Source organism: Camponotus floridanus, unplaced genomic scaffold (assembly GCF_003227725.1).
Source record: "Camponotus floridanus strain SB8 unplaced genomic scaffold, Cflo_v7.5 scaffold14, whole genome shotgun sequence".
Classification (NCBI taxonomy): Eukaryota; Metazoa; Arthropoda; class Insecta; order Hymenoptera; family Formicidae; genus Camponotus; species Camponotus floridanus.
This window is the reverse complement of record NW_020229259.1, coordinates 680,621-740,941: the sequence shown is the minus strand read 5'-3', so window position 1 is coordinate 740,941 and position 60,321 is coordinate 680,621. Positions and strand designations below refer to the sequence as shown.

Here is a 60,321-nt window from a genome sequence, read left to right as displayed (position 1 = left end):
ACTTAACTATAATGTGTATGTGAGAAGGTAAAAATTAAAACATGTGTTATTTATGCCATAAAAACTATTTAGAAAATCGCTTTTGAAGAATTTTGCAGCATATCCAAGATAATTATATACATGCTCGATAATGATGGTAATACACGATATTTTTGTCACGCAATGCCAGAATTGTGAAATTTTTTTCTTCTTTTTCTTTTTAATAATAACTGAGATAAAAATGCGTAACATTCAAGCAAAAAGACTTGCTCACTGTTTTTAAACCGACCCAAGCAAATGGGACTGGAATGACCCGAGTCTGCTCTCGACATCTCTCTTTTTCTCTCTCTCTCTCTCTCTTTCAAAAACGATTTAAACACAAGATTTTTTTATCTGAATGAAACATCGAGATCATTACATCGCGCAAATAAAATCAATATTGCCGTAGATTTCACGTCATAGATCCGCTTGCTCTGTGAATCGCATATAAACCGCTTTCTTTTAATCGATGACTGCGATTATTAAATATCAACTTGAGAGACTTCGATAGATCAGCAAAGATTTGAGATATCTATTATAATGATTAACAAAAACGTCCATTCTAAAATGTATTTACCTATATTTACATTAATGCTAATATGATACTAATTTAATGTTTAACAAAAAAATAATCACAAAATGGTCTGCAAGTTAAAACATATCGTATCATCTTGAATACATTTGTACACATATATATATGTATAACAAAATCCGCATATATATATGTACGTATTCATTTGAAATGTTTACACACGATGACAAATTGTCGCGTATAACCTAATATCACAATCAGCAGGGGAGAGAATAAAATAAGCAGAAAAATTTTGGTTCGAAACGACGGAATGGCACTTTCTGCGTGTGTGTGTATATGTGTTTTCTCTTCTCAACATATAAAAATACAATATTCTCGAAAAACCCTCTGTACACTATGAAATTTCTAATAACGTATTCTACCTTGTATCATATTTATTATCAAATAAGTAGTTCTACCTTGTCTCTAAAATTCTATAAACACATTCGAGTAATCTCCCGTTCTCTCAAAAGAAAAAAAAAAAAGAAAAAAAGAAAGAGGATCAATATCTAACGTACAAATTTTCGATCACAGTGTCTGGCGATCTCTATAACGTGAGATCTATGCTTTCCTTTAGGTCCTACTGTCTTTGCATGTTGGTTTCGATAATAATATACATATATCTAGTTATATCATAAAGCTGGGCCGAAGTTGGCCATGGGCACCAGCACTTGTCACGTTTCGATATACGCGAGAATCAGATAACACTTTCGCAGTGTTACACGTTAGCGCTAATGGAAACGGAGTGTACATCACTACATTTAAGGTATCACCGTTGTTGTTACCCGATACCTTGTTTCGTCTCTTGAAAAATGTGTAGTCGATGATCCCCACAAAATTCCTCCCTCCCTCCCACCCCGAAATAAATCCCATCCCCGCCCACCCACGCTTTTACTTTTGCGGCCAATACTTATCTTTTGTCGTTCTCTTTTTTGTTTTGACTCTCTATGATCTCTTCCTTGCTTTCTTTCATCGGAATTCAGCCTTTTGGCTATTAAGAAGCTCGGCATGCATCATTACTCTCTCCCTGAAAGCACGATGACATTTCACGATGATACGGTAACGACAACGATGTTGATGAGAAGAGGCCGTGGTTTCACCCACCCGTCCCATCTGCCCATTGTTTCCCGCCCAACCCCATTCGGCCTGCTGCATTGAGCGGCCTTCTGGAAAGAAATTTAAGATCGTAAAAATCATTTTATTTCGTAAACGTAGCTAACACATTTGATTTTTAGATTCTTGGATTTTTTCAACGGTATAAAAAAAAAAAGTTGGACGTCATTCCAACGTTTTCAATTATTGTTTGACTTACCGCTTTTAGATGGAGCTGTTCAGACGCCGTACATGTTATGGAGCCGCTCACTAAGCTGTGGCGGAAACTGATCAGAAAATCGCTTCCAATTTTCCTCGCCCACTTGATTTTTAAACGTGAACAGTATCTAAACATAGATATATATATATGTATATAATCGATAATGAAACTACGTTGTTTTTCAAGAGATTGTTTAACGTCGAGTTCGTCTTCTTTTCGACTACCTTCTGAAACATCTCCTTTAAATCCTCCTTTGGTGCTGACCAAGACGCTACGGCGTCGCAAAAGAAGATGAAGTCCGGAACAACACCGGCTGGATTGACAGTAATCATTTGACACATACCCCTGAAGGCAGAGTCCTTCTCTTCGTTATCCCTTATGCTTCGCAAAGAAGTGCACCTATTGATAAATATGTAATCTCATTAAATGTCGTTCGACTTCTTTATCTGAGGGGAAAATACTTCGATCAGTGAAATACTTTAGTGGAGATTTTATAAGACTAATTATGTAATCGCAAAATTTACTGTATGTATTTTGTTAAATATTATAAAAATATATTAACTTCATCACAATGATCGAAGTATCTCTCTAGATTACATAATATTTACATAGAAATGTATAATATGGCTCTGGTAAAAATCGAACAACTATAGCTGTTTATTTTCATTCTCATGTAAGTCACACATAAATAGATATTCTGTTTTAAAGTAGCATTCGACAAGAGACGAAATGGTTGGCTTATTGTGAGGCCAGTCCATAATGTAATGAATAGCACTCTCATGTAACTCGAGAAATCATTTGTTCTCGTAGATTACAGCAACGACAATTATTTACATATAAAACATTTATATAATCTTCAAAGCTATATATTAAATTAAAAACTGATGTAAATTTTAATGGACATATTAATTTTGTAAATATATTAATTGTAACAAGAGAAATTGAATCCAAAGTCGCGAAATTTCAGAACCTATACGTACAGAGCCTATATATGTAGGATTTATTTATATATTACTTAATTATTGGGATATATATATATGACTGGCGTCATATTCCACTTACTGTCTTATTAAGGCTGGGTTTACATTTGACATTTACAGTAACGGCACATTGTGACCGAACAAAGATCAACAAAAGTCAAAATGCTAAATTACCAACATGCATTGCAATTGAAATTTGTAATAAAAATACCTACACGATAATTCGCACATAATTCTATAATGTATACGATATTCGCGGATAATTTGTAGAGCGAAATGAAGCAAGAGATTTGATAAATAAAGGTGACAAATGTAAACCTATCCTGGTCTTGAATCGGATAAACAGGAGAGCCCATAACACACTTGCATGGTGGCAAAATAAAGATTAGAATTATTTTATATAACGAATTCAAATGTATAAGATGTTACTGCGAATACTGTGAAAAACCATCGCGCAAGAACTGAGCACACCTCCATGACTTCATTAAGAGGCCGATTAACGCAGATTTACACCTTTACACGTATACTTTTTTTGGCTTGTCGATACAAAGATACAGGTTTCCGCTCCAATTTGACGCAATGGAAAAAGGACTCTCTCGTTTCATCCAAGTCTGCAGTTACAGTAGGAGCTCATATTCTTGCGAAAGGGTTTCTGACAGTCCCTGATGCAATATATATTACTCAGGAGATAATCGGGAATATATAATAATGTATAATAATAAAGTGCTAATAAAAATAGAAGGTAATATAATTAATAGAATATAATATAATAAAGAAATTTACACACCACTGGCGGACAAACTGCTGTAACATGGGGGCGACGTCGTGGGGACACACAAAACCTAGGCGACCGATCGTTATGGCTACGGTTTCATTTTCGGTTTCGGTAAGTAGACAAGTGAAGTGTAGTGAAGTGACCGGAAACACAAACAATAAGACAAACTGATAGCGAACCAACGATCAACTCAGGCGAAGAAGAGAATTATATATGCTCCGCTCATGTAACTTTCAATCAATAATCAATTAATAATTAATTGTCAATATAAATTCAGTTAATTAATAATCAGAATCAGAAGTAACATTAATAATTAATCCAAGACAGTGAGAACACAGGTGAAACATATGAGATACCGACAATGAAACATAGGTAATACCGTGCTATTGTAGCTGCTGAAACAATAATCGAAATTAGATAGCAGCGTGCGAGCCCGTGTGAGATTTGTATAATAATAAAAACCGATGTACCGCAAATGATTACGCTCTCTCGCTTTCTCTCTCTCTCGCTCTCTCTCTCTCTCTTTCTCTCCCTCTCTCTACTACGTGTAAGAAATATATATATATGTCATTATACAAATAAGAGAATAAATAAGAGGAATACATGGAACAAAATTTGCATTATGATCTCTTAAAGGCCAATTTAAATAATTCAGTCAAAACATAATCTGGGACTTAGAAAAATATGCAAGCATAAATATTATATATACTGAATTGCGATATGTCTTTTCCATGGCAATACAGCCATATATGTATACATGTTCAAGCCTACAGGCAGTCGCACACCACTAAATTAAAGTTCAATATACAAGTACTAATTATTTAAATCTGTCGATAAAAACGTGCAATCGCGGCTTATGTATATGACTATGTCAATTTGCTTGAACTGTGTGGGATTTATTGCTGCTGAAAAAATTATTTAAAAATAAAAAAAAATAAAAAAAAGAAATACATATGTATATATGCACCTAGAGAGCTGAATGCCATGAGGAATGCCCGGTCTAGCGTGATTTACGCCTAAATAACAGGAATACTTTGAAATCAAGGGAGACCTTTCATTAAAATGATTATCAGAGATATCTTTAACCCGCAATAAAATTTTGCACGATTATTACTATGTCGTATAACTGATGATTCGGGCGGGCGTATCGAAGTTAATCTCTGCGAATGAGAAGTTTCCCAATGTGCGCAGAAAGCATACAGTCGTGATGGAGTGTAATTTATAAATCGGCGCGAAAAAAAAAAAAGATAGCAATGTACATATGGGAATCGACAGAGTCTCTTTGTCGGTTCGAGTCTACATTGCCTTCTATTTGTTCCAAAATATGCTCGGTATATTGTATATGGTATCGCTTGAAGAGAAAACTAGATATGAGTAAAGCTTGTATCGACAACTCACCGGTATTTTCCAACAGTGTTTTTGGTGTATCTGGTCGATTAATTATTTCGATAAGCTGTGTCAAAATTAATGGGATATATGTACTTGTGTCAGGCCCTGCAGAAAACAAACGAAATAAGTGATAAATTTTCTATCCTCCTCTCTTGTTTTTTCGTTTCTAATTCATAAAGATGTAATTTTCGATATTTACCAAGTTTTATCGAAATCTCACCAATCGCCCATGTCGCATTATTGCACACCGATATGAATTGTGGGTGCAAGTTTTGTCCAAGTATAGGCATAAACTCTGCTGCTCAAAAAAAGATAAAAAATTCTCGTTACTAACAACACATATCACTCAACAGAAATTCAATTTAAATTATCTACTTAAAATCATACTCACGTATACAGGGGAGCACATGTTGGAAGCAAGCTTTTGTGAGATCTCCTAATAATGCGAAACTGCTCTGTCTGACTTCAGGCATAGTATCTTGCATACACTGATATAACAGTTGCATAACGTTACTGTTCACTACCAGACGTTCCATGTGACCATCCAATCCTTCGGCTAATCCGCTAAGGAGATCTAATGCGACTATCATAAAGTCTTTATCAGGCGCCTCAAATTGCTCTGGACTTTGTGTACTCGCTATATGTTGATTCAACGTCTGTTCGACAAGTGACACGCATCGTCTGCAAACAAAATAGAGAATATTATTATATAAATTTAGCATATATCATAATAAAACAGATTATAATTAGAAAATGAGAGTATAGGAAACAGAGAGGTATCACAGAAGATTGTTATATCTATAACAACATACCTGTAGACAGGCTCACAATACGGTAAGAAACCTGAACGTAATGCAGTAGCTACTGATGAAAGACATTCCAGTAATGGAAATAGATCTTTATCCTCGTCCTTCAATACATTCCATTTATTAATGAGAGGTGGCATCAAAAGATTGATATAATCCGGTCTGTTCAAATGATGACCCACAGAATCGGCAAGAGTGCCGATCGCATCGTATAATATTAAAAGATTTTTATGTTGATATTTACCTGCAGATAGATAAATATTAAGATTAAAACGGCACGTCACATAAATTAAGGCGAAGCATGTGTTTTGTTGTTATGATACTTACTGAATGCAAAGACAAGTGTTTCAAGAATAAATCCGAGATAAGGAACCAATTCAGTGCATGCTTCTTCTTCCAAGGTCGCGAAGGCGGAGCATGCCGCCTCTTGAACGCGTTTGTTGCTGTCGAGCACTCGTTTGAGCAATTCTGTCATCAGGGGTTTCAAATGTGTCTCATGTGGCTGTGCACAAACCCAATGCGCATAACGACTCAATGTCCAGCAAGTTATGGCACGCACAAGAGCCTTCTTGTCACTCAAACAACTGATCAAATAAGGAATAAGCTCCGATAAATGCGGAATCATGCCGTTCATGCAACCTGTAATCAATTGTTTATGCAAACAATGCATTAAATCTCGTTCAAACATATCTTTTATTTATTAAAATATTTTAAGGAGAAATGAATATGCATACCTTCGGCGATAGCTCCCAATGCGAGGATACCAGATTCCTTAATTTCCCAGGATTGATGGAAGAGGGTCTCTTTCAGAATTGGTACCAAAACTGGTAAAAGATCTTCTCGAAAAACATTAGCTAGCATATCTAGTGCAGCAGCGGAGCATTTCCTCAAGTTCCAGTCGCTCAAAGTCGAATCGTCATCACATCCGTCCTCAACGTCCAAATCCTCGTCGTCGCCATTCACACCGCCATTCTCGTCAGTGTGCTGTGCCATTCTGCCCATACCATTGGCATGATGCGAATGGTGCGTCTTTGATTTATGAAATCGCGGTCGGATATCTTCTTCCCTGTCTGGTATCATTTCATCCTCCTCCACATCTCCTTTAAGGAGGATTATGTCAATTTCTGAATATTTCATACCTCTCACCTAAAACGAAAAAAAAAAATACATTAAAAATAACTGACATGAAGAACGACTGTCTTGTTAAACTTGTGATAAATGTGGGTAAAAACTTACTAGGATAGGTACTAATCGAGTTAGATGCGGTGTAAGCGCTTCTTTGCAAATTTGTTGTTCCGCTAATGATAGCCAAAACTCGCAAGCTTCCAATGCCACTCCCTCATCAACATCTTGAGTTCTCATTAACATATATTCTATTATGTTGTGTATGTGTGGTATTAATCTATCCATTCGTACTTCAAGTAACATCACTAGTGCCCTATGCAAAAATACAGAAAAGATAAATGGAATATGGAATAAAAATTTATGTCTTTCTATCAATAACAGTAACAAAAAAAAAAGAAAAAGAAAAGGACAAAAATATCGCCATATATTATCAATTACCTGCAGACATTTTTTCGGACTTCAGAATCATCATCTGAAGCCAAATGGAAGAGGTTCTCCAAAAAACTATCTATATGTATCATAAGCGCTTGTGTACGTTGAATAATAAATTGATTGACGCACGCTATTGCGTGAGATCTGATCTTGGGACTCGAATGTCTAAAGAAATGAAGGAACTTTGGAATCAGAATGTTCAAAGGGCGATTTAGAGCATCTGAATCTAATATCTCTGCTGAATCTTCGCAAATCTTCTGTAGAGCACCAAATGCTCCTTCGCAAACATTGTAATCTTGAGAATCCAACATTTGACACAATGCTGGCAATAATTCCGGCCAAGTTGTTAATTCACCTTTACAGAAATAATTAATAATTTTATTTCAGACACTATGATATAAATATGACATACGATATAATAAAAATATATACACACCTTTTGATGCGACAGTAGTGATCAAAATACCGACGGTCGCACGAATCAGCGGCGATGGGTCTCCGACAGCTGATAGACATTCTTGCTTTATGAAAATTATGACTTCTGGTAGAAATTTATGAAAGTAAGTCTTTACATTATTCTTGAGTATCAGTCCACTCAGGGATCTAGTAGGTTCGTCTAAGAAAAATAGAAAATCATTACGTCATACAGTTAGCATATATTTTGGGATGCGCATAATCATGAACAAAAATATTTTCAACAAAGAATTATATACACTTGCGAATAACATACCTTCTGATGTAAGTTTTGTTAGGACAAAAATCAGATAGTTGTTGAAATCTGGGAACTTGTTCAACTCTTCCAATTTCTACATTCAAGGATGTAGTTAAGGAAAATCATATTAAAGACCTGTCTGGAAAAATTACATGGCGACATAAACATTAGAGATTTAAACCCACCTAAAAAGCATTTACAATTCTCCCAGGGTGTTTATCTACTTTTCTGATCAAACTACCGTTGTATAATCTATAACTTCTATTATATATATATGAAATATATATATATACACACACACACACACACACACACACACACATATATATATATATAATATGTATATATATGTGTGTGTGTATACACACACACACATATCATCTATACACAATATCATTCTAGGTTGCAATTCAATATGGTAGTAATCTGGGCAGCGCAAGCGGTTTATTTACCGGCCCGGGCCCGCGTGAGAGGAGCTTCCCGTCGAAGCTATCGATCAGAGGACCGGAAACTGCACCGCTCGCGCGCGGCCGCTCGTATTCATGCGTGGTTAACAAATTTCGAGCTCGCGCTCGACGAGAACGTACGCTCGATTCCAGACCCCCTCGAACGACGACATTTCGATCGACGGCGTCGGCGAGCGAGCCGTGTGACAGGATGCGAGCGACGATCGTCAGCGATCAGCGAACCCGCTCGAGATCGCGCGCGCGCGCGCGCGCGATCTCGAAATGGAGCGATCTCGCGTGTATTCGCGCGTGATTAATTTTCGCGAAATTTCCGCGAGCCACATCTCCTCGGGATCGGCGCGCGAGCATCGCCCCAGGAAAATGACGTGCGAACGACGGTTTGCGCGCGCGTCCCCCTTCGACCATTCACTCCGTAGCCACGTATGTGCGAGCGCACGACACGACGACGTGAAGACGAAGACGAAGACGGCGGCGACGAGGACGACGACGATGACGACGACGACGACGGGACACGAGACACATCGAGCACTCGGATCACACGGACGAGGCGGCGAACGGCCAAAGGATACTTGTTGTACGGCTCGCTGGGTCGCCGTGTCCGGGCTCTGCGACTCCTTGAGCAGCGTCAGGATTTGCCTGAGTCCTTCCTCCTGCGGTTGCCACGCCATTTTCATCGTGTTTTTCAACAGCACCACCGTAACGCGCGCAGCCTGCCTTCTCTGACCTCGCAGATAAACGGAAGCTCCCCACGGCTCTCCTCCCCGCACCCGTTCAACCTCCCTCCCTCGGAGCGAGCCTTCCGTCAGGACCGTGGTTGTACAAGGGGGCGCCACGCCCTTCCTCGATACGCCTGGGGGCTGCCCGGGGCTCCCCTCCCCGCCCCTCAGCCCCGCGCGTTGACCCGTTCTCACGTGGGCTCGTTCGAGAAATTCGATAAAAAAAAAAAACCGGATCGCGAAATTGGATGCCTCGCAGTTGTCGAATGCTCCGAGGTACGAGCTTGTATACCGCGTGGGAACAATGCACGCGACTCGATCTACGCGAGAGCGGGGACTTTCTCGAGTCGAGATTTATGGCGAGAGTTCGGATGTTACTTCCGGTTAAAGGCGCGGGAAAACGACGAAAATGATTGAGCGACGAGCAACGCGTGTCTCGCGAAATTGGAATTCGTGAATACACGCGTCTGGATTCGAAAGAAATTAAGGGGGAGAGGAATTCGGTTTTTTAAAAAAAATATATTTTAAAATATAATTAAATATATTTTAAAATATTTTTAATTATATTTTAAAACATATTTAATTATATTTTAAAATATATTTAATTATATTTTAAAATATATTTTAAAATATATTTAATTATATTTTAAAATATTTTTAAAAATTATTTTTTTAAAGTGAATTGAAGTATTTTTTTTTACTGATCTAGGATAATGATAAATTCACGAATTCCAATACGGGCAAAGAAAACCGAATCGCATCGAATGAAACGCATATTTTTATTTGTAAATGTAAAAATTCTACCACATACATGTGAAGACGATAAAATTGCGGCGATTGTATTTCGATATGGCAAAGGTCCAGAGTGCTTTCCAAGACAATCCGATCCTCGGCACGATTAAAGTCTAAGTACTATGCAACCAGAACACGCGCGTCCACCGTGAAATCGAGCATTTTCAAATATATGTATCATTATTTTAAAAAAACGAAAATTTAAACGTTTTAGTGCATTAAAAATAGCTAAGCAGAAGAGAATAAATGCTGCAAAAACTTGCTAAATACCTTATATATACATATACACATATTTCAAATATATTAATGTTATGTCTTTTACAAAAAGCGATTTTTTTTCATTTCAGCAAAAATCACTCGCGGTATATAATATACTTAAAACTAAAAATTAATTTCCCTTAACTTCAAAATTAACTAGAGTTAAAGTTAACTGTATTAATTAATTTAATGTGTTATTAATTGATTTTAATTAAGGGATGAAATGAATTTTTATTTTTAAATGAACTAATATTGAGAGTCTTTTCTGTCTATGTTCTTCAATTTATTGGTCAAGCTGATTTTATAGAAAGATCTATACATTCCAACCAAATTAGCAGGTGATATATCTACTGGTATATTAACAATCAATAGAATATAACAAGGGAAGTGGAAAAAAAGGAGAAAAAAGGGGAGATAGAGCGATTATATCGCAGAGAATTTTCATGTTGTATCGAAACTTGAACCAGAGTTCCTTCATATAGCAAACAATAAGTGAGTGTTTCAGCTACTTGCTGCTTTTGTGCTGCGAGTGATTTTTGCTGTGAAAAAAATCGTTTCTTGTAAAAGTCTAAAGACAAAAATTAAATTAATTAATAATACGGTTCCTTACAATTTGTACTGTCGAGTTACAAATATTATGACTCACACTCAGCTTTGGGGTAACTTTTGAAGTGTCAGTCTTACTTAAGTAATGCTATCAAATTGATATGATATGAAGAATAATGATAATTAATTGCATATTCTCTTAATCTTAAAACTTGTGACACCATTCTCTTTCATTTTTTAATATCTATTTCGCTCTTAATTTCTTATTCCTATGAGAAATTGTGCTTTTTTTAAAGGCGCTTTTACTTCATGAACTACTGTAGCAAGGCCATAGAGTGAAGATATTTATATAAGCGATATTTTAGAATGTCATTAGGCCGACATTTATGAATGTTTTTTCATGTAATTGTTTTCCATTTGATGTTAATTATGCACACAATCTTTTTTTCATTTGTATAAATTACTAATATTATTTTATGTGTATATACACAATGTTTTCAATGCGTTTCAACAATTGTAGAAACGATTTGCTTTGTTGGAAAAATCTTTACTACAAAAACATTAAATAGTCCATCTATTCACAATATAGTTACAGGTGCTATGATAAATCACGCCAATTGTTGCGTTTATTAATAATGGTAGTTAAAGGCACATGTCAAAAAAGAGTTGTGGTTTGTTCTCACTATTGCTTTAAACAATCTTATGAACGTTTTGTGTGAGGAGGAATCTTTGATTCGATTAATTTTTAAGCTGGTCTTCCGTGAACACGAAACCTGTATAAACATGTGTAGTCCAGCTGCCCATGATTGCTGTGTATCCTTAATTCTACATATTCATATGGTCGATTGATTGCTGCGTTCTGTAGAGATAAATATCAATAAATAAAAATTTCTACTTAAAATTATACATATAATAATAAAAATAAAAATTTAGAAATTTACCTGAACTGGAAAATATTGTAAGTTATCATCAGAATACGTAAATTCATAGTCACCAAACATTACAGGCTCAGGATCATTCTCATTTGTTAATCCCTGTGAAAAAAATATGAGTATATGAAACAAAAGAAAGACATTCTCTGATATATAAAAGAGAGACTATTTTACATACCCAGACATTAAACTTTCTGGGCGCGCTTGACATATTTTCACTCGACAAGATCAATTTAGAAACATGCTCCACAGTAAAACCGGTTACATAAATGGCGCTTCGCAATTGTACCAGGAGATACCCGGGAAAATCTTGGAAAGCCCAGCAAACACCAGGTTGTATCGGATTCCGCTGAATTACCGTCCGCGGATTATTGCTTTCGTAATACAACGTGAAACCGAACAAGGTGAAGGCTCTCGATTTTATGTCGTATCGCTGAGTGCATCGTGTGCTAACGATTTGACCTCCTATTGTTGTACAAACACAAGAAATTTATTTATTGCAATATTATGCATTTATATATCCATTATTTCTCTAATTTATTAAAGTGATAGAATACCTGCCGATTCCAAAGCGTAATCTACTTGACCAGTTTTGTCCGCATCGTATATTTGCAAAACTTCCTTTGCAATTTTGCGGATCTGTTCGTCCGAAACGCGAACGTTTGCATTTCCGACGTCATTATTGGAAGCTGTTTGATCTATAAAAAAAATGTAATATTCAACATTAATAACATGTGTATGTGATTAAAACAAGATTAATGATCTATGCTTTAACTTGAAACCTTCTCTGTTGTAAGATGTGAGCAAATTCTGACTGATTTTTACTAGATCTTCTTTTGAAAATCCAGGAAGATAACTAAATAAAATCCTTTCCACGTGCTTTTCTAAATCATGATTTGTGATAAATTCTGCATTGGTGTTGCAACAAGATTTTAATTCTGAATAGAGTTCGCGTAATTTCTCGAATTCATACTTGATAACTTTTAGCTCGTTATACATTACATTGTTCAGTTCAACATCCAATTTATTTTCCAAATTGATAATCTTGTCCTGAAAACACCACAGAATTTCGAGAGCTCTATAATTATTAAATCTTAAGCATTAATGTGCATACTTGAACTTACATTGTATTCTTTCTGGAAATCAACGTCTTTTTGTTTTTGATCCTCCAAAACTCGAGTAATATTTATAAGATATTCCTACATAAAATATTAAATATATCATAAAACAGCAAGCGTTATATATATAATTATAAAAAAATATAGATTTATATACCATTTGGTTTGTCTGTTTGTTTTCGAGTATTTTTATCCTGCTATCCAAATTAGCTTTGTCAACCAAATCATTTGTGTGTATTTCTTTATTAATCGATTTCTCTTCAACATTTCTACTCTTATCGTCCTGTTGTAAGTCAATTAATAATTTTTCTGTCATTGTTTGCGGTACAGTTTTAATATCAGAAAGAAGGGAGAAAGATTGCACTAGACACCAACCACCTGAAAAATAAATTCCATATTATTCATAAATTTGATAATTACAAGAATATTATCTCCTTCTCCTGTTACTGTATTGAACTACAGTGTTCCAATACGAAAATTAGTGCCACATAACTGTCTAATTATATAATTTATAATTAGTGACATTTTAGATGGCACATACACCAATTACATGATGTATTTGTTCGAAGTGGAACTATTATACAATATTGTAACTGAGAGAAGGATAGACGAAGAAACTCACCGTTTCGATGGCATCGATTGCAATCACGGTTCCAAGTTTTTCAAGCACAACTCCGACTTTTTAACACCCAGTAGAATAAAATTCTCCCTCTATCCTTCTCTCCCATTGTAAAACTTTATTTTTTATTTTTTTTTTTAGATTTAGATCTCATAAAATGCTTGATTGTGACACTATGACGCTATATCACTCTAACAGACTGTATTCACAAAAGACTACTAATATTGTATACATGAAAAATATTTTATTAAGTATGAACGTGCTTTTACAATATATATTATCCACAATAATTGTTACATTAAAATATTATTGTATCATATCCTTAATGTATGTAAGAAAAAATATATATGTGGTGGTTAACTGAAAAAATTATAATCTTATTTTATTCAACAATTATTTAATATTATATGTATGTGTGTGTGTGTGTGTTATGTTAGTAATACATAAAATATATAATAGACTATATAAAGAATATAACAAAAAAGCCATTGATTCTGATGTGAACTAGATAATGACCAGCTACAGTTTGAAATATCAGATATAGTTACATATAGTTATATATAAGATATATAGCAGCAATATATGATAGAAATGATATTTATCTTAAATAAATCTTTACACACAATATTAATTCATTAGTAAAAACAAAAATCAACAAAGCGTTAATTGACAGTCAGCATATAAAAATTATAAGATGTCACATTTTAGATGTTAAATTTTAATTTATAAATATACAAAACAAAAAACACAGAGAAAAGTAGCATCTTTAAAACGATGTTAGCACGACATATTATTTTGACAAACTATACGAGATAAATATAATTTAAAAAAAATTGATAAATGCATATATTATACACGAAATTAACAAAACTTTATAAATACGATAAACGATTAAAATATAATATGATAATAACTATTACATACTGACTTTGTCATGGAGCAAAATAAAAACAAAAACATTAAATCCCACACAAATGTTAATTTTGGAAAAAATGGATGAAGAAAGTATATCACATTTTTTTACAAATATAGATTTTTATGTCTATTGTAAATATTATTTGCTATTTTGTGTATGATCAGTTTAATAAAACCTTTCTGTAATAACTACGTAATATATCACTTATTACATTTTCTTATTATTTTGCACAAAAATATATAAACGTCCAATATACCATCTTCATCCATTTGAACTGAATTATATGTATATAAGGATTATATTGTACTATTCTAAATCAATTTTTCAATTAATCACCACTTTATATTCCACCCAATGGGAGGCATTTCAGGCAAAGACACGTTCACACTGGGTAAGAGGTGCATGAAATAATTTTTAAGTTCTGCAAAGTATTTTACAAGTAACTCATAGTAAAAAGATGTTAGGTTGGTAATATAGTTAAAGATGTGATAAGTCGTCTCAGTGACACCATATTGGACATTGCGCAGAGAATCCACACAGGTAAAGAAATGTGTCTGCGCGATGTAAGCCCCTGAAACAAAAAGAAGACGAAGGCCAGGATAGGTTTGGACGCCTTTTTGGTGCTGTGGTCCCGCGAAAGACATTGGTCTGACTATGCTTGAATGATTGGTTTAGATATCATGTGGATCGATGAGAAAATGTAGAGTCTGGAGAGAGATGTTCTTTTTTTCTTTTTCTTTCTTTGAATAAGAAGATTGTGAAACTTACCAAATAGAAGAAGTAATGGAAGAAGTGTAATCCATAAAATCCTCGAATTTTTTTCTTGCAGCCATTTTCTAACGCCGGTAAATTGACTCAGTAACCAAGTATCGAGTACGAGCATTCTCACAAAGAAAAAGTACGTATTGTGCGTATAATGGTCCAAAGCTTGCCATAGTGCCCTCCATTTGGATTCTAAATAACAGTTAATGTCAATAATAATATTTATTATTTACTGAGAATAAAATAATTATATAAGTACATATTTATATTACTAAATGCCAATAGTACCATTATGAGATCGATAAGTTTGTGCATCATAATAATGCTGCCTTTTTTTGAATTTAAAGAATTCGACGGTTTTCTTGAACCAAATGGTAATGAAAGTTGTAAAATATGTAAGCCACTGCACAATTTTCCACCTTTGGTTAGTCTGGACTGATGATGATGTCAAGGTCTCATCCAATTCAGTATCAGAATCAGCTGCATTATACTTTCCAATAAATCTTGAAGGAGTATTTGACCATGACAAGTATCTATTAACATAAAAAATATTATAAAAATGTATTATTGAACAAAAGTTATATTTTAATATATATGAGAAAAAGAAAAAAACAAAATGTACCTTGTGGAAAAGTCTGAGGAATATCCAGGTGATTGCGAATAAATTACTTCTTTGTGACTCTTGTATTGTTCTATGTGTGTTTTTTTATATAAAGTCGTTTTTGCTGATGAATTTGGTACATATGACATATCATGATCGTTATCAAACTATAAAATTTAAAAAGAAAGTTGTTTTAGAAGTACATAAAATTGTTATGTATGCGGGACAATAATACTGACTTAAGATAATAAATACTTACTGGATAACTCAGAGAGCTTTTCTGCTTAAAATCAACAGTATCCATATCACTAATTCCACTCTCTGTCGTTCCTTGTGATGTTTGACTTAATTTTTCATAACTGACCTGAGGTATGATACTTTCATCCGCGTGTATAGATCGCCGCGACATATTGGGCATTGCTAATACACCCGGGGCTATCTCATAACGACATTGAGATGTTTGTGAATATGTATAATCTGTCTTTGGAAAAACACTAAAACATTTATACAAATAGTCTTATTGATTATACGCAAACAAAGACCTTTATTTTAAATCATATTTATGTAAACTAATTTCAAAATTCTAATATCACTGATATCTATTCAATGTGACTCTGAGAGATATCATCTACAAACAAAAATAGAATCTATTGTTTACAAACACTTTTCCCGAGAAAGATTGTATATTTGCGGCAAGAAATGTATAGTTTTAGATACAAATCTGATCACAAGAAAAAGAATTCATTACATGGACATAATTATTTATATATATTTTATTATATAATATTTTAGCGACAAAATGTGAAGAGATTCTTGTTTAAAAGATAATAGGAAGCAAATGTAATGCACAGAAATGAAGTTTAAAACATACATACTTCCACCATTCACCAGCCTGTTTATAAATCTCATAAGCAGATCCTGGTCTACTCGGAGGATCTTCTCTCTCCCCTTCTTCAGATGAATAATCACTGGTAAGTATCCTATGTGGCGTAACACTTTTGCGCTTTTGTTCAGATTTTTCATTAGACACATTCTCCTTACTTTCACTCTGACCATTGACAAATATTTGTCTTTTAGCTCTCTGGCGTTCCGAGCGTCGTTCTGCCTTTCTTGTGGTAACACCAGAACCCTCAGATTTTGTGCTTTGATTATCTGTCACACTTTCTGTCACAGATCCTTCTTTATTCTCTTCAATCATTTCCATACTTTTATCAAGTACTTTACTACCACTACCAGTTCTATAATTATTGAAAGAAAATGCAAGAGAGATAAAAATAAAATATATCATTCATTATTTCATTCAAGGACAAACTTTAGGTTCAAGTTACTTACAGCGATCTAGAACCAGATCTTCTGCTACTCGTTACTTCTCCAGGTGTATGAGATCTCTCCCGGCTTTTACTCCTGAGATCGTAGTGATGTTCTGTCACCTCTGGCTCTGCCAAGGACCGGATCAAGGGGGTGTGCGAGCGTGACCTGCTCCTGCTCCGCAACTCATAATGATGCTGTTCGTTCTCCATCTTCCTAAACAGGGAAGTATACTCAAGTATTGAACAAATTAGAACAAAACACACGGTTCTAACTCAACAGTCCCGCCATGTAGGCACGGTTGTACTCAAGAAATACCGCTTTTAGGAAAGAGATGTGCGAGAATCGCTGGCAAGCATATGCCTAACTACAGCTAAAAATAGTCCCCTCCCCGAAGGACAACCGCGATCCTTCCCGCTGGATCCCTATTTCTAGTCTCTCTCTTCTCCCTCTCGCAATGTCATCGAAAAATTCGAGGCAACGATCAGGAGATTCACAAGAAGGAGATAAACGCTCTCCGGGCGTTCGAGGCCGGGAGTTATCGTCGACCGGGCGACGTCCAGGTCGCGTCGCCGCTTTTATCGTCGCGCTGTATCTCGATCACGCTACTTCTCTCACATGCCACGAAATCCGCGATACGCGTGTGCGTGTCCCGCGAGTCGAGGACGAGCGTCAACTTACTACGTCTGACGTCTGACGTCGTCGAAACAATCTACGCTGCGCTCGTTTTACGCTCTACGCCACTACCTCTTGCTTAGCGCGAGAAATACGCGGCTATTTATAGAAAAACTCACCGTTTCCGCGCGCGCGAAACTAACGGGACGCGCGGACGTTTTGCGTTGCGCAATATGCGCGCGACCGCGACAGACGCGTTTCAATTAAAAACTAACCCTTGCCCCCCTCCCCACCTCCTCCATCGCCGCTCGCCCCTCCAGCGGCGACGCCGTACAGCTGTCGCGAACACATTCGCGGCGTGCCATGTGCGTACGCTAGGCTCGTTTGTGTGTATCAATCGGTGCGTAAAAAAAAAAAAGAACGCCGAACTCGCGCGAGCGCACTTACACGATGATTCATTCCTTCTTCTGGAAAAGAGGAAAAGAGGGGGAGCAGTCTTGATACACTCGAGAAGAAAATATCATTTTTGTTAAATTATCATTTTTTTTCTTATTTTGATTTACCCAGTTCTCATCTACCGAGATATGTTTCGCTATAAACGCGCGAATTTCGAAATTGGCGAAGCTGTCTACGTTTGAACCATGATGCAGGTGAAATGCAGGGGTAATTTTATTTTATACTCTTTTCTTTATTTATTATTTTATTTATCGTTATTATTATTTTTGGTTTTTCTATTTTATTATTTACGTTTTTTATTTATTTTTTATATTTTTTATTATTGTTATTTTATATTTTTTTATTTGTATATATTATTATTACTTTTTTATTTACATGTAAAAATTAATCCCGTACAGCGCAGAAAATTGCAGCAATATTGCGGCAATATTGCAGTGTTACAACAATATTAATAATATTGCTGCAATATTCTGTGCTGTAATAAGGGATAAGGCTATAAAAAAGATAGTAGTAGTCTGTTAATTGTATACGTATGATGTAAATATAAACAGAATAATAAACAGTAAGATATAAGATGCACGTATATTTGCAACGTTGACAAGGTAAATTCCTACTCATTATTCGTTTATCATTAAACGATAAGTGTTTTTCAAATTAGATTTAAGTGTTGCCAACAAACGATAAGACGAACAAATGAAAAGATTACTTTTGACGCTTAAAAAATATGGAGAAAAAATATGGATACATAATAAGGTAGAAAAATAATAAATTTTAATAATTAATAATTTAAATAATTTTTAATAAAATAAATAATTTTAATAATTTTAATAATTTTAATAATTTTTAATCGTCAAATTCATGTACGTCAACTCGTCAGTAAATTATACATATTTGAGTATTAAATTGTGTCGTAGAAAATATAATGATAAATAAATCATACGGAATAATTAAATAATCTTTAATCGTATACCAAACATGACAAAATCTGGCTTTTATTGCATTAGAAATTGCATCGCCACAATGTAAACTTTATCTTTTAAGCCTTTAGAAAGTAGATTCCATAAGGAGTTGCTGGAAAAATTATGCAAATCAGCGATACGTCAAAAGTTAATTAATTAAATTAAATAGATTATATTTTGCAGAGCAAATCTTTTCAGTTTAACTCCGAAATTTGTTAATTACTTAACATTTTAAGAGCGCTTTGCGCAATGTCAAGTTCACGAATCTCGAAATTTATTATATTGATCATCTTTCTTTTTCTTTTAAGCCTTTAGAAAGTGAATTCCATAAGGAGTTGCTGAAAAAATTATGCAAATCAGCGATACGTCAAAAGTTAATTAATTAAATTAAATTAAACAGATTATATTTTGCAGGGCAAATCTTTTCAGTTTAACTCCGAAATTTGTTAATTACTTAACATTTTAAGAGCGCTCTGCGCAATGTCAAGTTCACGAATCGAAATTTATTCGATTGATCATCTCTCGATGCATGACCGTGTATACATACCTGTTCTATCCAGTTTCTCCCGATAGGAGCTCGGCGCATGCGCGCGCGAACGCGCGCATGCGCGGTCGCGGCGGCGCGTTATAAATATATACACACAACACGCCGAAGTGACTCACGAGCCGAGCAGAATGAAGTTGTCAGCAGAGCACAGTGATCGTATGATGGCGCAGCATGTCGCCCGTTCGCGTTTCGCGCCGGCAACGATTCTTTTATTACTTGTTCCCGCGTGCATCGCCCAGCTAGCAAACGTCAACGCGGCGCCGACGTCGACGTCAACGTCAACGACGACGCTCGACCAGCCAGAGGTGAAATCGGCGCCCGTGATAAGGTCGGCGATCGCGTTGTCGGTCCTGCCGTTCGGCGCTGCCGACGATCGCCGCCCCCTCGTCGAGTTCCTGGGCGCCGGTCTCGGCCGCGAACTCGTGCTACGATGGTCGTCGTCGTCGAACGATTGCCCGACGTCGTCGGACGACGCTCTCCTGGACGCGGTGTGGACGTCGTCGGCGCGCGATCGTGCGATCTACGAATTTCGGACGATTCCCGTAAACGCCAATTCTGTTGGTGTCGTCTATTTTTGTCTGAGAAACGCCAGCGATGACGATGGTGGAGACGGGAGGAGATGGAGCAACCTTGGCGATCGTGTCTCGATAAAAATCCCGGTACGACCGGAGTAAGTAACGAGCTTTCCCTCTATCTATATTTAGGTTCTCCTTTCTCTCTCTCTCTCTCTCCTTCCTCCCTCGTACACGAATCTGTCATTCTTCGTCACTTTTCTTTGTATTTTCCTCTCTCTCATTTTATATCCGATTATGTGAGTCACAGGATAAATGTAGGCGTGATTTCCTAAAGTAAGTGAAACGTAACGTTTTAAGGAAAGGTCATGAAATTATTGCAAAATTAAAATAATTAAAAAAGGATTCTTAATAATTCTAATAATTGTAAATCAGCCATTGGTAGAGATAGCGACAATATCTATATCAAAAAAAGATATAAAATTAGAGTGTATTTTATTGAGGGGAGATACTAATATTATTTCACAGCAGGAAGATTAAAAGTGCATGAATCTCCCGAGAGATTCATACAATTTCTAATTGAGATAATTATACAACCTTGACGCGTCAAATCATAATTGAATCACAATTCAAAGTGTGTGTCAATAATACATATATTATTTATAAATATGTTAAATGTGTGTTATTAGATTATTAATGTAATATTAATTGATGTCAATATGAGATTATACAATATGATATTAAAATTTAATTTAATACAATAATACAATCTAACAATATTAAATATTAAATTTAAATGATATTAAAGCTACTTGGGAAGTATATTTTTCTTGGTGAAACGCATAATATATCGCGTTTCTCTTATATAATTTTCATATTTAGATGCATATTCTCGCGTAAAATTTTTGCCGCTCTTCGTCGAACAGTTTCTGAAAGATTGCCAATTATTTCCTCGATTCTCACATAACACACGTCTTGTGTTGGGAGAAAAATCTTTGAAAGATTGATAAAACTCGCGTAGCGTGACATCCACTTGAAATAACAAACATCACAATATTATGTCTGCTAATACTTAAAATAGAAAGGGCTATTTTGAAATAGGAGAGAAGTTCATTCGCCTCTCTTTGATATTCTCATCTAATTATTTACTCTGCGAAAAGTGTTATGCGCTTCATTTACACAGATTCTCGACATACGAGAGACACACAATTATCTTTGCATTCGTTCCCACGAATATTAACGACGCTTTAATTTATGAGACTAGGCAGTCAAAGATAGTTTGCTATCGCAACAACGTGGTGCAACAACACAGATCGTTTAGTTTTCGATAAATCACGACTTCAACAACTGTTTATTCGTCATCAACATCTCTGGAGAATTAGACGTGTCGGATTATAAAGAGAATGGAGGGACGATAAAACGTCGGGACGATAACGCATATTTTATCGCTCGACGCGAAGAATGTGCAACTTTAGACGCGCACATTTGGACGATGCTCGGGACGAGGAATCTTGTTTAATTATTTGCGTCAAAACTCGCGCGCGCGAATCGATGATGCCGGATTTTAATCATTGAGCGCACCTCTCCTTCTCTTTTCTGGCGACGATCCAGCCGGATCTGTGATTCAATGTGCCGAACTTGGCTCCCACGTTAAATGACAAAAATAGAATCGAGTATGTGACCCGTATTTATTTTACCGTTTTCCGATGACGTTTGTTGCGCGCGCAAAATTTACGTGAATGCGCAAAATTTATTGCCCTCTAAAACAGTTGTGCAATGTAAGAAATATTACGCATTTCATCCTCGGCATTTTTCAACGAATCCAAAGATATCAAAAAGAATCGAGCCAACCCTGAAATTATGCGCCTGTGATTTTTTCCTCCCCCAAAAGTAATATTATATAAAATAAATATTATTAATAAAAATTATAGGGCCAATAATACGAGCTAATTACTGAGGTCTGAATAAAATAAAAACAAATAGTTATAAGTTCGTTTAATTAAATAATCACAAGAACGTTTCGACTTATTTAATTAAACGAACTTATAATTATTTATTTCTACTATCTATTGTTTTTATTTTATTTAGACCTTAGTAATTAGCTCGTATTATTGGCTCTATAATTTTTATTATTGCATTGCACCACACGAGCAGTATTAGTGTTATTATTGTTTAATTTTTGTCTTATAAATAGTATTGTTATAAAATTATAAGGCCAATAATACGAGCTAATTATTAAGGTCTGAATAAAATAAAAACAAATAGTTATAAGTTCGTTTAATTAAATAATCACAAAAACGTTTCGACTTGTCTAAATAAAATAAAAACAAATAGTTTCGACTTGTCGAAACGTTTTTGATGATTACTTAATTAAACGAACCTATAACTATTTGTTTTTATTTTATTTAGATCTTAGTAATTAGCTCGTATTATTGGGCCTATAATTTTTATTATTGCATTGCAACACACGAGCAGTATTAGTGTTATTATTGTTTAATTTTCATCTTATAAATATTATTGTTAAAAATAATATTTCTATAATTTTTAACAATAATAATGATTCTTTTAGAGGGAAAACAAATCTCTAACGAGCGAATAATCATGAGAGCTTAAGATACAAGCGTTTTTTCCTCTTGGTTATTTATATTCGATATTTCAAGAAAGAGGACACACTCGATATCTAGGCAGATTAAACGATTTACATGAGACAAACACGTTGTATAATGACTGTCACAGATTTTTTAATTATCGACGATCTGGAATATCCTTATCTAAATATCTTTGCGAAGGCGATAGCCTTATTTACGAAAGGGTTCTCGTTACACATTTCGCGTAATTCATTCTGTAGATTAACGAGGTATCTCGGGTATGAATCTTGATAATGATTTTCGCGTATCTTCGACATAATGGTTTTTTTCACTACGATATTAAGCAACTTATCGGCTGCTATTTTTTTCACGATAGATTCGATGCTGTAAAAAATGCGGAGAAGCCAGATATGAGAGAGACCGATTTTTTTTTACAGTAAAGACAGCAACAACAACAGCAACAATGATAATGAGAAAAATGAGTTAAATTAATTTACTTTAACTTTTTTAGTTAATTTACTAATTAACTAAAAAAATCTCTTATTCGCAGAAAACATCTTCGTATGCGACGAGATGATTTCTCCTTCAACAATCTCGAAACTCTCACTGCTCAAAATTATACGGACTCGCATATCGAAGGATTGCGGATCGAGACGGCCGAAAAGGAACCCTCTCATAGCGATGAGGGGATTCCTGAGATCCGGGCAGGAACTAAGGCGGTAATCCGTTTATTCGGCACTGGTATCACGCCAGATACCCTGATTGCCTTCACCGATAAACCAGCCGAAAGGGGCACAGTTTGCGATAAAATTAAAAGCGACGAGTTTCCAGTGAGTATTCATAAAGTTTGAGCTCGATGATCGAGGAGAAAAATGAAGGACTTGACTCATCTTCGTGTTTTTAGGTGGAAAATATACAGAAAACTACAGCGACCGTTCGCGTGGTGCTTCCTCTGGGATCGTCATTTTACGTATGCGTGAAACGGCCGATATACGAAAAGGATAATCTGAAGGACCAGGTGCCTTTGTTTAAACATCAAGGCACTGCACAGTATAATACTGTGAGTATATATATATATATATATATATATATATATATATATATGTATGTATGTATTTCTTTCTCTCTCTCTTTTTGCATCTTTTGTTGTATTAATGTGACATTTAAGATTTATATTAAAGTCTCTCTTCGATGTAACATTATCGAGTTACTGAAGGAATACAATTATTTATAGTTCAAGATTTTCAGATCCGCACATATAAGACATTACTACCGCTCTGGCTCACTATCATCATCATTCTCCTTTGTCTCAGTTTTTCCGCGCTCTTCTCCGGTCTTAATCTCGGTTTAATGTCGATAGATAGGACCGAATTGAAAATACTCGTCAATACCGGCACAGAAAAAGTAAGTAAAGTTTGATTTTTATATCCACATTTTCATTTCTTTTCTCTTTATACTTATGTTGCACTACTCGTTGTAGGAGAAAAGATATGCGAGAACTATTCAGCCGGTAAGAGATCACGGAAATTACCTTTTGTGTTCGATTCTGTTTTCCAACGTTCTTGTCAATTCAGTGTTCACGATATTATTGGATGAATTGACATCCGGGTTTGTCGCTATTATCTGCTCAACATTAGCTATTGTCATTTTCGGCGAAATCACGCCGCAGGTATGTTTTTTGCGCGAATTATGCTTGTTCTATTTATGTTTAAACTTATGATCTCATGTTTAAAGATACGATATGATTACGTTGTAGGCTGCTTGCAGCAGGCACGGATTGTGCGTCGGTGCAAAGACTATTTATCTCACCAAATTGACAATGCTAATCACTTTTCCATTAAGCTATCCAATCAGTAAACTCCTAGATTTTGTTCTAGGTGAAGAGATTGGGAATGTATATAATCGAGAACGTTTGAAGGAATTAGTCAAGGTAAGATTGAGTAATAATTCAATAGAATTAGAATCGCCTTGCGATATATTAAAGAGAGTACATTGTAGACTTTGTTGAAAAGTTACACAGAATAGTTTTCGTGCAATATTTAACAATATTAACATATTCCTTATTTTTTCATGAATAATTCCAATTACTCAATCCTTATCATTTAATTGAGAATTGATAGTGCATGCAAAAATTCGAATATCTTGTATATAAAAAAGTATTATTAGAAATGTTTGACAAATGCATGAATATTTGAAATTGATATATTAATACTATACAGGAACCTTTCTAGGTAACGAATGAATACAACGATTTAGAGAAAGATGAAGTAAATATAATTGCAGGAGCGTTAGAGCTACGAAAGAAGACTGTAGCGGATGTAATGACTAGAATCGAAGATGTATACATGTTGAACTATAACGCTATTCTAGACTTTGAAACTGTGTCTGAAATTATGAAATCAGGTACGATTAATATTTTAATTGAATTTTAACAACGCCCATTTACTTCAATCGATATTTGTAACACTAAAGATATTATCAAACCAAGCATTTATTACAGATAAATGTTGTATTAAATAAGCATTTAATCTAACTAAGAGACTTGCTAATTTTAATTGAATGTAGGTTTTTGTATTAATACTTTGCAGAGTGATGCAAAGCTTGTCGAATCAACTAGAGCATTTTATTTTTAGGATTTTCGCGTATACCAGTGTACGAAGATGTAAGAACGAATATAGTGACGATGTTATATATCAAAGATCTCGCGTTTGTTGATCCCGACGATAATATGCCGCTCAAAACACTTTGCCAATTTTATCAAAATCCATGCAATTTCATTTTTGAGGATGTTACATTAGATATAATGTTTAAACAATTCAAGGAAGGTCTGTATATGATATAATTCTTTTAATAAAAATTTTTTTCAAATTTAAAACATGTTAGAATAACATGTATATATGTATAACAATTATATATGCATATTTATTCATAGGTCATAAAGGCCATATGGCTTTTGTGCAGAGAGTTAACAACGAAGGCGAAGGTGATCCGTTTTATGAGGTGATTGGTTTGGTTACATTGGAAGATGTTATTGAGGAATTAATTCAGGCTGAGATTATTGACGAAACAGATGTGTTTAGTAGGTCTTGTTTTATTGCTCTTTCGCGGCAAATATTTTTAGTAATATTTAAGTTTGTGTGTGTGTGTATAACTGTAAAGTATTATTTAATAAATACTGAATATTGATTTTTACAGCGGATAACAGAAATAAACGTAAAAGACAGGTTCGTCCAAAAATGCCAACAGATTTCACCATATTTGCAGAGAAAAAAGAAAATCAACGAATTCACATCTCTCCACAGTTGACTTTGGCGATGTTCCAGTACTTATCCACGAGTAAGGAACAATATTTAAAAACAGATCTGTAAAATTTATTAAAAATAATATAAAAATTTTTTAATTAAATTTTTAATACATGTATATATCATGTGCGATTTTTCAGCTGTGGATACGTTTAAATCAGATATTATATCGGAACCGATTCTGCGACGTTTATTGAAGCAAGATATTATTTATCATATTAAGGTAAAATCGCGTGAAAAAGCCAAAAGTGATCCTACTGCAATAATCTACCAACAAGGAAAAGCTGTCGATTACTTTGTATTAATTTTGGAAGGTCGTGTCGAAGTGACAGTTGGCAAAGAAAATATGATGTTTGAAAGTGGTCCTTTTACATATTTCGGATCGCAAGCTCTTACCGCTAACATTGGAATTGGTAAGAATGAAAAATGTCTTAAATTAAAATATTCTACGTTTATCGAATTAAACAAGAATGTTTGAATTTTGTTGTCTAGCCGAATCACCCACGAATGCAAATCCACAAACAGTCGGTAGCATTCAATCTGTTAATCTAGATTCTATGCTGCGTCATACTTTTATACCAGACTATACAGTGCGTGCAGTGACCGAGGTATTTTATGTAAAAGTCAAAAGATCTTTGTATCTTGCTGCGAAGCGCGCTACACTTTTGGAAAAAAGGCAAAAAGATCCATTGCCTACTCAAGAACAATTCGATGATGAAGTAGAGAAGGTTGTAATTTCTATAAAAACAATAAAAAGATTATATAAATTTGTCACACGCAACTTTTTGTCGACTGTACGTATTAGACAAATAACAAAAATAATTCTAAATTAACTTACAGTTGCTGCATTCTTTGGAGGAAGACGATCGTAGTGTACCTGAGTCTCCGGTGTTGCCTATGGACAAACTCGTGGAAAACGAGAAAGCAAAGGATATTTTGATTCATTCACCTGTACGCAGCGCAACAGCGCCCACATCGCCAATTCCAGTTAGCGCCAGTCCAATCACCAATTCGAAATTTACCTCACCGCGAAATGACGGAAAAACGAAAAATTTATCAGCAAAGGTTTCTACATACACATAAATAAAAAAATTTAATTACATTAAAACTATAAAAACTATATAAATTATATTATATAATAATTAAATTAAGTTATATAAAAAAAAAAATATATATATATATATATACATTTAATAATTTTTTAAAATATATTTTTAATATCTTTGTATAACGAAATATATAAATTTATTTTATATATTTAATATATAAATTTAAAATTTATAAATTTATATATAAATTGTAAATTTAATATTTAAATTTAAAATTTATATTATATTTAATATATAAATTTATTTTATTATTTAGATAGACAATTTCGTTTCAATATACTTATATATCATTTGTTATATTTTTAAGATCCAAACGAGTCCAATGGAAACTCAGGCCAAACGCGATTCTTTAAACATGCTGGATATGGACATTATCAACCGACAGTCTGAAGCCGCACGATTGTTGTCCAGTACCAAAAGAGTAAACGACAATGAGGAACGGACAAATCTTTTGCCTAAGCAGGATCACTCTTAACGTTTGCAGAATGGCCGACGATATACGATTCTGTCGGCGAAATCGATAACATTAAGAACATCGAGCGACACAGAGCGAAACATGCTGGCATGACACATATTGCTACTGTGACACTAGGTACTTCACGAATTATTTAGATATTTATTATAAAAGAGGAGAAATTTCATATTTTTAACGATTAGCTTAAAAGCTGTACCCATGTGCCTTTTATAAGTTGTTATTTTATTCCTAGATACATTTTTATATAAATTATTTTAGTGTAATAATTTATATACAAAAAAGATCAAAAGAATACATGATCGATTGTTGTCAATAGCAGTCAATAGATAATTGTTAATAGCATTTAATTATTTATGATAAAATTAAGATACAATCATGATTACACAGACTCCATCAAGTTATTTAAATGTGCAAAAAATTAACTCATAGAAAAATTATTTGAATTATATGCTGATTCTACCTTCAAATGAAAAAATTGCTCCCATTTTGCATAAATATATTAATATTTATATATTAAAATATATTAATATTTGTTCTTGTTTTTTATATTTCTAAATGTATTTCTCTTCTAAAATGTGTTTCACACACACTCACACACACACACACACACACAGATCACATTATATACTATATATTGTATGCCATAGAAAATGACATGTCTCAACATGAAGAAATAATGGCAAATTGCGGGTACAGTTTTTAACTAATTCAGAAAAAAATGAAAACTATGCTGTAGTAATAATGCCTTGACATTATTTTGAATATATTTTAGTACGAAAATTCATTACCATATAGAACAGTAATATATAAAATTACCCCCACACATCCACACATACATATGCAATCGAATCGCTATGTGTACGTATGTATATGTGTTTGTGTGCGTGTATACACACACACACACACACATATATTAGTAAAAGTACAAATGAAGGAGTTTGAAAAGATTAGTATATATATATATATATATCATTCAAATATTATTTTTCTCTAAAAAACAGAGACTCTGATTACTTACATTTCTTGGGTTGTATGTGAATTTAAATATATGATAGATTAAAATAGCCCAATTAGTAAATAGCAGTGAGAAAAAGGCTTGGTACTTCATATAATTACTTGTACTTTTATTATGTGCCTTAAGAAATTTCCTAAATCGGTACTATTGTTGTGTGCTTAAATTAATTTTATTAAGAGTATTGCTTTTTTCTTTTTTTTTCTTTCAAGAAACTAAAATTTTAATGCATTAAATAGTTACATTCCTATCACTCCACTAGCGCAATCATATACTCGTATATTACTATTCTCTCTTCTGAGTTTTAATAAAAATTTAATTATGAGATAATTAAATCGTTTCAATTAACAAATTACATGTAATATCAATAATTAATTAAATTACAAAAATCGAATATCTCATAACTATACATAGGAAACAGAATTATCTTTCTCTTTCTGTTAATATCCAACAAACTTTGTCGCTCAAGTACTTAATTTGCAGTTAAATGTTGTCACGATATTTATTATTTAAAATTAATATTCAGTGATGATACAAATAAAAAATAGATTAAATATTTATTAAAGAATAATTTATTTAAAGATAGAATTTTTCTAACAGAGAGTATAATTTCTTGAAATTTTGATAACATGTAAAATTTAAAAAAAATTGCTTTCTATTGTATAACTGTCTGGTATTTTTATCATTTTAAATATAATAAGAGTATGAGACATTCTCTAATATTGTTAATATTTTTTCAGAAATCTAATTTTTTTAAACTGTTATTTTGTTTTATACATTATTTCAATGAAAATGTACAATTAATATTGTTAATTGATTACTTTTGACATATATTGTAGATACATCGAGATTAATATGTAATAATATTGTAATTATTCAGCATAAAACATTTTTCAAAAAAACAAATTTTTTCATGTACATATAAAAGAATTCTAAATTAGTGAACCTAGAATATATAGAGGAAGTAATTATAATATAAGGAGCAAAAAACAACTTGAAGTATTTCTCTGTGTAGTCTACGTTTGCTAATTATGAATGATTTCTATATTAAAATACTTAACAAAAAATAAAGGATTAATATTTGAGATTTCGCAATATGAATATTAGGATTGTCTTTCGAGTTTGGGTCCGGTTTTATTCTCCAACTCTCTCTCGCTCCCTTCTTGATCAATCATTATATAAAGATATGCCTATTAAGGAATAACTTATAGGAAAGTATTTCCATCTGATTTTGATGAGTTTTTTATGTTGTAGTTTAGATCAAAATAAGAAACACATATTTTTTGTAGGTGTCTATATGGTCATTAAGGGAGTAAAACACTCCCTTGGAAAAAAATGATATTAAAGTTTAATATTTTTCTAAATATATGTTCTTAGTGTATTTTATGGTAATGCTATCAAATTTTTCGAAAACTAGAGGAAAGAGATTTCGAAAAATATATTTTTGAGAAATTAAATTATTATTGTTAAATATGTTATAAATGTTATAAAATTTTTATTCGAAACTTTTTTTTGTATCTTATCATTTCGATGATATTCGCTTAGAAATATGGAAACTTTTTTTCCAAAGGAGTGTTTCACAGCTTTAATGGATATATGGGCATGCATAAAAAAATACATCTCTTATTTTAACCCTAAACTACAACATATCTAAAGCTTATCAAAATCAGTAGAGGATGCTCCATACTTTTCCTTGTTAATTATTATGTTGTTTTTTGCTGATGAAGCAAACTGAAATGTTCACGATTAGAATTAGATAAGAAAGAATTTACCAGACCCAAATCTGAAAGCCAATTCCAATAAATAAAGATTTATTTTCACATTATATGACATGGCACAAATAATTTCTATAATAAATATATTTACGTATATAATTTAAATATTTATATATAGAACATGTAAAAAGCAATTTATATTTAAAAAAAATTTTTTTGCTGTCATATAATGTGAATCAAATTTAACATTTGGCTTCAATTCTATAGAATATATCAAATTAGAAAATGGTTACCTGACATTGTTCTTGTAGATTATTAATCAAAGTACTTATGAAAAAATTAATAAGAATTGCGATGAATATTATATATAGTATATATATATATTTTGTACTGTCTAAAAATCTGACCAGAAATATTATGTGGGGAAGAAATATATTTCAAACCTCTTCCCCTTTCCCTCAATATGCAAAACATTCTATTGTAGAGTAGTAGATCTAGATATATTACAATAAACTGTTAAAATTATAACATGAAGGATGAATATAAACATGACATTTTTTATTGAGATGATTTACATAGTGTACATAATATAGCGAATATAAAGTCATGTTAACATGTACGTTCCTCATTTTTCCATCGTATTTATTGAGATTTGTCATGTCTATCATTTTTAAGTAATGATTACAAACTTATTGTGCCATATATCTGGTACGTTGTGATTGTTAATTAGATTCCTATATTTGTTTTCATAAGTAAACCATTGAAAATTATTATAGCTCATTGGTAGAATATTAAAGATTAGTTACATTTACATAAACATTGCGAATTGAATAATAAAGAGACCGAATCTAATATGTGATATATGAGAGAACTCATTATATATATGCGCTCTTCCTTTGATTATATTATCTTTATAAAATGTAAATTAAATCTTACATTTATTATAAAAATATATTTGGTTTTCTTTACACAATCTTTCAAACATTTTTATATTTTTATGAAAATTACAATATAAAAAATTTTTAATATTTTATACATACATACATATATATATATATATATATATATATATATATATATATATATATGCGTGTGTATATGTGTGTGTTATGTATATATAATTGTTTTTTGAAGATAGATAAAAAAGATTTATTCAAAAGCATATCTACATATAAAGGCATTTACAATGCAAATATCTTTGCATAAGAGATATATAGAAGAAATAAAAAAATAAAAAATTTTTATCGGGCAAAACCCGATAGTATTATTTATCGAATCTTTAAAATAATAAAATATTACTAATCTGTAGAACTTTAGTTAAAAAAAAAATAATAATTAGCCTATTTTCTGAGATACAATAACAAAAAATAAGTACAACAAATATCTCTTAAATCTTATATGATAGAAATACATCTTATAAACAAATATCATCTATATCACAAAATTTCATAAATTTTTTTTAATTAAAAAGAAAAATTATAATTCTGCTCGTATATTTCGTTTTATTTCACTTAATTTTGTCATGCTCAAATCTTTTTCCGCTATTAATTTTTGCAATGATGCAATTTTTGTTTCTATGAAGGCAGTTTTATCTTTTATTCTTCTTTTTCTTTTGACTTCTTGTGCTGGAGAATATATAAAATTTTGTATAAGACACCAGGGCTGTTGTTTATTCATCCATGTAATCAAATCCATATGAATATTTGAAGAACACAGTATTCTGTTTCCATTAATAGGCATTTTTAGAGTAAATGTTGTTTCTGTAATTTTTTTCATGCAGAATGTGCTTTGATTCTTGGAATTAATAATAACTATTATATGACTGTTTCTAGGCAGTTTGTCTAAAATCTTTAATTGAAGGTAGTGATAAGTGCATAGTCTGGATACTTCAATGTAAGGAGTTACTGGAAGTTTTTGTTTGGAAACATATAAATTTATTCTTTTTAAATTGTCTCGTTCATCCATTATACTCTCATTGAGCATATTTAATTCCTTTCCTTTGGCACAAATTTTCTCCATAATGAGATCCGTTCTTTGGAACATATCACTGTGAAGATTGATATCATTATTAAGCGATAAGGAATTCTCCAGCTCTTCGAGAGAAAGCTCAATTAATTTCTTCTCTTGTGACAGACCTAAAATTATATTTGGCTTATAATACTGTATACATCTAAATGTCCTTTCCTCCACTTTTGTCTCTTGAATTGAGTCAGCAAAAAGTTTCTTTCTCATATAATACGTCTTGGATTGATCACAATATATTATCCATAAAACATTTTCAATTTCCACACTAAAGCAGGCACAAAATGCAGAAATATTTCTCATGTTCTTTACTAGATATATCTTATCAAAGACTAGATTATAATCTTTACTGTACACTAAGATTACCATATCTACATCTATGAGAAGCAAGAGACCTGCTACCTTGTCTCGCCTCTTTACAGGCACAATATCTACGATGGCACGGTCGCTGGTATAAATTAATTGCACGATATTGTCTTCCTTTAACACAAACAACTTTCTATCATATGCGATTACGCATATATTCCTCTTTCTTTCAGAATCAGTAGTGAAACAATTTATGAATTGCATCTCGGTGTCCTTCAAGTTTAGAGAAAAGGCACGCACATCCTTTTCAGACGCATTCGACGTAATGGGAAACAGCAACGTGGAGGATTTAACTTGTTTGTCGTCGAGATGCACGCCGTTCGGCTCACCTTTGGCAATTAGCACTTGAAAGAACTCACTGCCCATGTCCAGACCATTTTTGCTCAGGAGAGCAAATTTGCCAGTACGTGACAGCTTATAAACTCCCTGTGAAACACATATGAAGAAGGCTCTACTGTCGATAATCCTGATCTTTCTGAGAGGACCTGGCATCGACAGAACACGCACATTCCGTGCTACCGAACTGCCTCTCCTGTACGGGAAGACGACGAGTTTGTCACTTTCGTTCCAACAGAAACATGTCTCCATGTCATAAAATTCGCATACAATAAAATGCTGCAGCACAATTTCCTCATTGTCAATGATGATTTGCATCTCTCACGTTATGTCTGCTCCACACGAATACCTACACATGTATATACAATGTAAAGAACATTGTAAAGAACATTGTAAAGAAAGATGCAAGAAGTAATAACATAAGATATTATAAGATAGTAATAAGAATAATAAGATAAAAAATCATATATGTTTTCGAGTGAAGCAGGTTTAATCGCTTTGAGAGCGATTAAATTAAATTTATTATAAATACGTTTAATTAAAAATAGATTTTAAATTTTATTATAATTAATTAATATTATTTATAACTTTGATTAATATAAATAATGTAAAATACAATCTGTTTAATGCTATTTTAATTTCAAGTATTTTAGCTTTAAAATTAAGCTTAAAAACAAGATTTTTTTGCTTTAATTAATCAATTAAACGCTTCAAGTATTTTATTGAATATAAAGTTTACATCATTAATCTCAGAGCAATCCAACTTGTTGCTTCACTCGAAGATATTAATAATGATCTTCGACAAATCTAAATTAAATGAAATGAAAAAGCTAACTTTAAATGAAGCTAGTCGATAGATATTATTAAATTTATTTTTAACTTTTCTGAATGTGTTTCGGATAAATAATCTGTTTTTTGAAAAATTTGTTTGTGATAAATCGATTTTTTAAAATTAATAATTTTGTTTTATTTATGATATCAATCACTTTTAAATAAACAAATTTTTTTATAACCATAATTGTGAAAATTAGAATATCATTTTTGATTTACAAATATACCAAAAATAATAAAATTTAATAACTTTTGTCGACTAGCTCCACGTAGACCTTTTGACATCTCTAAGCCTATGGAATTTACACAATTACATACTATATAATACTTTTGACTATTTGATACATTGACTTAGTTTACACTGATTAATACTTGTATCACAAGAGTACCGAATGTAATTAGTTCTACTGACAAATCAACGTCGAGGCTTAAAGGCCGCAGCACACACTTTGGCATAAGCGCATAACTAGAGAACCTCTAGGAGAGAGAATGGACAACTGATCATGTGACATGTGATCAAGCTTTTTCATGATTGGCTGGCAGAAAATGTATCAATTTTAGCTATTGCGACGCCAATGCAAAATATGATGACACACAAATAGGACACACATGACACACATATATTAACCTATTTGTGTGTCATCATATTTTGCATTGGCGTCGCAATAGCTAAAATTGATACATTTTCTGCCAGCCAATCATGAAAAAGCTTGATCAGTTGTCCATTCTCTCTCCTAGAGGTTCTCTACGCATACCATAAGCATAAGGAAATTGATTGGTCCCCAAGTATATGCATAAGAAAATGAACCAATCAATTTTCTTATGCTTATGGTTATGCGTTTATGCAAAAGTGTGTGCTGCGGCCTTTAAAGATGCAATTTCATTGACGTTAAAAAGTAGCGTCAACCATTGGTTGAACAAAGAAGCAACTACTTACTTCTTTGTTCAACCAATGGTTGACGCTACTTTTTAGCGTCAATGAAATTCCACCTTAAAGATGCGGCCTCATTGACGCTAAAAAGTAGCGTCAACCATTGGTTGAACAATGAAGCAACTATACTTACCTCCTTGTTCAACCAATGGTTGACGCTACTTTTTAGCGTCAATGAGGCCGCACCTTAAAGGTGCAATTTCATTGACGCTACTTTTTAGCGTCAATGAAATTGCACCTGAAGGTCGTAAGAAAACTGACCAATCACAGTTGATTATTCTTTTATCGCAGAAAGAATACTCGACTATGATTTGTCAGTTTTCTTATGACCTTACGGTTACGACTTGACTAGTTTTTCTTACGTGACCTTACGGTTACGACTAAAATTTTTGTACGTGCAAAGGCCTTTAGGGCGCATTCATACCTTGAAAAACAGAAGCCAATTAGAATTCTTTGTCAAATATTTTTCAAATAATATAACAGCGCTGAGCCAACACACAAAGAAAGCTCAACAATTACCATGCGCTCCAAAATATAGCTATGCGCCGAGTCAGTTTACGATTTATAATTTTGGCGATTTAACGAATTTCAACTTGAAATTTTACAAAAGTATTTTTAAAATCTTAAACTATAAGATTCTGTCAAAAATAAAAATTGAATTTTTTTTTAACCAAAACAAAAGAAATAGATCTGTTCTTTATAAACTGAACTGGCTGTTTCACACACACCACACACACACACACACACACCACACACACACACACGCACGCACGCACGCACGCACGCACGCACCGCCACGCACGCACGCACGCACGCACGCCACCGCCACGCACGCACGCACGCACGCACGCACGCACGCAACGCCACCGCCACGCACGCCACGCACGCACGCACGCACGCACGCACGCACGCACGCCACGCACGCACGCACGCCACGCACGCACCGCCACGCACGCCACGCACGCACGGCACGCACGCCACGCACGCCACGCACGCACGCACGCACGGCACGCACGCACGCACGCACGCACACGCACGCACGCACCACGCACGCACGCACCGCCACGCACGCACGCACGCACGCACGCCCACGCACGCACCACCCACCACGCACCGCACGCACGCACGCACCCGCACGCACGCACGCACACACATACACACACACACCAATAAAACTCATAAAATTTCGGAGTCAAATTCGGAATACAATGTTTAAATATTTATGCATTTTTTATTAAGGCTCGGGGAGACGCTAGGGATGCTTTAAAGCGTTTGATCGACCAATCAGGATAGAGGGAATAAAATTTCTTCAACCTGATTGGTCAAACGCTTCAAAGCATCCTCAACGTCTTCAAAGAAAAAGAAAGAAGAAATTTACTAATCATAACCGAGTATTCTCTTCATACCTGACTGTGAGTGTGTTGGTCAATCTCATAAGGCTTAAATTACCTATTGTAGACCCGGCCTAAGATGAGAAAGAATCGTTTGGTTGATCAAAATGAAAGGGGCAAACATTTCTCTTTTCTGATTGGTCAGACAAACATTTCAAAATATTCAACATACCATGGGTGTGTTCCAAAATTCACTGCCAGCGCTGAAAATTTATAGTTCACGTTACGTATATTATATATTTTGGGTGGCACCCGATTGACCACGTCGCCAATTGGCCAATTTAAAATAGGACTCTCTGATTGGTTAATCGTTGCTGGTTACTCTAGGCACAGGTCGATATAATTGGCTGTGGTCAAATGGGACGCTCCTTATATTTTCAGCGCTGGCAATGAATTTTGGAACATAGGCCATATATATTTCTCGTTCGAATCACATTTGGCGCGTATTTGTAACGAATGTTTATCCTGAATCAAAAAATATTAATTTGTTGACTTAAAAAGTGCTTAGACTTTTCATGTAATTGTATTATATTGACAATAATTCTATATGGATATTATTTATAGTAGTAACTATGAATAAATGTGAATCGTAAGACGAGCAGTTAGAGATCGAAAAATATTTTGGAGGTTATATTCTTAGTATTGAAATTGATAACGGATTTTATTTAAATATGGCAGCATCAAGATTAATTAAACATCGACTAATCAATGTGATAAAAAGGTTCAAATTCGAAGAATTAGAAAGCAGCGTGATACCCATTTTTCCAGAAATATCTTGGGGTCATGTCAGAACTAAATTAATTAAAAATCACAAAACATTCACTGTTAATAATGCTGTACGCGTTATCGAAGAAATTCTTAATGTAAGAATTTTTGATATATTTTATTTTGTAAAATTCACTGTCGTAATGTTATTCTAATGTGGCTCGTTTGTAGGATGCAAATTTAGGAGAGAAAGACTTGCGTAATAGACTGACAACATTAGAAGTAATAGGTAAAATAAGTTTTAAATGTTGTCTCTATTTGATTCATGTTAAATGTTAATGAATTCATGATATTTTATTGTAACATATAAAATAATGTACAATTTTTTAGATATAAGTAGACATGACAAAAGAAAGGTATGGTATACTTATGAATTAAAAGGTACAGGCAAAGCATTAAATTACCTTGAAAGACGACGGATGCAAGAAGAAATAATAGAAGAATTTCAATCAAATGGTTTTAATATAGATGTAAAAGTTGCAATATATGACAACATCACATTTGTAAATATTAAGGAGAAGAGTAAAAAGAAGAGAGTACAACATACCATGCCTATCTTTTTTGCTTTATTTATGGGACATAAATATCTTTTCTGCTCAAAAAAGAATATTTCACATGATTTTATAAAATGTATGGCTGATGCTCTTGGTTATAATAATATCAAAAAGATTAAGCTTATGGGTAAAGATCTTAGATCTTTAATAAGATTATTATGGAACAAACAACAAGGCACTTTACTTGCTGAAGATATTCATCAACCAACAGTTTATGAACCATCTGTTCCTGTCATCAGGTAATAATCAAAACTATATTTTTTCTTTTCACTTTAATAATTATACTTGTATGCAATATTATATATATATATATATATTATATATATATTATATATATATATATAGACATATTGCAAAATACTTTGTATTTGGACATATTATGCTTTCTAAATGATACATATCTTATTACAGTAATAATGGTATAGATTATACACAAAATAAACAGCGGAAAAATTATGCAGAAAAGTATTTTCCTAAAGATCCTCCAACTTTAGAATTACTTGTTATAAACGGACCAGAGGAATCTATAAAACACGAAGCTGTAGCTTCAATATTACCTAATGATAATATACATATGAAGTAAGAATATTTTTCTATACATATTCAAAATTAAAATTTGTATAGTCTCATTGATAATTTTTTTTCTTTTTTAGTTGGGAGTTTCGTAGTCACAATATAGCTAGATTCTTGACTAGTTTAATAGAAAAACGTATAATTCCATTACCATTACCTGACTATGTGTCCAATCTCATGACACTTGGAAAAAACGAATTAAAACTTCAGACTGGCTGATACGATTTTACATAAACAAATCCTTAGGACAATGAAAAAAATAAATAAATATTTAATGCTGTGCATATGCAGTGCTTGTACAAACTATTGTAAAAAAATATTAATTTTCTAGAAACTTCCAAAATTGCAATATGTAAACGTTCAAATTGGAGACATGATTGTATGTGCAATTATGTGTAAAACAGTTATATAATTGTCATACATAAATAACATGTTTAACATATCTATATATATAAATATGAAAATTTGTTGGTTAAAATAATTTAGCTAATAATAGTAATTGTATACCTAAAGAACATTCTACATAAATTAAGAATTAACATTAGAAAAGGTAAACTTGTTATAAACGGACCAGAGGAATCTATAAAACACGAAGCTGTAGCTTCAATATACCTAATGATAATATACATATGAAGTAAGAATATTTTTCTATACATATTCAAAATTAAAATTTGTATAGTCTCATTGATAATTTTTTTCTTTTTTAGTTGGGAGTTTCGTAGTCACAATATAGCTAGATTCTTGACTAGTTTAATAGAAAAACGTATAATTCCATTACCATTACCTGACTATGTGTCCAATCTCATGACACTTGGAAAAAACGAATTAAAACTTCAGACTGGCTGATACGATTTTACATAAACAAATCCTTAGGACAATGAAAAAAATAAATAAATATTTAATGCTGTGCATATGCAGTGCTTGTACAAACTATTGTAAAAAAATATTAATTTTCTAGAAACTTCCAAAATTGCAATATGTAAACGTTCAAATTGAGAGACATGATTGTATGTGCAATTATGTGTAAAACAGTTATATAATTGTACATACATAAATAACATGTTTTAACATATCTATATATATAATATAAATTTGTGTAAAATAATTTGTAATAATGTAATTGTAAAAAGAAATTTAATAATTAAAATTTAAGTTAGAAAAGGTAAAAGAAAAATGAAAAGCACTGTATTAAATTTTTCAATATTATAATATAGTATAATATAAAAATGCCATTAAAGTTTGTTATATGAGACTAAAGTATGTTTGTTGAAACTTTATTCAAGTTTATTATTTGTATGTTTATCTTATATATTGATTTACATAATGCTCACTTGATGTGTTATACATATGATATCCAAGTAATATATGATCAATATAATTGTTAGATAATTGTGTGGATGTAGTTTCCCCTTTTGTAGTATGTTAGATATATTAGATATATTCAACATATATATCTAATATTGTGTATTGTTCTCTCTGCATTTGTTCAACTAGACACATCATCATCATCTAGTTCTTCATCAGATGTTACATTAGGATCATTAATTTGCGCTTGGCATTTGTCGCAATGACAAACAAACAAATATAAAGAGCTTAATGCCTTTTGTCTGGAATATCTACTTCTTTCGAGCTCACATTCATCAAGATAACTTGTACAGATTTCCTCACCAACTTGTATATCACGTATTGCTTTTAATACCAAAGTATTATTTGAATAAGGAAACTCGGCAATTGCATTTGGTGTACAGCTATGATTCACTGATGATTGTAGAATGTAAAGACCAGATCCTTCATTGTTTAAAAACGAACCTACCACTGCAAAAGAAAATCTCAAGTTATATAATTATCAGAATACATTTATCAGAATGTAGGATATTTTGAATAAAATATTGCAAATCACCTTCCTCCATGTCATCATAGATTCTATTTATTAGTTTGTCAATGTAAATTCTTTGATCCTTAGGCAAGTCTAATGCAGAAACATTCTTTACCCAGCGGCTGAATGCACTGGTACCGATACCTTGTCCATTTGTTCCTACTAAAGCTAATAAGCTTCTAAAACCATCTGGAGTAAACCACTGGAAACCATATAGAATTAATTGATATATATAAAAATATATATAAAAAATATTTACTTTTTTACATACATGTGCAGTATACTCGGTATTAAGAGCAGTCTGCATCATTTGCCGCAGGACATCAATCTGGCCCACAAATTTCTCTCCCAACAGATTGTGCGCAATTTCGTGCGTGTCATTTGTAGTACGGTGACAAAACTGTGAAAAGATTGATAAAACATCCTGCTTATTATTTGCTTGATTAACCAAGGCAACCATTCTAGCCAGTAACATAATTGTTGCAGTTTCTGGTGGATAATGCATCTGTTTCCATGTTTCATTTAATTGTGTAAGAGAATGGCTCTCATCCTTCATTCTTGATTGCAAGCATAATATGCTGTGATATCTAAAATATGGGTACAATACATACGTGTGACATATGCATAATGAAAGCTATAATAAAAATTATAATCTATAATTCATCATTTAAAATTATAATTTATAATCTAAAAATTACCATCTAATATAATCACCTTTGAAATGCTTCATTTTGACATTCTATGCTACAATACTTTGCTCCACAAGCAGGACATTCAGTCATTAAGTTTTTATTTGTTTCACAACATTCGCTGTATGGTAGAAACAAGTTTGGATTTCCCGTTAATCTCTGAGCATTTTCCTGAGCGGTTTCTAAAGGTCTCAAACAATGATCGCATGCTAAGTATCCATAGTCGGAGTTCCATGAAAATTGACAGCAGACTATGGGTTTCTCTTCAAGTATGATATCTCCCTCCTTAAATATACGATTAGAGAACAGTCCTTTACCCTTTTAATATAAAAATATAAAAATTAATATTCACATTATATTTCATATTATAATTATTAAATTATACTATATTAATGATATCAAATATATATCAATTACAACTAATACAAGTGGCAGAATGGGATTTTGATTAGATATAATACACGATTAGAGAACAGCCCTTTACCCTTTTAATATAAAAATATAAAAATTAATATTCATATTATAATATTTCATATTATAATTATTAAATTATACTATATTAATGATATCAAATATATATCAATTACAACTAATACAAGTGGCAGAATGGGATTTTGATTAGATATAATACACGATTAGAGAATAGCCCTTTACCCTTTTAATATAAAAATATAAAAATTAATATTCACATTATAATATTTCAAATTATAATTATTAAATTATACTATATTAATGATATTAAATATATATCAATTACAATACAGGTGGCAGAGTGAGATCTTGATTAGATGTATAAAAAAAAAATTCACAATTAGCCGTCAGCGGTAAACAATTGAAGACATAATTTACCTTCTCGTTGTTTACTATTTTGATAAAAAAGTCGTTATTCTCCATAATTATCGTCAATTCCTTAATAAAGAAAAATCAGCAAAATTCATTTAAAACCTAACCTAACCCACACGACACATGTCAACGCTCCTGCGAAAGCTGTCACGAATGTACCACCGGAGTCGAATCGTCTCTCTAATTAAAAGAAGGAAGGAGCAAAATTTCTAGCTATATCTATATATATTCCTCTCGCATAAAAATAGGTATTTTTAATGATATTGTATCACCGTTACTTATAATTATGTCGATAAACATTCCCCGTAGATAGACTCTAAAACGGGAAGCGAAGCGCTTCTGGCGGAGAGCGACTTCCGCAAAGAAGTATATCGATTGTGAGTGGTTTGTGGGTCGTGCAGCTGTGTCTCTGCTCGAGAATTCCTGCGAGATCCCAGAATATCGCATCCGCTTCACGCAAGAACGATGAACGGAACGATGGCCATGGTGAGTGGGATCTCGCGTGAGTCGAGTCTCGTGACAGTTATTGACTCTCGTCGCGCGTCGCGTTCGCGGCTAACCCTTAGGCAGCGGTATACAATGGCGATCGTGAAGTTACATTTTCCAACGTGCGATCCGTAGCGGTCGTAATCATCGTTTGCATCGTATTAATCCGTAAATATTGAGATCAAGCGATCGATTGTCGAGCAAATATTCCGTAAAAAAAATGAAACGATGTGTCTGTTTTGCGAGATTGACAGATCAATGAATGATGCTATTGATCTCATACTGTTTTTCGTTCACATTAATTCTCATGATATACACGAGGAATTCTAGTATATAATAAATAATATGCAACAATTTTTCAATATTTATATATTTATATATTTTTTTAAATTGGGGGAGTTCCTTTTTTTTTTTATTTATTTATGTTACACATAATAATACCTTTATCAATTTCTGAATAACATTTCTATTCACATATTTATATATTTTTATTTATTTTTATATATTTTTATATAAAAATATATTCCTCTTGCATAAAAATAAGTATTTTTGAAAACATTATATCACCGTTATATATAATTATGTCGATAAACATTCCCCGTAGATAGACTCTAAAAATATGCTCTAAATATAAAAATATATATTTTATATATATTTATACTTATATACTTATATATACTTATATATATATTATACTTACTTATATATACTTATATATATATTACTTATATATACTTATATACTTATATATATATATATATATATATATATATATATATACTTTTATACTTATATATTTTTTATATTTTTATATATTTTTTATACTTGCTGTTGGACTCATTTTTCTTTTTTGTTTTTGTAGGCACCAGCATCGCAAAACAGTATGGAACCACCGACGAAGAAGAGCAAAGTAGAAGGTAAATTGCTAACGCAGCCAGATAGCCGTTATGCCTGTAACAACTAAAATATTATACACAATTCTGTGCTAAGTGGGAAACACAATGAATACAACAACAACAGCGAGTGTAATGTGTGTATATTAAGAACAAGAACATGATATGGAAATACATAGTTACTTTACTTAGGACACTCGGGTGCTAGTTTTCTCTTAAAATGCTGCCAGACTCTGTAAAACTGCAGAATGCATCTATTGAGAAGCAGTTTGAGCATAAATTTCGGTAGGCTAGGGTAATAGATGATGACTGTATGGCGCTTAAATCACACTAATGTATGGTTGTCCTTCTGTTCTGAGATGTTACAGCGGAGAGACAGTACAGAATCCGTGGCCTACAACTCGACTGTGATCATGAGCGTGCGCCAAACAAAGAAAGAGAAACTACATTCGTTGAACAGAACAAATCAGAGTTTAACAAACTCCCACTGATACTGCATCTATTGCCGAGTACCAAATACGATGCATACTTTAGATAGGTCAGCATTTTAGGGTTTAGAGTTTCTTCAGTCCTGATAATGAGTCTCTTCCACAAATAGGGATTAATTTAACTTTGTGTTGCGAATGAACAATGATGTATAATCATCTTATTGATTGACAATTTGGCAAAATTTATGTAAATTCGAAGATATTACGTTTTGATACGTATATTTATTATACAAAATTACTATTATCAAAACAATAATATCTTTATCTACAAAATTTCGAGTATTTAGAGGCTCGTAATCGGGAGTGGCAATGGCGAAGTGTATATTTGCTATATGTCACATATTTATATTTATATTAGGTAATGAAATCGCGATAAGTTTTAGCACTTGGACGTCGATATAGCCTTCGATGTCGCTTAAAGAGTCGTCTAATTGAATTTCTCTCAATGTGACCAGACAAATATTACATTACATCCACGCTCGCCGATTTCATGCATCTTCGTCTTCGCATTTTCTGCCGTTGTTAAGCGCTATTTCGAGGCACATTATAACGATGTCCGAGTGATGATTACGCTAGATGAAAAATGATGATCCTGGAATTATATATATGTGATATAATTTTCTTCAACGTTACTGCAAATTTTTTTTATCTAGTCGCACCCTAAATATTAGCTGTGGAAAAAAAATGTCACGCGCCTGTGATTTTCATTGTGATCTCGCCATTGCTACATGAAAAGGTGTGTTAGGTTGAGAAATGCTAGGTTGGAGAAGGCAAAGACTAAGAATATGGCGCAGAAAATGCACTGAGAGTATTCTCCTTTGCTTTGTGCTTACAGATTTGTGCGTCGCCTCAATCTCGGATAATTTGCGCACAACCGTCATTGCTCAGCCCAGAACACGGTTAGCTGTAAATCGAATGAAACGAAACTTTAGGAATCCTTTAATTCACTTTTTAAAGAGTCAAACCGACTTCTGTTTTCTGTTTCTGATTTCTGTTTCAGAGACTAGCAGACCAAATTGGTTAAGATACCTAATCTAATTATGAGTAAATCTGATTTTTGGGGCTGATTGTGCAAACAGTAATTAAAGCTTAAATTTAATACATAATATTTCTCGGCCTAAATAATTTTTATCCAGATTAATCACTCGACAGATAAACGGTTTTAAGATATAATCTATTATGATAATCGTTTTTGTCTGTTGTACAAGATCAGGAATTTAAATACTCGCTATTTCCATTTGATATAATAATATTTCTTTAAATCGATACCGTCTGATAATTCTTATCGTCCGCTTGTTTCTCCCAGTAGCATGCATCAAACGAGAAATTTATTTCTCCGTTTCGATGTTTGCACAAATACGTGATTTTCATGTGTATATATTTTGCATATACATGTATCTCTATAATATATTTACACAAACATACTGACACACACACAGCCATATTTATTAACAGAGTTGTAATATATTCCTTGATCGTTTTAATTTCTGTGAACTTACAGTTCGGAGGACGGTTTTATCATAGCAGCTTCTGGCACGGCGTCACGGTACTTCCGTGTTAGGAAAAAGATATTCCACGATATGAATAAGAATAATGCGCTCGCACTTATGCAATTAATTAATGGAAGATCTTATTAGATCTTAACAGTGAAATAGGGCAATAGGTCGTTAATTGCTACCTGAATGTATACATTTTATGTTTCCTCCCAAAAGAAACGGAACAAGATCAATTTTTATTCCATATAAAATAGAAATCCTATATAAAGTGAAAATATTAGTACTATATAAATAAAATTATATATTAGCAATCGTAAAGTTATTTTTTCCATTGATTATTATACATTTTCAAATTGGATTCTATAAAATTCTGAAGAAATAAAATTTTATTTCTTAAATGTAATAGTCGTCTGATAAAAATTTGCTAGTGAAAAATCGATTCTTAATTCGTTAATTAAGAATCATTAAGAAATAACTTAGCGTAGCGCATCTCTATATGTCTCAAAATAAAATGTTGGAATATTTTTAATACATATTTATCTCCTGTAATACGAAAATAGCAATCTAACATATGATTTCTTTGTAGGGAATGCATCAGAGTTCTTACCAGGCCCCATATATGATATCAATCAAATAGGTCAGGTCATTGGTGGTATGTATACTGTATATAATATACTACTTTACATATATCTTTTCATTAATTTAATTTAATTCGTTTTGTGTTAAAAAAGCCTACATATGATGTATCATATTAATAGTGACATTATATATTTTAAGTCAGTCCAATTTAAGTAATATTGAGCATTGACACGGATTTATAATGGACGTTTTGCTGATAAGATCTGATGACACAAATAAATATTTATTGTTATTTGGAATTTTCTCCAAGATCAAACTGACTTTTTCATTTTATCATTCTACAGGACCTGGTGCTAAATATCTGACACTACCTGGAATATTAGGAGCTGGTTTACCAAAAATCTCATCCGAACAACAGGATACAGTAAACAGGGCAAAGAAGTATGCAATGGAACAAAGCATCAAGATGGTCCTAATGAAGCAAACATTGGCTCATCAGCAACAGGTAATTTTTAAATATCAATATATATTTCTATTTCATGTATTTCATACTGTTATATTATTCTTGAAATGTAATATTTTATGATTTGATGATGGAATTGTAAACAATTACATTTAATATGTAATTATTTACATTCTCAAACTATCATAAATGTTTAAAATATTTTGTTTATTACATAAGAATACATAATGGAGATACATATATACATAGTAATATGTATATGTGTATAAATTATGTAAGATAATTGAATCACCAAATTCATTTTTAAAATTTAAAATTGGGAAACAATTGGAGTTTGAACAAATAAAATTTAAAATTGGGAAACAATTGGAGTTTGAACAAATTATTAGATTGTACAAAATAGACTTTTAAAATATTGTTAATTAGTGGCAATATTTTATTTTGAAACATGTTTTAAAACAATTTCTTACAAATCTATTTATTGATTTTTGTTAATTTAACATCTCCAGAAAATGTTTTTAGTGAATTATAAAATAAAAGTAAATAATGAATCAATATAGTCATCAGCAGGCAAGTCAGCAGTTACTATCTTTAATATTAATTTTCTATTAATTATTAATTAAAACAAATTTTGGGATTAAACAATAAATTAGCAATAAAGCACTTAATTATACTATGTATTTGAACTTTTGATTTATCGTGATGATTATTTATTGCAATGAAATACATTCATTATCGAATTTGGTGATTAAATTTAACATAAAAAAATATAAATAAGTAATTAAATATTGTTTGTATGTTTTGATTATTAATTTTTTCCTCTGTTCAGCTCTTTGCCAATTTATGTAATTATAACACAAAGAAATTTCGTACACGATTCTGAAATATATAGCTCATCCCGCCGAGTCGTGTCAGAAACTAAAGAAATGAACATTGGAATCTAATTCTGATTGGTTGATTTTTTCTTCCTACAGAAGAATAAGTTGGTCCTGCGGCAGCAAGTTTTATTGCTAATGTGCAGGTTAGTGTCAACTAAATCAAGAAAGAAACGAATAAATCCGCCTTACGGTCGATCATTCCTAAACGTTTCCCTGAGTTGCTCTACTATAACAAAAGGTTAGATAACTTGTAATAATAGTCGGCGGGAGCAGAGCTGTACAACGCGAAGGAAGACAAGTTTTTTTTGTGAATATGCATGAATTTTCGGATAATTTGCACTTCTGAGCTCGATTATCTTCTGCTTTGAAGAATAAGATTAAGATACTTTCATTTAAAGAATTTGATAGGCGCAACAGAGATAACTTCGAAATATCTTGTATATTTTTAAGTGATAATTTACTTTACCATTTCTCTCTCTCTCTCTCTCTCTCTCTCTCTCTCTCTCTCTCTCTCTCTATCTATCTATCTATCTATCTATCTATCTATCTATCTATCTATCTATCTATCTATCTCTCTCTCTCTCTCTCTCTCTATCTCTATCTCTATCTATCTATCTCTATCTCTATCTCTATCTCTATCTCTCTCTCTCTATCTCTATCTCTTTCTCTCTATCTATCTAATCTATCTATCTATCTATCTATCTATCTATCTATCTTTCTGTTTCTGTCTTAAACTTTTATAATTTATATATTTGTACGAAATATTCTCATACACGATTTATTTATATGCTGCAACTTTTAAATTATTTTTGTTATCATAGAAGTTTATATCCACTTAAAATGTACTCTAAGACATAAAGAATTATATAGAGGCCTAAAATATATCCCAAATTATATACATGTTTTTATAGCACATTTTAAGAATATTATTATGTACTTTTAATAAAATTTGATAATTGAAGAAATCGAGCAAAGAAGTTGAAATGGTAAAAGAGCTTGAAGGATTTACTTAAAATCAATGAGACATGATGTATGTAAATGGGGGAGGGATATCAATAGAAGGCCTCTGGTCCTTTGTGTTACAGCAAATGGCTAGTCAACGGAATCAGGTGCAAAGACAGCAGGCTCTCGCCCTCATGTGCAGGTTTGTTTGTTCTTTGTCTTAGCCTTCAAAATTTTGTGCGCAAGACTCGTTATCCAACAGAATTACACTCAGAAAGTTTATTATTTTTAAGACACATTTTTTTTTATCTTATATATATATTTTTAGTGATTAAGTCTATTAATACAGTCTATTATGTTAAAGATTAATCTTTAGATTTCTCTTTTGTTCTAACTTTAGTATCATTAAGATCTTTAATCATATTAAAAAACGTACAAAAATTCGTTTCTTTTTTAACTTTTAATTTTATTTACATCACTATCAAGCATTCTAGTAAAGATATGTCGTTTTTTATTTTTTTTTCATATATATGTACATATATGTATGCGTATGTGTATGTGTCACTTGATATTATTCTATGTTATTCATTTTTACATCAGTATTAATTTCTGTTAACAATTTTGTTGCATTATGATCGTATTGTAACATTGTATTTATTTGTATAATTCTTGCATATTTTATATTTAAACAATTATAATTTTTGTTTGAAACATTTTTCAATATTATCAATAATTTCAAAGATATCCACTTGCATTGTTTAAAATAGGATTTCAATCATTCGTAAAAAATTATAATTTGTACATAATATTTCTTTATGAATATATATATATATATATATATATATATATATTTATTTATTTATTTATTTACAAGGAAATATTATACAAAATAATATAAATAATATAAATTTAATAAAAAGTAGAGATAATAAAATTCATTCTTTTTATACATATTTGTTCGTTTTATTTACGATATTTTCTATTAATATTAGTCATTAATATTATTTCTATACGAGTTATAACAATTGGATAAATTAAAGTGTATTTTTTAATATTTAAGATATATGTATAATATGTCAAATGTACTTTTAAACTTATACATTGTATAATTTTGATGCGAGTGATTGATATCTGGATTGAAATAAATTACATTACTAATAAGAAAAAATACAGCTATGTCAAAAAAGTAATGTTAATAACAAACACAATTGTGTGACAGGGTTTATGTGGGAAGTATCAGTTTTGAATTGAAAGAAGACACAATCAGGCAAGCTTTCTTGCCATTCGGACCGATCAAGTCCATCAATATGTCTTGGGATCCCGTTACGCAGAAGCACAAGGGCTTCGCTTTTGTCGAATACGAGATACCTGAAGCTGCGCAACTCGCATTGGAACAAATGAACGGTGTCATGATCGGTGGCCGCAACATCAAGGTAGCGGGACGTACCTATATAACGAATTTCCTGTCCCCCAGCAATCCTATCATCCCGCCGGAGGTCGGCAAATTTTTATTTAGTCCTTTATCCAATATATATGATTTTCGAGCGAGTTGTAGCTTGCTCGAAAATCTTATTTATTCATCATAATATATATCTCTATTTATATTTCGTAAAGTTATTATTATATTATTTTATCTTATTATTATTTTATATTATTTTATCTCTATTTTTATTATTTTATTTTATTTTATCTCTATTTTTTGTATAAATTATCCCATCACATATATTCTATTATATGTTATATATTTAGTAAATTCACAAATGTGCTAATAATACGGTGTTACATAAAAGTATTATATCTTATAGATTGCTTATAATTTTCTTAGGTTGTAGGACGTCCATCTAATATGCCACAAGCGCAATCGGTGATCGATGAGATAACCGAGGAGAGCAAACATTACAATCGTATATATATCGCATCGATACATCAAGATTTGACCGAGGATGACATTAAGTCGGTTTTCGAGGCATTTGGACCGATCACGTATTGTAAGCTTGCTCAAGGTAGTTCTCCGCATCGACATAAGGGTTACGGATTCATCGAGTACGAGACAATGCAAGCTGCATTAGAAGCTATTGCTTCCATGAATCTATTCGACCTAGGTGGTCAATATCTGAGAGTGGGCAGGGCTATAACGCCACCAAACGCTCTTATGGGACCACCTAGCGGTACCAGCATGATGCCGACTGCGGCTGCGGTAGCCGCGGCAGCTGCAACAGCGAAAATTCAAGCGATGGATGCTGTCGCCAGTAACGCGGTAGCGTTAGGTCTCACTAAACTTGGAGCTACCGCACCGCCCATCTTGAATCAAAGTATGTAAATTTGTAAAATTTAGATTTACACACATTATACAAGGTGTTTCAGACCACCCGTACCACCCATTTAAAAATTAAAAAAGTCGTTATTTCAAAAAAGTAAAAACATTTTCTTTATAAATCGGGTGCGTTCTATCGACTGGTGATATTTTCAACTTCTGATTCCGGCCGAAAATAGGCGATTCAGACCGGAGGTGCATTTTTTTAAATGGAATCCCCTATTTTTTATTGATATTCTTGTAGCTTACCTCAAAAGCTTTCCAAAACATTATAATAAATTATTTTTCCACGAAGCACTTTTTGAATTATGAGACTTGAAACCATTTCTTAATTTTACATAAACCATAAAATATCTTGTAAAATATTCATTTTTCGATTATCTTACCTTAATACTTTTATGGAAAGCATACTAAGAAAACATACAGTTGTTTTTAAGAAAAAATATGGAATTGTTAATTGCAAATTACATATTTTTTCTCAGAGACAACTATTGTGTTTTCTTTACACCAATTGATTCCTCTCATTATTTTGTACATAAAAGTATTAAGGTAAGATAATCGAAACATGAATATTTTACAAGATATTTTATGATTTATGTAAAATTAAGAAATGATTTCAAGCCTCATAACTCGAAAAGTACTTCATGGAAAAATAATTTATTATAGTGTTTTGGAAAGCTCTCGAGGTAAGGTACAAGAATATGCCATAAAAAATGGGGGGTTCCATTTAAAAAAATGCACTTCCGGTCTGAATCGCTTATTTCCGACCGGAACCAGAAGTTGAAAATATCGCCATTCGATAGAGCGCACCTGATTTATAAAGAAAATGTTTTTTGAAATAACTTTTTTGAAATAACCACTTTTCTAGTTTTTAAATGGGTGGTACGGGTGGTCTGAAACATCCTGTATAAAAAATTTGAATTTTAAAGAAAAGAGAAAATATTATATATATATTTTCCATTACTTTTATATTAGCTCTTCCTGGCGTTGTACGACCTACTATAGCACCTGCGGCGATAATGGCACCACCAACGGTAGCAACGGTGGCGCCGGTAATACCTCCACCTGGCATTGCCATACCGCAGACCTTAACACGACCACCCGCTATTATTCAACCGATTCCTGGTCAACCGGTCGTTATACCACCTCCAGCTGTTGTTGCTCCTACGATCGTTGGCACACCAGTTGTAAATATCTTATCAATTTATCTCGACATTAATATTTATAAATTATTGACATATTAATTCCAAAAAAATTTAACTGCACTTATTAGATACCGGTTACAACAACCGCAAATTCCGATATTATGAGACGGGCGCAGGAACAAGCGGCTCATCAGAAACAACAAGAGGAATTACAGAAGAAGCTGTTAGAGGAAACGGAACCGCAAACGTTGCAGCAACAGGAAAATATGTCTATCAAAGGCCAAAGTGCACGTCATCTTGTTATGCAAAAGCTTATGCGTAAAGTCGAATCTCGCGTAGTCATCTTGAGAAATATGGTGGCGCCGGAGGATGTGGATGAAACCCTACAGGAAGAGATTCAAGATGAATGCTCCAAATTTGGTGTGGTAGAGCGTGTTATTATTTATAAGGAAAGACAATCCGAGGATGATGAAAACGCAGAAGTTATCGTCAAAATATTCGTCGAATTCTCTCAAATGAGTGGTAAAGTATATTTGTATGTGTTCAAAGTGATCATACTCTCGTCCACGAGAGCGTGAAAAATCTAAATTATTCTGTACATGTTAACGATTTACTATATAATTGTCGAATTTATTTTCAGAAGCGGAACGTGCAAGAGATTCGTTAAATGGTCGTTATTTCGGTGGGCGATTGGTTAAAGGCGAACTATATGACCAGGCCCTGTTTGACAATAATGATTTTTCTGGTTGAAATACGCTCTCTTATTAAGTTTCAATTTCATTGGTATAAAAAAAGATTACATATTTAGTAAACAACACTGTGTGAATTTGCTGTCTATAATTGAAATTTTTTTAGCTATGCATTCAGTAAAAGTCAGAAGTTAATATCTAGTAAAAAATTCATAGTAAATTAAATTACAAAATGTAGGAAGTGCACAGTGCAACTTGAAGGAGAAAATCCAGATTGATCAAGTGATTTAGAGTATTATGTTCGCAAAGTTTCCTCTGTAAAATAAATCATAGTGATCAAGCTATTCTAGACAACTGCAATCACACAGTCAACTGCAGGTTTAAACTAGACAATTAGCTTTTCCAAAATAAATATTTCATACACTAACTGTTCATTATGTAGTATCAGTGTTTTAATTTCAACATAAGTTAATATTGTATAGGAAAGCGCGCGATATATTAATTTACATGTATAGAAATAATAGAGATTAATAAATTGTTTTACATATATAAATATATGTACACATTCATCTTTACAAAATCCACATTACATGGTTTTTAATGATCTCTTAAAATATATATCCAATGATATAAGGTTTTATCAAATATTTATTTTATAAATATATAATAGTTTAGTTTTATTCTAAAATTGTTCCTACATCTTAGTTTTTTCAATACTTATATGGATCTTTTGGTGAATAATTTTTACCAAGATCCTTATATTCTTCGTAAGCTGGAAAGTTTCCTGAATTAGCAGGCTGAGAAGCAGATGGTTGAGCAGGAAGATCTTTAGAAGCTTCCTTCTTAGAATAGTTTTCTTCTAAGAGCTTCGCGGCGTTCTCTTTCTTGGTCATCGCTAATCGATAACTTGCTTCAACTTCTTCTCGCGTAGGTGGATCCTTCCTACGATATCTCAACCAAGATTCCCATTCAGCGGGCAGTTCTTGCTCAAAGTTGTCTTTGTTTACCGGTACAAAATATCGAGGGGCTCTCGATCGTCTGGAATTGCGAATATCTTCCTCGTAATATTTTGTGCCATAGTAATCTTCGCCCATCAACTTACGACGAGCAAATTGAGGCTTTAGCGAAGATATAAAATTATTCCAAATCATTTTAAAGATTCCGCGTTCTCTAGCCATGTTATATACTGCGAAAGAAACAATAGTTTTTACATAATGTACACAATATATATAAATATAAAATATATTTAAATGTGGATGTGAACATATTAAATATAATAAGATAGCAAAAATGAAGAAATATCGAAAATTACAAAAATATTGACTATAATATTTGACAAAATTATAACCTCAAAACAATATTATTTAAGAGTAATTTCGGACGCACGATAAATGACAACAGTTATTTTGAACGAATTATAATTTCATATATAATTTATGATCAATGTAGATTTCACCAAATTTCATCTCTCATCGTTCATTTGATGTACGCAAACACACTGAACTCTACACATATTGGAAATTGGAATGAGCCATCCCTTTGTTTAGCATGGTCAGGGAGAAAACAGAGATGTCATGGCCTGCTTTTAGGTCCCTGAAAGCGATACTCCCTCTATGAACATTGAAAACATGGACATGAACTACAAACCCAATTTCCATGAATGTTCTCGGAGGGTAATATATAATGTGCACAATTTCTGGTTTTGTTCCGTGCTATGTGCACGAAATGTCGGTAGCGAGCTAAATAAATAAATAAATAATAGCGTGAAAAGAGAGAACATATAATATAACATGATATTTTTATACAATAAATAACATGATATTTTTATACAGTAAATTATTATTAATTAAATTATTTATATTTATAGTTTTATTTATATTATTTATATTATCAAAGAGACATATATGTTACCCTCTGAGAACATTCGTGGACATTAACATTGTAGTTCATGTTTTGTTTTTAATGTCCATAGAGGGAGTATCGCTTTCAGGGATCACCTAAAAGCGGGCCATGACATCTCTCAGTCTTCTTTCTGGTATACAAATGTAATACGGCATAAAGTATAAAATACAAAGATCCACATGATACAGGGATGCTAAATCGTATACGCCAGACAGAAAAAATCCTAGAAAAATCCTAGAAAAATCCCACAGCGCATCACTGGCCGCATTCAGCGGATTCAACAGTTGGGCAACATTCCTAGATTTTCCGATGTAACTCGACGCTGATTGGTCGGACCTGAAAGTAGAAACCAATCATATTCGATTGCTACTTAGCGGTTGAGTCCGCTGAATGCGGCCACTGACACGCATGCGCATCTCTGTCACCTACAATATTCGATACACGAATGTGTCTCTAGTATCTCGCAGTCCGGGTTCTTTCTTTATAGCGACGAAATGGGTAAGAACATGATTAAATTCGTATCGATGATAATCCACGTTTTTTCGTTTTAATATTGCAATGCAGCATCAATATCGCGTGAATCAGATGTCTTTGTCTCGAGAGAAAATATTATTTTTGTATCTCCATATTTGATTCATAAAAAAATATGTCTTAAAAATACCTGCACTTACAGCGATATTCAATGATAATTTGCCCCATGATTTATATTTCTATTTATTTAACAATGTGAATACCATATTATTGACAAAAGTAGGCTTATATTGATTATTTGGATAGTTATAAAGTATTAAAATTCAATGTAAAAAAAACTAAATTCCATAGTATCAATGTTGCATACTTGGTTATGAATTAAAATATCTTGTGAAAGAAAAAAATTCAACGTGTCTAAGTTCATATTATGTATTCACCGATATTACAGGTATTTCTCGGGATCATTGGCATAAAAGGCGAGCTACTGGTGGGAAAAGAAAACCTATTCGTAAGAAGAGGAAGTTTGAATTAGGACGTCCAGCTGCAAATACCAAGCTTGGACCACAGCGGATTCATACTGTAAGTCTAAACTTAATTTTTACGATAAATAAATTACAAAAGAGAATATCATACAATAATTAAATATAAATATACAAAATTTATAGTCATAAATGTATCATCAAGGACATCTATATTATTACAATTGTTTATAGAATAGTATTTTTTTAATAGTATATAATTAACACATCTATGATTTATTGTTACTCTGAATTCTGATTAACCACAATTTCACACTGCTCTTTAATTTAAATTTTAAATATATAACGTATTGAAGTTAAACCAATTGTTTTAAACTTTGCTATAAATATTTTATATCAGGTCCGTACCCGAGGAGGTAATAAGAAGTACCGAGCTCTTAGATTGGATACAGGAAATTTTTCATGGGGCTCCGAGTGTAGTACCAGAAAAACTCGTATCATCGATGTTGTTTACAATGCCTCAAACAATGAATTAGTGAGAACTAAAACTTTGGTGAAAAATGCCATTGTTACTATTGATGCTACACCATTCAGACAATGGTACGAGGGTCATTATGTTCTCCCACTGGGCCGTAAAAGAGGCGCTAAACTGGTGAGTACTGAAATGTGGCTTAATTTAAATTTATAAAATGATAAAATGAAGTAACATAAAGTAACATGATAAAATGAAGTAACATGAAGTAACATAAAGTATAATTGTTTTTCTAGACTGAAGCTGAGGAAGAAGTATTGAATAAAAAGCGTTCCAAAAAGGCAGAATCTAAATACAAAGCCAGACAGCGGTTTGCTAAAGTTGAACCTGCTTTGGAAGAACAATTTGCAACAGGACGTGTTCTTGGTATGAATATTTTATTTTTTTAATATAATTGTTTATAAAATATAAATATTAATGTACCTTCTTGAACATTTGTACATTTTTAAACAAATGTTAAAGTGATTTATTTATAATTACAAAATATTTTTTTATTGTCTTGCTTTATATTGTATTTTGGATTTAATGAAATTAATAATTTCAATATATTTCAATATATTTCAATTTCAGCTTGTATAGCGAGCAGACCTGGTCAGTGTGGTCGATCTGATGGCTACATCTTGGAAGGCAAAGAACTTGAATTTTACATGCGAAAGATTAAAAGCAAGAAAGCCAAATAAGTATCTAATGATGGTCCATTGATAATAAAAACATCTTGAAATACAAACTCCCATCTTGTATTCTTTATTATTATTTCTTCTAAAGAAATTAATTTGATTAAATTTATAAGAAAATGGTATGTATATATCTAAAATTAATGTAAAAAAGCCTTAGATTATGTATGTGTCATACGTATTCTAAGTGTTTTCCAAGTAAAGCAAAGTAAAGAGCCTAATTTTAGTTTATGCAATTTGTTTTTGCCAAGAGGCCTTTTATGATTAGTTCGCCATTTTCCAATTTGCGCAATTTCGATTTTTATCAATTCAGAATTTTTTATTTTCGTAAATAGCAAATTATTTACATAGATTTACTTTTAAATTTTCCTTTGTACTATCGAGTAATATACTATTTGGTAATGCATTCTGGATTTAAAAATGCATATAAAAAATATATAGAATATAAATAATTGTATAGATCAATTACATATAGAATTATAAAAATAATAATATAGAAAAAAGTATACAAAGAATATTATAAAAAATAATATATAACAAATATTTTACTAAATTATACAATAATATGATAAATTACTTTAATCGTTTTAACATAGTAATTCACAATCATAGCACAAGAATGAAATGACAAACACATGAATTGAAATAATCAATTAATATAGTGTAAAAAAAAACCGAAAAGAGGTCGCAGTCATCTTTTTCTCTCTCACAGGATTTAAAAAAAAAACTTGTAACTTTCTATTAGCATATTATGAGCGCATTTTGTTCAATGTTATTTTGTTTTGAAATGTTTAACAGACCAAAACGTTTTAAAACGAAAATAGCATCAAGTAAAAATGCATTTTATACACACACACACACACATATATATATATATATATATATATATTATATGATATGATATAATATACAGTATATATACTGTTCAGTTTTCTTTTTAAGAGAATTCCGAATTATTCTTCTTTTTAATTTGTTACTTTTTTTATCAGTGCTGAAGGATAGCAAAAAAAGTAAGCAAAAAATCTTTTACTCTTTGCCAATTAAAAAATAAAAATATTCTATTTAGTTTGTTTGTTATAATAAACATAATTACATTTATAGATTACATATTGGATAATAATCGACATATAGAAATATCATAAATGGGAATATATTAGCTTAAATATGAGAGTGATCCAAATTTAAAAGGAAGATTTTATCACAATTTTACAGAATGGGTATTTTTCAGATCTTATGTAACTTTTTCTTTCAATAAAAAAATATGATGAATGTAACATTATACTGATATTACAAATGCTTCGAGTCGAAAATTGAACAATTAGAATAAGTGGTAAAGGTTTTTTATTTTGATTGCATGATCAGTCACTTGAAAACATTTGTAATGTCATTAAATAAAATTTATTCGAAGTATAGTACAAAAAAGTGTATAAATAATATGCTAAATTTTTCTATTTCAAGATTGTTTTTATCATAATAAAATATTAATAGTTATGTATGTTTGTCACGAAAAATAGTATATTTTGGAATACTTTAAAAACACAAATTATATAAGAGTTTTTATAGATACATTAAATTAAATCAGATGTATTTTTTTCTGGAATATAAATATAAGATATAATGATACAAATTTGAAAAAGTATAATTTATCTGTTTATATAAATAATAAACACGATGGATCTAAAAAAATGAGTAAAATAATCAGTAATAAAAAAGACTGAAGATTGAAATGGATGTATATATCATACAATAAATTTCAATTCGTTTAATTATATGAGAAGTTAGTTAAATCACTCTTTTGTTAACAAGATCTGCAATTTATCGATATCGATAAAATATGTATGTCATCTCAGTGTATTTTCATCTTGCATTTGCATCTGATTTGCATTTGAATTCGGTTGTGCAAAGTAAAATATAAACATAATATCCATATGTACATATCCATAAGTATATGTACGATTATAATCATGTGTATAAAAGTATGCACATACAGCATCTGTACAATATGTTTATATTTACTTTATTCTTTCAAATTAACAATTCATTAATGTCTTTCTTTCTCTCTCCCATTATTTTTGAATTAAAAATTATATTTTTTCTAAAAGTTGTATTGTAATTTTTCAGGCATAAAATTGTAATTAAAAGTGATATAATGATTTTGATACTTTAAGATCAATTTAAGACTTTTTTAGAAAACAAAAACAATTTAATTGACATTTCTTTTGTTATAGTTATGACTCGTAATCTATTTTTGAATAATGATAATAATGTTCGAGATATAAATTTAAAAAAATGTACATTCACATATTTTGATTTTCCTAAGTAATTGTAATTGTAATTATATTTTATTAATTATTTTTTATAAAATTTTTTTAAAAACCTTTCGAATTATTTCACAATAATAAATTTTACAAAAAATATAACTAAATATAAATGTAATGAATAATATTTTCAAATATCATTTTCAAAATAATATAATAATTTTTAAAATATTTGAAAATAATTAAATTAAAAAATGAGTAACAAAATTGTCAACATTTTCCGCACAAACGCGTACGCGTTAAGATCAGATGATTAGAGGATTCCAGATGTTATATAAAACCATCGAAAACACAATATGAATTGTATGCTCTGCGAAAAAAGTCTTCGCGAAGCTGCACAATGCACTATTATATACCGGCTGCTATTAATTCCCTCCCACTTTTCTTGGTATTTCTTAATTGCACCTGCTGCGCGACACTGTAACGCCGCATCACGAATGAAAAAGATTATGTATTGTAAACGCAAATAAGGAAATTGTACTAGACATAGTCGAGATGTATTTCCATGTAAAAAGCTCCAACCTTAATATTAAGGTATTATAAAAAATACACGTTTAGAGCTGTTAATTCAACAAATCATGTAAAAGTTTAACATGAATTAATTAATAATTAATTGGAAACTATATGAATTAATTAATAATTAATTGAACACTATTCAAGATGTTTCATTGTTTTTGCTCTTCAGAAATCTATTTTATCTGTAACAATTCATATGATTTGAAAGCGGAGTAAATGATTCGCCTTCGTGGAAATATAAAATATTATGCTCTTGTTCCATCAACAGAGACATGTCATTCTTCTAAATTGCTCGAATTCTTGAAATTTTGAAACATACAGTTATAAATTTTATAAATATATATTTATAATTTAATCTTTAATTATTTTAATTAATTTTAATAATAATTAATTGATAATTTAATCAATTAAAGAAAATAAAACATAAGAAAGAACTGGATTAATAAAAATCAGGTGCAGTAAAAAGAGTGTAATCAATATTATAAATAATTTTCTTTGGTATATCTTCATTTTGATTAATTTTTTTACTATCTTTATTTTTCGTTTAACCATCTTTCTTTGTTTTTCAATAGTGATCTCACCGATAGGTGATGAAATTATTAAATTTCTCAAAATACTGAGAGAACTAATGAGCTATTTATAAACAGAGCTAATGTAAATGAGTATTCTGGATCTTTTCGCACAAACTTCTTTATTTTCAGATATTACGCTGAAGACGATCAAAAAATAGATCGAGGCGTGTCCATGAAGATATATTAAAGAAAATTATTTATAATATTGATCGCGTCCTTACTAAAGTGCCTGGCTCTTATTGGCCCAATTTCCTCTCCTGTTTTATATAATTATCTTAAAATCTTATCGCTTTATTATTGTGTTTATTCCACCTACAATAAAATCAATATTCAGAATCAGATAATTATCTTATAATAATTCGATGTGAATTTATTTTCTAGGGATTGTATAAATTTTGCCAATCAAGACTTATCCAAGAAAAATGAAACAAGAATAAAAACAAATGAGAGATAGAGTGATATTTCACGAAATCGGATATTTTAGCATCATCAGATTCGAGGTTCGTTCGTTCGATAAATGAGAAATTGACACATGATATTTTTATCGAAGCAAAAATCATGCATTTTATAACCGAATTTATAGACAGGGTTTTTGAATACTAGAAATTTTTTGCATGGGTAACGTTATACAATGGTGTCTAAGATATGAGAAAAAAATGGATATTTTATTGATTTACCTAATCCATTTATCTGATGACTTTAGAAATGTTAATATAGTCAAAGTCATTTATATTTACGTAAAACATAACAAGAAAATAAAATGACAGATACATGAGACGCGTTTTCTGTCTCACAATATCGAACACGTTGACAAATCTTTATATTTTTTCAATGCGTATGCATATTCTAAACTCTGAATTTA

At 31.9% G+C, this 60,321-nt stretch overlaps 9 protein-coding genes across 25 annotated transcripts; 4 read left to right on the top strand and 5 right to left on the bottom strand.

The window, feature by feature from the left end:
* Positions 1 to 1,461: 1,461 nt before the first annotated feature.
* On the bottom strand, positions 1,462 to 9,330 carry LOC105252943 (transportin-1). Of its 3 annotated transcripts, none has more exons than XM_011260631.3 (15): positions 9,157 to 9,330; positions 8,139 to 8,214; positions 7,845 to 8,024; positions 7,415 to 7,763; positions 7,088 to 7,289; positions 6,586 to 6,997; positions 6,179 to 6,490; positions 5,858 to 6,095; positions 5,437 to 5,726; positions 5,245 to 5,343; positions 5,055 to 5,150; positions 3,669 to 3,744; positions 2,126 to 2,300; positions 1,902 to 2,028; positions 1,462 to 1,755 (listed from the first exon to the last, which is right to left on the bottom strand). In XM_011260631.3, the coding sequence occupies exons 1-14, from the start codon at positions 9,259 to 9,261 to the stop codon at positions 1,921 to 1,923; spliced, it is 2,718 nt and encodes a 905-aa protein (XP_011258933.1). In that variant the 5' UTR covers positions 9,262 to 9,330; the 3' UTR covers positions 1,462 to 1,755; positions 1,902 to 1,920. The 3 variants fall into 3 exon arrangements, 2 of the variants coding, with proteins under 2 accessions (XP_011258933.1, XP_011258932.1); XM_011260630.3 differs by having other exon boundaries at positions 1,462 to 1,752; XR_003122450.1 differs by lacking the exons at positions 1,462 to 1,755; positions 3,669 to 3,744.
* Positions 9,331 to 11,456: 2,126 nt separating this feature from the next.
* LOC105252944 lies at positions 11,457 to 19,893 on the bottom strand. Of its 6 annotated transcripts, none has more exons than XM_025406300.1 (14): positions 19,733 to 19,893; positions 17,180 to 17,371; positions 16,723 to 17,085; positions 16,107 to 16,341; positions 15,869 to 16,014; positions 15,535 to 15,779; positions 15,253 to 15,438; positions 13,107 to 13,327; positions 12,956 to 13,030; positions 12,614 to 12,881; positions 12,389 to 12,529; positions 12,010 to 12,296; positions 11,841 to 11,933; positions 11,457 to 11,758 (listed from the first exon to the last, which is right to left on the bottom strand). In XM_025406300.1, exons 2-14 carry the CDS (start codon positions 17,365 to 17,367, stop codon positions 11,645 to 11,647), a joined length of 2,562 nt encoding a protein of 853 aa, XP_025262085.1. In that variant the 5' UTR covers positions 17,368 to 17,371; positions 19,733 to 19,893; the 3' UTR covers positions 11,457 to 11,644. The 6 variants fall into 6 exon arrangements, with proteins under 6 accessions (XP_025262085.1, XP_025262083.1, XP_025262082.1 ...); XM_025406298.1 differs by lacking the exon at positions 19,733 to 19,893 and adding an exon at positions 17,950 to 18,062; XM_025406297.1 differs by lacking the exon at positions 19,733 to 19,893 and adding an exon at positions 17,837 to 17,977.
* LOC105252945 (metal transporter CNNM4) lies at positions 19,839 to 28,184 on the top strand. The gene is made up of 14 exons (XM_011260640.3): positions 19,839 to 20,402; positions 23,383 to 23,662; positions 23,737 to 23,892; positions 24,081 to 24,236; positions 24,313 to 24,501; positions 24,589 to 24,762; positions 25,064 to 25,235; positions 25,466 to 25,657; positions 25,765 to 25,911; positions 26,028 to 26,168; positions 26,275 to 26,547; positions 26,627 to 26,862; positions 26,975 to 27,199; positions 27,551 to 28,184. The coding sequence occupies exons 1-14, from the start codon at positions 19,861 to 19,863 to the stop codon at positions 27,716 to 27,718; spliced, it is 3,051 nt and encodes a 1,016-aa protein (XP_011258942.2). The 5' UTR covers positions 19,839 to 19,860; the 3' UTR covers positions 27,719 to 28,184.
* A 3,737-nt stretch (positions 28,185 to 31,921) lies between these two features.
* Positions 31,922 to 34,456, bottom strand: LOC105252955. 3 transcript variants are annotated; one of them, XM_025406346.1, is made up of 2 exons: positions 34,251 to 34,456; positions 31,922 to 33,518 (listed from the first exon to the last, which is right to left on the bottom strand). In XM_025406346.1, the coding sequence occupies exon 2, from the start codon at positions 33,485 to 33,487 to the stop codon at positions 31,922 to 31,924; it is 1,566 nt and encodes a 521-aa protein (XP_025262131.1). In that variant the 5' UTR covers positions 33,488 to 33,518; positions 34,251 to 34,456. The 3 variants fall into 3 exon arrangements, with proteins under 3 accessions (XP_025262131.1, XP_025262130.1, XP_025262132.1); XM_025406345.1 differs by having other exon boundaries at positions 34,319 to 34,456; XM_025406347.1 differs by having other exon boundaries at positions 34,390 to 34,456.
* A 2,307-nt stretch (positions 34,457 to 36,763) lies between these two features.
* Positions 36,764 to 38,575, top strand: LOC105252946. Its single transcript, XM_025406296.1, has 5 exons — positions 36,764 to 37,185; positions 37,259 to 37,316; positions 37,418 to 37,880; positions 38,053 to 38,220; positions 38,295 to 38,575. The coding sequence occupies exons 1-5, from the start codon at positions 36,994 to 36,996 to the stop codon at positions 38,431 to 38,433; spliced, it is 1,020 nt and encodes a 339-aa protein (XP_025262081.1). The 5' UTR covers positions 36,764 to 36,993; the 3' UTR covers positions 38,434 to 38,575.
* Positions 38,576 to 39,441: 866 nt separating this feature from the next.
* LOC105252947 (SET and MYND domain-containing protein 5) lies at positions 39,442 to 41,786 on the bottom strand. Its single transcript, XM_011260642.3, has 5 exons — positions 41,629 to 41,786; positions 40,805 to 41,097; positions 40,362 to 40,677; positions 40,115 to 40,292; positions 39,442 to 40,029 (listed from the first exon to the last, which is right to left on the bottom strand). The coding sequence occupies exons 1-5, from the start codon at positions 41,671 to 41,673 to the stop codon at positions 39,701 to 39,703; spliced, it is 1,161 nt and encodes a 386-aa protein (XP_011258944.2). The 5' UTR covers positions 41,674 to 41,786; the 3' UTR covers positions 39,442 to 39,700.
* A 167-nt stretch (positions 41,787 to 41,953) lies between these two features.
* On the top strand, positions 41,954 to 52,509 carry LOC105252948 (poly(U)-binding-splicing factor half pint). Of its 7 annotated transcripts, none has more exons than XM_025406294.1 (11): positions 43,734 to 44,225; positions 44,325 to 44,567; positions 44,991 to 45,035; positions 45,572 to 45,637; positions 45,909 to 46,069; positions 47,991 to 48,049; positions 49,067 to 49,280; positions 49,673 to 50,159; positions 51,137 to 51,348; positions 51,435 to 51,828; positions 51,947 to 52,508. In XM_025406294.1, the coding sequence occupies exons 5-11, from the start codon at positions 46,013 to 46,015 to the stop codon at positions 52,054 to 52,056; spliced, it is 1,533 nt and encodes a 510-aa protein (XP_025262079.1). In that variant the 5' UTR covers positions 43,734 to 44,225; positions 44,325 to 44,567; positions 44,991 to 45,035; positions 45,572 to 45,637; positions 45,909 to 46,012; the 3' UTR covers positions 52,057 to 52,508. The 7 variants fall into 7 exon arrangements, with proteins under 7 accessions (XP_011258947.1, XP_011258946.1, XP_011258948.1 ...); XM_025406295.1 differs by having other exon boundaries at positions 43,734 to 44,388; positions 44,490 to 44,567; XM_011260645.2 differs by lacking the exons at positions 43,734 to 44,225; positions 44,325 to 44,567; positions 44,991 to 45,035; positions 47,991 to 48,049 and adding exons at positions 41,954 to 42,108; positions 42,971 to 43,025; positions 47,002 to 47,048 and having other exon boundaries at positions 51,947 to 52,509.
* Positions 52,510 to 52,650: 141 nt separating this feature from the next.
* On the bottom strand, positions 52,651 to 53,538 carry LOC105252949 (NADH dehydrogenase [ubiquinone] 1 alpha subcomplex assembly factor 2). 2 transcript variants are annotated; one of them, XM_011260651.3, is made up of 2 exons: positions 53,382 to 53,538; positions 52,651 to 53,181 (listed from the first exon to the last, which is right to left on the bottom strand). In XM_011260651.3, exon 2 carries the CDS (start codon positions 53,171 to 53,173, stop codon positions 52,706 to 52,708), a length of 468 nt encoding a protein of 155 aa, XP_011258953.1. In that variant the 5' UTR covers positions 53,174 to 53,181; positions 53,382 to 53,538; the 3' UTR covers positions 52,651 to 52,705. The 2 variants fall into 2 exon arrangements, with proteins under 2 accessions (XP_011258953.1, XP_011258952.1); XM_011260650.3 differs by having other exon boundaries at positions 52,652 to 53,181; positions 53,344 to 53,538.
* Positions 53,539 to 54,328: 790 nt separating this feature from the next.
* LOC105252950 (40S ribosomal protein S8) lies at positions 54,329 to 56,110 on the top strand. The gene is made up of 5 exons (XM_011260652.2): positions 54,329 to 54,395; positions 54,817 to 54,947; positions 55,248 to 55,499; positions 55,616 to 55,745; positions 55,950 to 56,110. Exons 1-5 carry the CDS (start codon positions 54,392 to 54,394, stop codon positions 56,057 to 56,059), a joined length of 627 nt encoding a protein of 208 aa, XP_011258954.1. The 5' UTR covers positions 54,329 to 54,391; the 3' UTR covers positions 56,060 to 56,110.
* The last annotated feature ends 4,211 nt before the right edge of the window (positions 56,111 to 60,321 follow it).

Coding starts and splice junctions, on each gene's coding strand:
- LOC105252943 (XM_011260631.3), bottom strand. CDS start 9,261: ATGAAAATGGCGTGGCAACCGCAGGAGGAAGGACTCAGGCAAATCCTG. Junction 8,215..9,156: donor CCCAGCGAGCCGTACAACAA/GTATCCTTTGGC, acceptor CCTTGAATGTAG/AAATTGGAAGAGTTGAACAA. Junction 2,301..3,668: donor CAGCAGTTTGTCCGCCAGTG/GTGTGTAAATTT, acceptor ATTTATCAATAG/GTGCACTTCTTTGCGAAGCA.
- LOC105252944 (XM_011260635.3), bottom strand. Junction 13,328..15,252: donor TCCATTACTTCTTCTATTTG/GTAAGTTTCACA, acceptor TTTATTTTTCAG/GTGGTTGGTGTCTAGTGCAA. Junction 12,297..12,388: donor TTACGCTTTGGAATCGGCAG/GTATTCTATCAC, acceptor GTACAACAATAG/GAGGTCAAATCGTTAGCACA.
- LOC105252945 (XM_011260640.3), top strand. CDS start 19,861: ATGAAGTTGTCAGCAGAGCACAGTGATCGTATGATGGCGCAGCATGTC. Junction 20,403..23,382: donor AAAATCCCGGTACGACCGGA/GTAAGTAACGAG, acceptor TCTTATTCGCAG/AAAACATCTTCGTATGCGAC. Junction 26,548..26,626: donor TACCGCTAACATTGGAATTG/GTAAGAATGAAA, acceptor TTTGTTGTCTAG/CCGAATCACCCACGAATGCA.
- LOC105252955 (XM_025406346.1), bottom strand. CDS start 33,487: ATGCAAATCATCATTGACAATGAGGAAATTGTGCTGCAGCATTTTATT.
- LOC105252946 (XM_025406296.1), top strand. CDS start 36,994: ATGGCAGCATCAAGATTAATTAAACATCGACTAATCAATGTGATAAAA. Junction 37,186..37,258: donor TTATCGAAGAAATTCTTAAT/GTAAGAATTTTT, acceptor GCTCGTTTGTAG/GATGCAAATTTAGGAGAGAA. Junction 37,881..38,052: donor CCATCTGTTCCTGTCATCAG/GTAATAATCAAA, acceptor ATCTTATTACAG/TAATAATGGTATAGATTATA.
- LOC105252947 (XM_011260642.3), bottom strand. CDS start 41,673: ATGGAGAATAACGACTTTTTTATCAAAATAGTAAACAACGAGAAG. Junction 40,293..40,361: donor ATACCGAGTATACTGCACAT/GTATGTAAAAAA, acceptor TATGGTTTCCAG/TGGTTTACTCCAGATGGTTT. Junction 40,030..40,114: donor CTATGATGACATGGAGGAAG/GTGATTTGCAAT, acceptor TTTCTTTTGCAG/TGGTAGGTTCGTTTTTAAAC.
- LOC105252948 (XM_011260644.2), top strand. CDS start 42,088: ATGAACGGAACGATGGCCATG. Junction 50,160..51,136: donor ACCGCCCATCTTGAATCAAA/GTATGTAAATTT, acceptor CTTTTATATTAG/CTCTTCCTGGCGTTGTACGA. Junction 51,349..51,434: donor CGATCGTTGGCACACCAGTT/GTAAATATCTTA, acceptor TGCACTTATTAG/ATACCGGTTACAACAACCGC.
- LOC105252949 (XM_011260651.3), bottom strand. CDS start 53,173: ATGGCTAGAGAACGCGGAATCTTTAAAATGATTTGGAATAATTTTATA.
- LOC105252950 (XM_011260652.2), top strand. Junction 54,948..55,247: donor GACCACAGCGGATTCATACT/GTAAGTCTAAAC, acceptor ATTTTATATCAG/GTCCGTACCCGAGGAGGTAA. Junction 55,746..55,949: donor TGCAACAGGACGTGTTCTTG/GTATGAATATTT, acceptor TTTCAATTTCAG/CTTGTATAGCGAGCAGACCT.